The 72,089-nt window shown below is 42.8% G+C and overlaps 1 protein-coding gene and 1 pseudogene across 1 annotated transcript; one reads left to right on the top strand and one right to left on the bottom strand.

Moving 5' to 3' along the window:
- Positions 1 to 18,986: 18,986 nt before the first annotated feature.
- Positions 18,987 to 47,868, top strand: LOC115101906 (synaptotagmin-6-like; annotated as a pseudogene).
- A 3,611-nt stretch (positions 47,869 to 51,479) lies between these two features.
- On the bottom strand, positions 51,480 to 60,610 carry LOC115102475 (olfactomedin-like protein 3B). The gene is made up of 3 exons (XM_029622464.2): positions 60,292 to 60,610; positions 57,107 to 57,413; positions 51,480 to 55,610 (listed from the first exon to the last, which is right to left on the bottom strand). The coding sequence occupies exons 1-3, from the start codon at positions 60,400 to 60,402 to the stop codon at positions 54,826 to 54,828; spliced, it is 1,203 nt and encodes a 400-aa protein (XP_029478324.1). The 5' UTR covers positions 60,403 to 60,610; the 3' UTR covers positions 51,480 to 54,825.
- Between the last annotated feature and the right edge of the window lie 11,479 nt (positions 60,611 to 72,089).

Genomic DNA, 72,089 nt, shown 5'->3' with positions numbered 1-72,089 from the left:
CAGTTGTGCCTTTACTACCCTGTCAAGTGTCAGTCCAGCTGTTGTCAGCTCACTGTCATAAGGTCCCTGCCCTTTTGAAGTTCTCTGTCATGAATAGTTTATGTAATACAATAAATAGCACATTTGACTCCATATCAATTTAATTCAGTATAACATATTTCTCAGATGCTCTGTGAATTGACCTGTCTATTTTCCATTAGAGGTGCATTTTCATTACATTTTAAACATGTTTGGTGCTGCTGTAAGTAGAAAGGCAAGGACAATGTCCATTTTTACATCTAGTAGAAGAACATTATCCAGTAGCCACTGCAGTCTCCAGTAGCCACTGCAGTCTCCAGTAGCCACTGCTTCTAAGAGTTGGCAATGTGTGATAATGTAATCTTGTGTATTAATCAGTGAATCAGTGTACTAGGCATTGGTGTTGGTGGACATAATGTACAGCAGACCCAAGATGGTAAATGAAACTTGCAGTGGTTCTAATCTCTGCTCTGACACCACTGAGTAATGTTCACCATAACGGTTATTACCCTGTAGTAATGTATTGTGTGTGTGTGTGTGTGTGTGTGTGTGTGTGTGTGTGTGTGTGTGTGTGTGTGTGTGTGTGTGTGTGTGTGTGTGTGTGTCTGCAGCATGTTGGTAATATGTCAGCAATGGTACGGCAGAGACTCCTCCAAGCAGGCCATGCAATAGTGGTTGAAGTTGGCATATCGTACATGACACTAGGTCCATTTTAATCTAAACTTTAACTCATACGTCTCCATAGGGAGACTCCACTGCAATGCTAGCAGTTAATGTAAGCAGCTAAGGGATGCTCCTCTCATCTGCTCCTTCAGTACAAATCCCTCTTCTAAGGGTCCCAGTTTGAGCACCTGGCACCGTATCATGAAATAATGCATCTTTAAATCTGATAAATCTGTGTATTTTCCCGTGTGTAGTGGGTATTTAATTGATTTCAGGCTACCTTCACTGTGGCTGCTGGCTGCTGGTCTCTCTGTGCAGAGTCGACTGCATCAAGGCTGCTCAAGGCTAAACTGATGCCAGTGGTGTAGTGAAGGGTAAATACCTTATTTTTCACTGGGCATTGCGTATACTCCCTTCTTAATCCCCAGGATGCGTATCCTAAGTAGTGTAGTGGAGGTATACACCGTATCAATTAATACGACTGACGTAACAGATCAGAATGTTTAGCTTAAGACGTTCATGAACTGTTATTTGTTCACATTTTAAATGCAGCAATATGCACGCAGTGGTAGGTCCAAGCATGAATGTGCACCGATCATGCAAGTGGTTTCATGGACAGAGATGGAAATATCCATTAGGAACTTAAAGAGGGTAGATCTAAAGATTCAACAACTATCATGGGTTTCTGTCACGACTTCCGCCGAGGTCGGTCCCTCTCCTTGTTCGGGCGGCTTTCGGCGGACGACGTCACCGGTCTTCTAGCCATTGCTGATCCACCTTTCATTTTCCATTTGTTTTGTCTTGGTTTCCTGCACACCTGGTTTGCATTCCCTCATTACTAGTCTTGCATATAACCCCCTGTTTCCCCCCATGTCTGTATGTGGAATTGTTACATGTAAATGTATGTGTACTCCAGGCTGGTTCGCGCCGGGTTATTGTAACCCGTGTGTGTTTAGTTTTCTTAGTACCGTGTTCTGTTCGCCTCAATAAAGGGCTCCGTTTGCTCCCCATTTCTGCTCCTGACTTTGCTGCAGCCAGTTACGCACACCTGTACAGTTTCTAATGTGACTAGGATCATGCCGTTGGCTGCTAGACAGTGAAAGAAAGTTTAATGCATGTGAGGAAGTCTTTATAAAATAATTGTGTCTACATTTCTATGATGTGATTTTGTGTATAGGCTACTTTGAGGCAATGTAAGACATGCCTCATAATATTACAGGCCTAATCTTCTCCTGGTAGATGGAAAGCCTTTCCCAAAAATATTCTCATTTAAATGTTAACTAGCTGTGCCGGGCAGAAAGATATCATGATTATTTGCATCAATCCATTTGACCATTTGTTTTCGAACTCCATCTCATGTTCTACAGAAACATTGCTAACCAAACAACAGCGCTAGTTGCCTGAACACTTGTCTTAAAGGGTAACTACATTCAAAAATCTCAAAAGTGGTTTCCTAATGTGGTTTAAGCATTGTTAAAGACATAGAACATCCACTTGTCTTTTTACTGTAAGAAAAAGTGTGACTTTCAGAGCGAAAGCCCCTGATACCTGGGAATTTCTGACTCAGTTAACAGCCTCATTTATCTGTTTCAATAGTAGGCCTACTATTAGCTTACTGCAAAGTACAGCTTGGGTTGGCCTGACTCTGAAAGACCAATATGGGATTTATCCTTTGAGATCATTCAGCGTGTATGTCACTGTTTCTCATATAATTTCTCACAAGGGGCGCATTTCCTTTGCCGGGCGGGCCATTGGGGAATTGGTTGGCAAAATTAAAGTATACCCACTTCTTCAGGCACCACTACACCAATGACTGGTGCTAAGCTCAACGGAGAGAGGGGGAGGCTAGGAGGTATTGCTATCTCTCTCTCGCTCTTTCACTCTCTGTGCTGCAATATCTTCTAATCTCAGACAGAGCTATCGCTGCAGACTGAGGCAAAATGTCTCCCAAGCATATTCAATCGATGTTGTATGGTTCTTGATTTGGCATGTGGACGTACATGTATTTCTCACAGCAGATCATCTCGATTCTAGAACACTAAGGGGAACAAGTGGCCACAGTGTTCCATGTATTCATAGCATCATAAAGAGTCCCTTTCATCTTCATCTAACACATTTGCTTAATCTCATTCAATCTCAAAATAAAACAAACCTTTGGAGAATCTGTTATCTGGGCATCTATTCAAAAAGATGTTTGATATTCATAAGAGAACGTCTCCTTTATTGATATTCATTCCGTCTAAACTTCTGTGTGTCTTCCTCCTCCTTTTGTTACACATATATTCTGTGCACAACATACAGAGTACTATTTACAGAGTATGTTATGTTATGTTTTGTCACCCACTACAAATTCACATCTATTCTCCACACACATACTCTCTTCATTTGATCACTCTGTTGTCGCAGATTATTTGCCTGCATAGCAGGAAATGCTAATTGTACTGTATTCAAGGTTAACAAGGCTTCTAAAGTTTGTAATTTCCAATTTAAAATGTCCGATTTGATTTTGCCTAACAAAAAATGTATCAAACCCTACAAAAAAAGCCCTTGGCCTACAATTTCCACACCTCTGCAGAAATCTAATTAACACAATCAAAAAATCCCTATCAAAATCCATTTCTTTAAAACTAGAGACATCCGTTTTTTTTGCATGGGCTGTGTCTCAATCCACTGCATCTGCCGATATTGCCCTTCCATATCTGCTGTGGAATGTGACAGAGCTAGAGCTGTGTTTGTCAGCCCCTGTAACACCCCGAAAATAGGTCTTCTCACAAAAAGCCTGTAGTTTCAGAAACGGTTTGGCCTACAAACTATTGTGACCACTCTATAGAGACTCTCATGAACACGCCCACAAGCCCCCATAGGATGCCCACAAGCCTCACAGGACTCGTCTGAAGGTCCCTGCTACCAGTTTAAAAAATGAATGAAAGTACAGTGCTTTCGGAAAATTATTCAAAACCCTTGACATTTTCCACATTTTGTTACGTTACAGTCTTATTCTTTTTTTTTTCTTGTATTTTATCCCCCTTTTTCTCCCAAATTACAATCTTGTCTCATCGCTGCAACTCCCCAACAGGCTCAGGAGAGGTGAAGGTCAAGTTATGCGTCCTCCCGAAACATGACACGCCAAGCCGCACTCCTTAACACCCGCCCGCTTTACCCGGAAGCCAGCCGCACCAATGTGTCTGAGAAAACACAGTTCATCTCAGTCAGCCTGCAGGTGCCCGGGCCTCCACAAAAGAGTTGCTAGAGCGCGATGACCCATGGAAAGCTCCCCGGCCAAACCCTCCACTAACCTGGATGATGCTGGGCCAATTGTTTGCCGCCCTATGGGACGCCTGGTCACAGGCAGTTGTGACACAGCCTGGGATCGAACCAGGGTCTGTAGTGATGCCTCAAGCACTGTGACGCAGTGCCTTAGACTGCTGGGCCACTCGGGTGGCCCGTTACAGCCTTATTCTAAAATGGATTCAATGAAAGAAAATCCTCATCCATTTACACACAATAAACCATAATGTTTGCAAATGTATTAGAAATAAAAACAAAAATACCTTATTCACATAACTATTCAGACCCTTTGCTATGAGACTTGAAATTGAGCTCAGGTGCATCCTGTTTCTATTGATCATCCTTGAGATGTTTCTATAATTTGATTAGAGTCCACCTGTGGTAAATTAAATTGATTGGACATGTGTTGCAGCACTGAAGGTCCCCAAGAACACAGTGACCTCCATCATTCTTAAATGGAAGAAGTTTGGAACCATCAATACTCTTCCTAGAGCTGGATGCCCAGTCAAACTGAGCAATCTGGGGAGAGGGGCCTTGGTGACCAAGACCCCGAAGGCACATGACAAAGCTCTTAGAGTTTGCCAATAGGCACCTATATTCATCTGAACCTAGAGGAAAGTCTTTGTCCTCAGGTCTGGAGCGAAGCTGAAGTAATTCCGCTACCCAAGAGTGGTAAAGTGGCCTTTACTGGTTCTAACAGCAGACCTATAAGCTTGCTGCCAGCTTTTAGCAAACTGTTGGAAAAAATTGTGCTCGACTAAATACAATGTTATTTCTCTGTAAACAAATGAACAACAGACTTTCAGCATGCTTATAGAGAAAGGCACTCAATATATACTGCACTGACACACATGACTGGTGATTGTTTGGAAGAAATTGATAAGAAGAAGATTGTGGGAGCAGTACTGTCAGATTTCAGTGCAGCCTTTGATATTATTGACCATAACCTGTTGTTGAAAAAACTTAAGTGCAATGGCTTTTCAACCTCTGCCATATCGTGGATTCAGAGCTGTCTATCTAATAGAACGCAGAGGGTTTTCTTTAATGCAAGCGTCTCTAATGTCAAACATGTGAAGTGTGGTGTACCACAGGATAGCTCTCTAGGCCCTCTACTCTTTTCTATAATTACCAATGACCTGCCACTGGCATTAAACAAAGCATGCGTGTCCATGTATGATGATGATTCAACCATATACGCATCAGCAACCACAGCTAATGATTTCACTGAAACCCTTAACAAGGAGTTGCAATCTGTTTTGGAATGTGTGGCCTTTAATAAACTGGTCTTGAACATCTCTAAAACTAAGAACATTGTATTTGGTACAAATCATTCCTTAAGTGCTAAACCTCAGCTGGATCTGGTAATGAATGGTGTGGCTGTTGAACAAGGTGAGGAGACAAATTACAAGGCATTACCTTAGATTGTGAACTGACATGGTCAAAACATATAGATTCAATTGTTGCAGTCGTGTGGTCCAGTGCTGCAAGGAAAGACCTAGTTAAGCTGCAGCTGGCCCAGCACAGAGTGGCACGTTTTGCTCTTAATTGCAATCAGAGGTCTGATATAAATACTCTGCATGCCAGTCTCTCTTGGCTAAGAGAGACTGGCAATCCCCAGTTTAGACAGCGATTGGACTCCAGAGGGTTAATTATAATCCACTAAATAAATCACATTTCTTGTTGCTGTAGGGTTATTTTTCTGCTGTTAGAATCTGGTCAATTTAAGATTGTACACCTGTACACACCACTATGTGAAAGCAAACTGAAGTGACTTGAGTGGGGGGTTGATCACAACAGGAATTAGGCTATTTGTGAAGTGAGTGACTATAACTGCTCTGGACTGAGTGAGGAGGGATCTGCCCCTAGACATTTTCTACGGTACAATATCCTGCTGACTGGCTTGCTCTCGCCTCGCAGTGCCATAGAAACGGCGTTCCTGAGTGCAGTGGAAGCGCATTCTGTCTAGGAGCTAGCGAGGGAGGGGATCGAGAGGAGAGAGAGAGTGTGAGAGAGAGAGGGACTGAGTGAGTAAAGAAGAGAGAGTGAAAGAGAGAGGGAACAGGGAAACATAGTGAGAGAGACAGTCACCGGTGAGTACCATGCAAGCTGTCACTTTATATTGGATGAGTTTGTGAAAATCCTTTGCTTTGAGCTCTTTCTTTCTTTTGATCTTTGATTTCTCCAGGTGGTTTTCTCTGATGGTATGGCTGTGTGAGAAACAGGTTGTCAGTTTTTGGGGGATGAGAGGAGAGAGAGAGAGAGAGCCTAGCCCTGTCTTGTCTGTGTGATGCTTTGGTCTTCGAGGCAAGCGGATGGACGGTACACCTCTGGCTTTTGTTTGCTGAATGGCTCAAGTTCATTATTGTTGCATAATTAAATTGTGTATGCATGTGGCACAGTGTGTGTGTGCGTGTGCATGTGCGTGTGCATGTGCATGTGCATATGTGTGTGTGTGTGCGTGTATGTGTGTTTGCCTCTTCAAAGAGGGGGCTATCCACTGATCATTTTAAGCGGGGACAGACTGCTCTCTTCTTATTTGTTGATTATGTTTTGCCACTATTTCAATCCAACCAGTGTCAAATCAGTGTCTTCTTGGCTGTGAAACAAGTCTGACCTTCTATTTCGAATAGTGTCTCTTTCTCTTCTGTATCATTTATGAAGTACTGTGTAAATATTTGATAAGAATGATTTTCTACTGCCACAGCTTTTGGCCGCATCTTTTTTCACACCTTAGCTTCAACCTAGGGTGAATTTGCCAAAATCTGACTTATTTTCTGTCTCTTGTATCTATGTAACTTTTGTATATCTTGTGTATTTACTGTATTTTGCTCAATATACAATACCCGCAGAGTCTATATCTCTTGTGTTTTTTAATGTATCTCTTGTGCATCCATAACTACGTAGTCAGTGGTCCTGTACAATAGTACTGTAGCAGGGGCACATGTTTAGCTGCATAGCAGGAAATGTACAGCAGAGAGTCAGGTTAGTCACAGGTGTCTGCTATTGTTTCCTCCCATCAGGTAGTTAACCCATGTTCTCTGTGGACACATGAGCCATGCATGGGTTTCATTATCAAACCTCAGCAGACGGATCAGGGCTCTGTCACATTGATTAACGCTCATGGTCTGCTGCCAAGCTAATGTGAGAGACGGACCAGGGTGCCCTTTGCTTGCTTTCATCTGTAGCTAGCACATGTACAACACAGATCGGACAGAACATCATTATGTAGTTCACTGTGTATTAGGATATAGAAGTCACTGGGGTAAGGTACTTATAACTATACTGAACAAAAATATAAATGCAACTTGTAAAGTGTTGGACCCATGGTTCAGGAGTGGATATTGAAGTCTGAAGTTTACATACACATAGGTTGGAGTCATTAAAACTTGTTTTTCAACCACTCCACAAATTTCTTGTTAACAAACTATAGTTTTGGCAAGTCGGTTACGACATCTACTTTGTGCATGACACAAGTAATTTTTCCAACAGCTGACTGTGCCTTTAAACAGCTTGGAAAATTCCAGAAAATGATGTCATGGCTTTAGAAGCTTCTGATAGGCTAATTGACATCATTTGAGTCAATTGGAGGTGTACCTGTGGATGTATTTCAAGGCCTACCTTCAAAATCAGTGCCTCTTTGCTTGACATCATGGGGAAATCAAAAGAAATCAGCCAAAATCTCAGAAAAGAAACTGAAGACCTCCACAAGTCTGGTTCATTCTTGGAAGAAATTTCCAAATGCCTGAAGGTATCACGTTCATCTGTACAAACAATTGTACACAAGTATAAACAGCATCGGACCACGCAGCCGTCATACCGCTCAGGAAGAAGACACATTTTGTCTCCTAGAAATGAACATACTTTGTTGCGAAAACTGCAATCAATCCCAGAACAACAGCAAAGGACCTTGTGAAGATGCTGGAGGAAACAGGTACAAAAATATCTATATCCACAGTAAAACTAATCCTATATCGACATAACCTGAAAGGTCGCTCAGCAAGGAAGAAGCCACTGCTCCAAAAGCCACTGCATATGGGGACAAAGATCATACTTTTTGGAGAAATGTCCTGATGAACAAAAATAGAACTGTTTAGCCAAAATGACCCTCGTTATGATTGGAGGAAAAAGGGGGAGGCTTGCAAGCCGAAGAATACCATCCCAACTGTGAAGCACGGGGTGGCAGCATTATGTTGTGGGAGTGCTTTGCTGCAGGAGGGACAGGTGCACTTCGCAAAATAGATGGCATCATTAGGGAGGAATATTATGTGGATATATTGAAGCAACATCTCAAGACATCAGTCAGGAAGTTAAAGCTTTGTCGCAAATTGGTCTTCCAAATGGACAATGACCCCAAGCATACTTCCAAAGTTGTGGCAAACTGGCTTAAGGACAACAAAGTCAAGGTATTGGAATGGCCATCACAAAGCCCTGACCTCAAACCTATAGAAAATGTGTGGGCAGAACTGAAAAAGCATGTGTGAGCAAGGAGGCCTACAAATCTGACTCAGTTACACCAGCTCTGTCAGGAGGAATGGCTTTTTTTTCTTCAAATTTTGTGAACACATTTGTTTACATCCCTATTAGTGAGCATTTCTCCATTACCAAGATAATCCATCCACCTCAGAGGTGTGGCATAACAAGAAGCTAATTAAACAGCATGACCATTGCACAGGTACACCTTGTGCTGGGGACAATAAAAGGCCACTCTAAAATGTGCAGTTTTGTCCCACAACACAATGCCACAGATGTCTCACGTTTTGAGGGTGCGTGCTATTGGTATGCTGACTGCAGGAATGTCCACCAGAGCTGTTGCCAGATAATTTAATGTACATTTCTCTACCTTAAGCTGCCTACAACTTAATTTTATAGAATATGGCAATACATCCAATCGGTCTCACAACCGCAGACCACATGCAACCATGCCAGCTCAGGACCTCCAAATCCGGCTTCTTCACCATCATCTGAGTCCAGTCACCCGGACAGCTGATGAAACTGAGGAGAATTTCCGTCTGTAATAAAGCCCTTTTGTGGGGAAAATCTAATTCTAATTGACTGGGCCTGGCTCCGCAGTGGGTGGGCCTTGCTCCCAAGTGGGTGGGCCTATGCCTTCCCAGGCCCACCCATGGCTGTGCCCCTGCCCAGTCATGTGAAATCCAGACCAGGGCCTAATTTATTTATTTCAATTGATTGATTCCTTACATGAACTGTAACTCAGTAAAATTGTTGAAATAGTTATTTTAAATAAAAAATTATGAATTGATTTGCATTGGTATTTATAGGGATAGGATCTCTTGTTGGCAGTGGATTGTGTCTATAAAGAATTTTTCTGCCAACCTCAAATTGCTTTAGATTGTTTGTGGATGGCTGGGCATTCAGTGAAGAATGATGATTGCATCTCTGTGGTAGGTATTGGTCCCCCATAGAGATAAGACTTTTTTATCTCTGGGTCCCCCACATACCTTCACCTGTTCCTACGGTGCTGTTCCAGGCTGCCCGTCACTCTGTTCCCAGCAGAGTACAGCAGTAGGAGGGAGCCTAAACTAAATAAATCCTTTCCTGCCTAATCAGTTTTCCTTTGAGTCATGCCAAAGACTGGACCCTGGTGGCGTACGAGGCGGGCAAGCGGGCAAGAGGCTGGCGGCGTGTGTGCAGGCAGGCAGCAGCCGTGACATGATTGTGGTTGATTAGAATGACCGCAGGGGTCTTTCTCTCTCTCCCTTTTTCTGAGGAAGAAAACAGAGGGATGGATGGTCTTTTTTCTTCATGCTGCACATTTGACAACTTCTTGTTAAAATGTCACTTGCCTGTAAAAAGCCCCAGTGAGGCAGCTCAATGTGTGACTAGTGATGCACAATGGAGCAATAAACGTCACTGAGTAATGTGCGTGTGGTACGGTTTTCCACAGTTTCCAATGGCCTTTTGGAGATACAATCTGTGGATGCAGCGCTGACGCTGTCAAACGTGCCCTTCTGGGTGATACATGATGAAAGGCTTGATGGTGATGGTAGCCATTCCTCGAGTTCATTTTCACCTTCAATGCATCATGAGGAAGTTGCCCTCTGACTCCGACCACTGTGGCCCCTCCCATTGGTTCAGAGACTCATAACGATGATGCATCAACATCATCTCTGTATGCTGGCTGGAAGTTGTGTTTCGCGGCAGAAGACCAAGGTCAGATTACATCAAGGCCATTGTAACAGATGTCATCGTTAACTCTCTTGCGTTGTGTAATAAAGAAAGGAGTGGCCAGTGGCCCCAGTTGGTCCCAGCACATTAGATGTGCAATGCTTGATGTTGTTGATGGCTGTAGATAACATTAACCCCTTGGATAGAATTTTCAGACTGGGATTTGCAATAATCAATGACAAAAATGAAAACAATATGACAAAATACAACATGTGTAAGTACCTCATAATATATAGTGACAGCACATTAGATGTGCAAAGCTCAATTCTGTTGATGGCTCGATTGCATGAATTTGTAACTCTGTATTATCAGGGAGCTAAATACATTTAGAGACCATTACATTTAGAGCATGCTAGCTAACTTGTTCATACAGCAATAACATACAAAAGCACATCACAGGAAGCCCCCAATATCTAACAAGTTCCATACACATATACATCAGGAAATGTACACAGAATATAGTATTTCAGACTGGGAAGAATTGGCATTCGCAATCACCCTCTATCTGCAAGCGTAGCCAATGACAGTACAGTTATTGAACCAACCATTTGGAATACATAAACACTGAAAACATATTTCTGCATTGGGAAGTGGAAACATAACCAACCCTTTTACACCGCTGTAGAAAACAATATTTAACAGCAGTTTGGAGTAGTAGCTACTGACTAGGGAATGGCTTATTCAAAGACGTTGTGAGTTTTTCAACACAGGATTTCAATGGACTGAAAAATGGATGTAAGCTGTCAAGAAGGAGGCACATGAAGGTTGTCAAGTGTCAGAATTCCAAACTGACCATGACTGGTCCTGTTGAATACATTTAGAATGAACATGAAACACTCTTGATCAAAAGGAGTAAGTAGGCTACTCGTCTCATTTTAAACTCTGCAGTGGACCTATATGCGGTGTGGGAGTGTAATGATTGTTGTTGGGAGAAGGAGAAGAGGACCAAAGTGCAGCGTGGTACGTATTCATAATGATTTTAATAAAGATGAATACTGGAACAAAAACAACAAACCGACAAACGAACGGTTCTGCAAGGTGCAACAAAAACACTAAACAGAAAATAACTACCCACACCCATAGTGGGAAAACAGGCTGCCTAAGTATGGTTCTCAATCAGAGACAACGATTGCCAGGTGCCTCTGGTTGGGAACCGTACCAGGCCAAACACATAGAAATAGAAAACATAGAACACCAAACATAGAATGCCCACCCCAGCTCACGCCCTGACCAAACTAAAATATAGAGACAAAAAAAGGAACCAAGGTGACGTGACGTGACCAAGGTGACAGCACCCCCCCCAAAGGTGCAGACTCCGGCCGCAAAACCTAAACGCATAGGGGAGGGTCTGGGTGGGCATCTGTCCGCGGTGGTGGCTCTGGCGCGGGACGTGGACCCCCCTCCACCATAGTCTTGGCCCACTTAAGGGGCGCCTTTGGAGCGGCGACCCTCGCCGCCGACCTCGGACTGGGGACCGTTGCAGCGGGCCCCGAATAGACGGGAGACTCCGGCAGTGCCGGAGTGACGGGCGGCTCCGGCAGCTCCTTACTGACGGGCGGCTCCGGCAGCTCCTGGCGGACGGGCGGCTCCGCAGCTCCTGACTGTCGGGCGGCTCTGGCAGCTCCTGACTCTCAGGAGACTCTGGAAGCGCCGGACAGACGGGAGAACCTGGAGGGAGGAGACGGAGAGACAGCCTGGTCCTCGGAGGAGGCACAGGATAGACCGGGCCGTGGAGACGCACTGTAGGTCTTGAACTAAGGACCTGCACAACCCGCCCTGGCTGGATGGTGACTTTGGCCCTGCACGTGCGGCCGCAAGCACAGGACGCACTGGGCTGTGCAGACGCACTGGAGACACAGTGCGAAGAGCTGGCGCAGGATAACCCGGGCCGAGGAGACGCACTGGAGACCAGATGCACTGAGCAGGCTTCATCCCTCCTGGCTTGATGCCCACTCTAGCCCGGCTAATTCGAGGAGCTGCAATGTAACGTACCGGGCTGTGAATATGCACTGGAGACACCGTGCGCTCCACCGCATAACACGGTGCCTGGCCAGTTCGACGCCCCACCCGGTAAGCACGGGGAGTTGGCTCAGGTCTCCTACCTGACTCCGACAATCTCCCCGTGTGCCCCCCCAAGACATTTTTGGGGCTGCCTCTCGGGCTTTCTTGACAGTTGTGTTCCCTCAAATCGCTGGCTCACTTTTCCTGCTGCCTCCACTCTCCTGGCTGCCTCCACCTGTTCCCATGGGAGGCGATCCCTTCCATCCAGGATCTCCTCCCATGTGTAGGATCCCTTGCCTCCAGAATGTCCTCCCACGTCCATTCCTCCTTATAGAGCTGCTCCTCCTTACCACGCTGCTTGGTCCTTTGGTGGTGGGTAGTTCTGTAACGATTGTCGTTGGGAGAAGGTGAAGAGGACAAGTGCAGCGTGGTACGTATTCATAAGTATTTTAATAAAGATGAATACTGGAACAAAAACAACAAACCGACAAACGAACAGTTCTGCAAGGTGCAACAAAAACACTAAACAGAAAATAACTACCCACACCCATAGTGGGAAAACAGGCTGCCTAAGTATGGTTCTCAATCAGAGACAACAATTGCCAGCTGCCTCTGATTGGGAACCATACCAGGCCAAACACATAGATATAGAAAACCTAGAATGCCCACCCCAACTCACGCCCTGACCAAACTAAAATAGAGACATAAAAAAGGAACTAAGGTCAGGACATGCCAGGGAGGTTGAAACCTAAAGAGATAGTGAGAGGAAGCAGAAAGCCCATGACCTGAACTTTGAGTAGCCTCACCCACAGCCGTTGATTGAAGTGGTGTCAATCATCGCAACACTATACTGAGAGCATTTGAACTAGTCTAATGCACCACATGCTCTCGTCTTAATGCATCCTCATGCTGTCATTTGAAACATCCCCCTGTGAGGATGTCCCTTTATCAGTGTTGTGCCTGTGCGACTTCGGGGTCGTTGACACGCTGGCATAAAGTGTCGGGAGACAGGTGCAGGAATGCGTAATGTTTTTTAAATTATACCCAAATTACGGCGTGCCGTGTAAAAGAACGGGGACGAAAACCAAACAGACACTATACAAAACACAGGGTTGAAAGGGCACACTTATACTAGTACTAATCAGTGGGAATAGGTGACAGGTGTGCGTAATGAAAGTTCCTGGAGGGATCCGTGGCAGTACCCCGACACGCGGCACCAGCAGTGCAATGACACCGGCCTCGGGGTGTCATGGTGGCATCGGACGGGCCAGTTGTAGCTGCTGAAGTTGCCCAGTTGCAGCTTCCCCAGTCGCAGCGTCGTCGGACGGGTTATTCCCGCTGTCTTCCTTAAAGGTCCATTATTCTGTCACGTTGGTATGAAGATGAAGTTGATGAAGATTACGTTTTTTATTAAGCCCAAATTACGGAGACGAAGACCAAACAAACGCGTAACAAAACACAGAGTAGAATCCCAAAACAAAAGAGCGAGGAGTACTTCGAATAAATAACACACGCACACAGGGATTAACTGACAGGACTAGACCCGTAATTATCTGCGCAATCCACAATGGCGCAAAAGCCAAAACATGCAGCACAGGTATTCACACGCACCAGCGGACATTGTAACAATAATCAACAGGACACTGGTAAACCAAGGACACACTTATACAATTACTAATCACTGGGAATAGGGGCCAGGTGGGCATTATGAAAGTTCCGGAGAGATCCGTGACAGTCGTCTTAGACTCCATTAAATGTCCATCTAGCTTAGCGCTTTAATAAACGATCAAGATGTGTTAAGTCTTGCGTCCTATTATTAGGTTATTATCTCAATTTTTATTATATTCATCCACATATCTTGTCATACCCAATCAAAGGCAATAAGAAACCATCTGCCTTTCCACTCTATGTACCAGCACTCATATCTTTATATGTGACAACTGGTAGTTAGTGATTATTCATTGCTGAGAAATGGCTTGTTTTTTGGGCAATAAAGCATTTTGTGTGAATTAAGCCTTTTTTTCTGATATCTATTTAGATGGAAAATGGGCTTAATCTATTTTTTATAGCAGCTCGAATGAGACCTGACAGTTTTATTGTGATACCTTTGGAAATTAAAACCTATGAAGTGGCATGGCACAGCGTTGGGCTGAGCTGCTGCAACCTGATCTCAGAGCAAAGGGTTTTATGTTTTGCTAAAAATGTGTGCCACTCCATTTAGTATGATATGCTACTTTACTTTAGGTTACATTACATTGTTCTACCAATATAATAGTGGTCACATTTGACACGTTAAGGATGATATATTACGTTCAACTGCTTTAGTATGATATACTACATTAGGTTAGGGTTAAGGTTAAGGTTAGGGTTAGGAGCTAGGTTAAAGGGTTAAAGGGTTTTAAGGTTAAGGTTAGCGGAAGGGTTAGTTAACATACTAAGTAGTTGCAAAGTAGCTAAAAGGTAATAAGTAGTTACGAATTAGCTAAAGTTTTCTGTGATGAGATTTGAATATGAGATCTTTGGGTTGCTAGACGTTTGCATTGTATGCCTACCCATCCATCCAACCTGACCAATCACCCTCCTTTTGTTTTTGACTTAAGTAACCTACTGTCCATACCAAACGTAACATACAGTATCAAACTAATTTGAGTGTCCTGGATTTACATTTACTAAGTTACGTCTAGTCAATGTAATGTAGCCTAATGTAAAGTAACATATCATGCCAAATGGAGTGGCATGAGTGAGTGAGTGAGTGGTGAGTGAGTGAGTGAGTGAGTGAGTGAGTGAGTGAGTGAGTGGTTAACAGGAGGGGCTGGGTTTCAACGAGGCTAAGTCATGATACTCCCGTACTGTATAATCCGTTATGATCTTCTCTTATGTTGAAGTTATGCAGAGTGTGTCAGGAGTTAACATTTCCTCACAGAGGATTTAAGCAATTGTATAGAATGCATAGAAATAGAAATAGAATGACTAGAACATAGCATCATTGACTTGAATGGGGACGCCCGTTTTATTCATTTATTCGTTGTATTCATTTATTCTATTTCTATACTTTTTATACAATCCTTCCGATTGCCGAAATCAGATCAGATAACTTTTAAGAAACTGGGTCTTGGAGATAATGAGGAATAAAAGCAGGGTTGGCATGCCGATTGGCACAGGCCCCCTCATTTTCTTTCCATTTGTACACTGAAAATGCACAAGAGAGCCTATTATTTATAATACACATAATTATTTCAAAAACAACATAGTTTTGCGCCTCTGAATAATAGGCATTATGAATTTAATATGAAGTAGGCATAACCAGAGGGCTATCATTGTCAGTTTATTGTCCTCGTGAAAGCAGGGCGTGGAATTTACATGTACACATTTTATGTCATTTCGCAGACACTCTTATCCAGACTTATTTACTGGAGCAATTAGAGTTAAGTGACTTGCTCAAGGGCACATTGACACATTTTTCACCTTGTCGGCTCGGGGAATTGAACCAGCTGACCAAACATTCAAACTGCTAATATACCTGCCGTCCTATATATGTATTACAATACATATAATACACCATTAATTTCTATTGGGGGAAACATCATCTGAAACACAGCTAAAACAAGCTGCAAATGCATCCAGCAAGTTTGTAGAGTCACACGCTTGATGTAGTCATTGCGTGCTAGGAATATGGGACCAAATACTACACTTTTGACTACTTTAATACCTCAGAGCCATACGAAACACATTCCACGTATTTCTGAACACCTCCAAGACGTATAATATCTACTAATAGAAATGAAAGAATGGAGGATGGGTGGGCATAATCTGCGACAGTCTAGCAATCTAAAGGACGCATGTTCAAGTCGAATGGGGAACAACTGTAGCATTTTAGCTAACCCCTCCCTGAACCCTTATTTTTAAACTTAACCCAATTCATCTAAGCTTCTACGTACTGTAAGTTCACAGAACCTTTGTCATTTTAGTTCCCCTAACCTTTCACGTAAATTACCCTAACCTTTGTTGTTGGTTCACCTTACCATCAACGTAAATTCTCACCGTAATTGTCCTTTGTTGTTACCACGCAACAAGCAACCTGGTCTCAGAGAAAGACATACTGAGTGTACAAGATATTAGGGTCACCTTCCTAATGTTGAGTTGCACCCCCTTTTGTCCTCAGAACAGCCTCAATTCGTTGGGGCATGGACTCTACAAGGTGTCGAAAGCGTTCCGCAGGGATGCTGGCCCATGTTGACTCCAATGCTTCCCACAGTTGGGTCAAGTTGACTGGATGTCCTTTGGGACGGCGCTGAATTTCTTGATGCACTCAAACCGGTTCGCCTGGCACCTACTACCATTCCTCGTTCAAAGGCCTTCTTTAACCGGTCTCCCCCCCTTCATCTACACTGATTGAAGTGGATTTAACAGTTGACATCAATAAGGGATCATAGTTTCCACCTGGATTCACCTGGTCAGTCTATGTCACGGAAAGTGTTCTTAATGTTTTGTACACTCAGTGTATGTTCTCAATTTAAAATGATACCAGTAGACATTTGTATGATATTGTACAACCACTACCATTCATTATGTAAGCTAACATATCATACTAAATGCAGTGTCACAGATTTAATTACAGAATAATATGAATTGCCCTGAGACAACGTTGTTAATACACATATAAGAGAATTTATCCAAATACTTAGGACTAGATACATGAAGTGCTGTCATTTCTAAACAGTAAAACAGATATGCATGAAAATACCTTAAAATACAAAGTGACATTCTGTACTGTCGCCTTATTTGAAACGTTTGATCTCAAATCCAAAATGCTGGTGTATAGAGCCTAATTAAAAGTTTCAGCTTCACTGTCCAAATAAATACGTAGGGAAGTGTATTTAGGGCAGTCCACTCAGTGACAGGGTTGAGCACAGGGCAGGGCTGAAGGTTGTAGGCAAGACATGAAGCAGAGAGCCAGGAGGCAGGGAGGGGACACGGCAGGGTGAAAGTCAACAGACTGCAAGGGCTGGTCAGGCGTTAAGGCTTGTAAGGGCTTGGCCTAGTGCTTCCAGAGAGGCTGAGAGGATGGTCCAAGGTCTGAGCTGGGCAGGTATGGAGTGTTCTCTGCCAGCTGGAGATGGGAAGAGTAGGGGGATTGCTTTCAGCAGTGGAGAGAAAAGAAATAGGAATATGGAATAAAAAGGTAGCCTAGTGCTGGCAGGAAGGATTGTCCAAGGTCAGGCTTATCTGGTAGCTGGAGACTGAGTAGAGTAAGGTGTAAGGGAAACATTGCACTGTAAACAAGCTTATATCGTTAAATACAAAACATTCATCCATGGAATGACTTCAGTGCCTTCCTCTCTGTGTGAACCTGTGAGAGAGAGCTGGGGCCTCATTCATCAAAGGTGCACCAGTTTTCACGCAAAGGTTGGTATTTATACTTTTTTAACTTGACGGGAAAGTGTGGGTATTTCTACACACTTAAAAAAAAACACATACGCACAACTTTTAGTGGTTGATCAATTGTATTGCAAATATTATTATTCTGGGGGGAAATGGAGGTGTTTGATCCACAGGAATTATAATAATGCTAGGGTAATACAAACATTAAAACATAGGCCTAATGATAAAACAGATGCATTTGCCAATGGTAAGAAGATCGCATAGCAGCATGTAGCCTAATAGAAGTAACTGCCAAAATAATGGTAACACTTAAGTAAATGAACGATACAAAGTATATTGAAATCAGGTGCTTCCACACAGGTGTGGGTCCTGAGTTTATTAAGCAATTAATTAATTTAATCTCAGAGCGTATACCAAGGCAGGACGTTTTCCCACCAGAAAAATGTTTCCATCAAATTGACTTGTTGCGGGTAAAAGGCTGCGCGTGACGACGTAGTGCACAAGCAAAATACTTTCGATAAATACAAATTCAATGGGTATCCGTCACGTTTTGAACTTCACTGATGGTTTTCGCACATACAATATTTTGAGTTATATAGCGAGCGTGCCCAATCTGGCATTGGCGCATGCGTTCTAGCCAACAGCTAGCATATACAGTGTGGGTATAGCCTACATGATGCAGACAAGCATCGATGATCACGTCACCAAGAATAAGAGCCTCGATATTTGTCGGAAAGGAGCATCTAGCTTATCACCTTGCACCTTCACCACCCTGTGAAATTCATCACTTGTTTCATCTGTAGCCTAATGAACTGCATGTTGTCCCGAGTCGTGGTGGGAGGAACACACAACATGTCCTTTAATTCGATATGATGGTTATTACATCAATATCTGGCCTGTCATTTAAATGTTTTATCCAACATGTACTTCACTCGCTTGGAAAGGTTGGATGGAGACCTGGTTATAGAAACCAAAGAATGTATTGATGAACAAAATATTGTGTGTGGAGGAAATGGAATGGAATAATGACAAGGAAATGTGATGATGGCCTGGAGATGGTGGGTGTGAGTATGTGGGTCTGGGCAGGTGTGATGTAGTTGATTGTTTAAAAATGTGGGCTGTAGCATTTACTTGTAAATGGTTTGAATAGGCAATCAGTATTGCAGAATACGCTGACAGTGTTTGGCACTCGCGTTAGGAGGCATGCATTTTGTTTGTCAAGGCCCAGTTCCAACTTTTCCAAATCATATAGCAAATCAGGGCATTTTTGCTACCATAGAAGGTGGGCTTTTTCCAAGCGAGGTTGCAACGCTCGTTCATGAACACACAAAAATAGCAAGGCTCTGATGAAAACGTGTATATGTTGCGCGCGACAGTTTAATAAATTGCAATAATTTGTTGCTCCCGCAAATCCTAGGATCTCCACATATGCCAAAACTTTGTGAGAAATGTACACATGGTTGATTCATGAGGCCCCTGGAGAGGAGCTGGAGAATCCTGGCAGCCGGTTAAGAGAGCCTGGCTGGCACACCAAAAGCTGTTTGTCAGAGATAGAGGCTCCTGGTCAGCAGGCAGACTAATTGCCTGATAGGACCAGGGGCCTCATTTATCAATCATGCGTAAATCTCACAAAATTGTTGTGGTCCTTTGTAACGTAGATGGTAGAGCAAGGTGCTTGTAATGCCACGTTGGAGGGTTTGATTCCCAGGATCCCCGAAAACAGAAGGTTCGGGACAAGGTAGCACATCCGGTGAACAGGTCAGGGTTCCATAGCCACAAGCAGAACAGTTGAAACGGGAGCAGCAGCACGGCCAGGTGGACTGGGGACAGCCAGGAGTCATCAGTCCAGGTAGTCCTAAGGCATGGTCCTAGGGCTCAGGGTCATCCGGGAGGGAAAGGAGAGAGAGAATTAGTGGGACTATACTTATATTCACACATGACACCAGATAAGACAGGAGAATTACACCAGATATAACAGACTGACTCTAGCCCCTTGGCACAGACTATTGCAACATACAGTGCATTCAGAAAGTTTTAAGACCCCTTGACTTCTTCCACATTTTGTTATGTTACAGCCTTCTTCTAAAATGTATTAAATTTGTTTTTTTTCCTCATCAATCTACACACAGTACCCCATAAGGATAAAGCGAAAACAGATTCTAGACATATTTTAGACAAATGTTTTAAAAATAAAAAACAGAAATACCTTATTTACATAAGTATTCAGACCATTTGCTATGACACTCAAAATTGAGCTCAGGTGCATTCTGTTTCCATGGATCATCCTTGAGTTGTTGCTACAACTTAATTGGTTGGAGTCCACCTGTGATAAACTCTATTAATTGGACATGATTTGGAAAGGCACACACCTGTCTATTTAAGGTCCCACAGTTGACAGTTCATGTCAGAGCAAAAAACAATCAATGAGGTTCAAGGAATTGTCTGTAGAGCTGTTGTTGTTTTTCAGAGGCAGGGACTGGGAGACTAGTCAGGATCGAGGGAAAGATGAACGGAGCAAAGTCCAGAGAGATCCTTGATGAAAACCTGCTCCAGAGCGCTCAGGACCTCAGACTGAGGCGAAGGTTCACCTTCCAACAAGAAGAGCACACAGCCAAGACAGCACAGGAGTGGCTTCGGGACAAGTCTTTAAATGTCCTTGAGTGGCACAGCCAGAGCCCGGACTTGAACCCGATCGAACATCTTTGGAGGGACCTGAAAATAACTGTGCAGAAAATTTCCCCATCCAACCTAACAGAGCTTGATAGGATCTGCAGAGAAGAATGGGAGAAACTCCCCAAATACAGGTGTACCAGGCTTGTAGCGTCATACCCAAGAAGACTCGAGGCTGTAATCACTGCCAAAGGTGCGTCACCAAAGTACTGAGTAAAGGGTCTGAATACTTATGTAAATGTGTATACATTTGCGAAAAATTCTAAAAACCTGTTTTTGCTTTGTCATTATGGGGTATTGTGTATAGATTGATGAGGGGAAGGATTTCAAATCAAATTTTATTTGTCACATACACATGGTTAGCAGATGTTAATGCGAGTGTAGCGAAATGCTTGTGCTTCTAGTTCCGACAATGCAGTAATAACCAACGAGTAATCTAGCTAACAATTCCAAAACTACTACCTTATACACACAAGTGTAAAGGGATAAAGAATATCAGTCTGATGGCCTTGAGATAGAAGCTGTTTTTCAGTCTCTCGGTCCCAGCTTTGATGCACCTGTATTGACCTCGCCTTCTGGATGATAGCGGGGTGAACAGGCAGTGGCTTGGGTGGTTGTTGTCCTTGATGATCTTTATGGCCTTCCTGTGACATCGGGTGGTGTAGGTGTCCTGGAGGGCAGGTAGTTTGCCCCCGGTGATGCGTTGTGCAGACCTCACTACCCTCTGGAGAGCCTTACGGTTGTGGGCGGAGCAGTTGCCGTACCAGGCGGTGATACAGCACGACAGGATGCTCTCGATTGTGCATCTGTAGAAGCTTGTGAGTGCTTTTGGTGACAAGCCAAATTTCTTCAGCCTCCTGAGGTTGAAGAGGCGTTGCTGCGCCTTCTTCACGATGCTGTCTGTGTGGGTGGACCATTTCAGTTTGTCTGTGATGTGTATGCCGAGGAACTTAAAACTTACTACCCTCTCCACTACTGTCCCATCGATGTGGATAGGGGGGTGTTCCCTCTGCTGTTTCCTGAAGTCCACAATCATCTCCTTAGTTTTGTTGACGTTGAGTGTGAGGTTATTTTCCTGACACCACACTCCGAGGGCCCTCACCTCCTCCCTGTAGGCCGTCTCGTCATTGTTGGTAATCAAGCCTACCACTGTTGTGTCGTCCGCAAACTTGATGATTGAGTTGGAGGCGTGCGTGGCCACGCAGTCGTGGGTGAACAGGAGAGGGCTCAGAACGCACCCTTGTGGGGCCCCAGTGTTGAGGATCAGCGGGGTGGAGATGTTGTTACCTACCCTCACCACCTGGGGGCGGCCCGTCAGGAAGTCCAGTACCCAGTTGCACAGGGCGGGGTCGAGACCCAGGGTCTCGAGCTTGATGACGAGTTTGGAGGGTACTATGGTGTTAAATGCTGAGCTGTAGTCGATGAACAGCATTCTCACATAGGTATTCCTCTTGTCCAGATGGGTTAGGGCAGTGTGCAGTGTGGTTGAGATTGCATCGTCTGTGGACCTATTTGGGCGGTAAGCAAATTGGAGTGGGTCTAGGATGTCAGGTAGGGTGGAGGTGATATGGTCCTTGACTAGTCTCTCAAAGCACTTCATGATGACGGAGGTGAGTGCTACGGGGCGGTAGTCGTTTAGCTCAGTTACCATAGCTTTCTTGGGAACAGGAACAATGGTGGCCCTCTTGAAGCATGTGGGAACAGCAGACTGGGATAGGGATTGATTGAATATGTCCGTAAACACACCAGCCAGCTGGTCTGCGCATGCTCTGAGGGCGCGGCTGGGGATGCCGTCTGGGCCTGCAGCCTTGCGAGGGTTAACACGTTTAAATGTTTTACTCACCTCGGCTGCAGTGAAGGAGAGTCCGCATGTTTTGGTTGCGGGCCGTGTCAGTAGCACTGTATTGTCCTCAAAGCGGAAGGACTTAATCTATTTCAGAATAAGGCTGTAACATAACAAATGTGGAAAAAGTCAAGGGTTCTGAATACTTTCCAAATGCACTATATGTACAGCAGGACCAAATCGGAGAGATAGTTAGGAACAAGCCCATGTAATGCTTTGTAGGTTAGAAGTAAGACCTTTAAATCATCCCTAGCCTTAACTAGAAGCCACTGTAGAGAATTTGCTGCCATCAACTTCCTTATGTCTAAAACACAGGCTTCCAGGGTAGGCCATTTTTGGGCTTCACCATGTTTCATCGAAATGTACAGCTGTGTGTCGTCTGCATGGCAGTGACAGTTGACATTGTGTTTCCGAACGACATCACCAAGAGGTAGAATATATAGTGAAAACAATAGTGGTCCTTAAAAGAAACCTAGAAGAACACTGAAACGTACAATTGATTTGTCAGAGGACAAACCATCCACAGAGGCAAACTGATATCTTTCCGACAGATAAGATGCAAACCAGGCAAGAAGTTGTCCGTGTAGAGCAATTAGGGTTTCCAATCTCTCCAAAACAATGTGGTGATCGATGGTGTCAAAGTGGCACTAAGTTCTAGGAGCACGAAGACAGATGCAGAGCCTTGGTCTGGGGCCATTAAAAGGTCATTCACCACCTTCATAAGCACAGTCTCAGTACTATGATGGGGTCTAAAACCAGACGGAAGCATTTCGTATACATTATTTGTCTTCAGGAAGGCAGTGAGTTGCTGTACAACTGCTTTTTCTTACATTTTTGAGAGGAACTTGGTCAAGGTTTGGCTTTTTCAAAAGAGCCTTTATTACTGACACTTTCTGTGAGTTTGGTACACATAGTGAGCCGTTTATTATGTTCAACATAGGAGGGCCAAGCACAGGAAGTAGCTTTTTCAGTAGTTTAGTTGGAATAGGGTCCAGTATGCAGCTGGAAGGTTTAAAGGCCATGACTATTTTTGTGAATGTGTCAAGAGATACAGGATAAAAAACTTCAGTGTGCCCATTGATCCTAGGTCCTGACAGTTCTGTGCAGACTAAGAAGAACTGAGCTTTGGAGACAATTCATGAATTCATCACTGCTGAAATGAAATCCTCTCTTGGGGAACGATGCTTTTTAGCTAGTTTTGCGACAGTATAAAAAATACATTTGGGATTGTTCCTTTTCTCCACAATTAGGTTGGAAAAATAGGCTGATCGAGCTTCAGGGCTCGGGTATTTTCTGCATACCAGGGAGCTCATTTCCTGTGACAAATGTTTTTTGTTTTTAGGGGTGTGACTGCATCTAGGGTATTATGCAAGGTTACATTTAGATCCTCAGTTAGGTGGTTAACAGATTTTTGTACTCCGACGTCTTTGGGTAGGTGGAGGGAGTCTAGGAAAGGGAATCTAGGAATCTTTGGGTTGTCCGAGAATTTAAAGCATGGCTTTTGATAGTCCTTGATTGGGGTCTGAGCAGATTATTTGTTGCGATTGCAAACATAGTAAAATGGTGGTCCGATAGTCGTCCGATAGTCCAGGATTATGCAGAGAAATCCACAATATTTATTCCAAGGGACAAAACTAGATCCAGTGTAAGACTGTGGCAATGCGTAGGTCTGGAGAAATGTTGGACAAAACTCACTGAGTTGATGATGACTCCAAAAGCCTTAAGGAGTGGGTCTGTGGACTTTTCTATGTGAATATTGAAGACACCAAAATGTGAATATTATCTGTCATGACTACAAGGTCCAATAGGAATTTAGGGAACTCAGTGAGGAAGGCTGTATATGGCCCAGGAGGCCTATAACCAGTAGCTATAAAAAGTGATTGAGTAGGCTGCATAGACTTCATGACTAGAAGCTCAAAAGACGAAAAAAAAATGTATAGAAATGTTTTGTCGTAAATGTTAGCAGCACCTCCGCCTTTGTGGGATGTGTGGGGGATGTGCTCAATAGTGTAACAAGGAGGAGAGTCCTCATTTAACACAATAAATTCATCAGGCTTGAGCCATGTTTAAGTCAAGCTGTCACGTTCTGACCTTAGTTCCTTTATTTTGTCTTTGTTTTAGTATGGTCAGGGCGTGAGTTGGGGTGGGCAGTCTATGTTTGGCCTGGTATGGTTCTCAATCAGAGGCAACTGTCAATCGTTGTCCCTGATTGAGAACCATACTTAGGTAGCCTGGATTCACGTTTGAGTTGTGGGTGATTGTTTCCTGTGTCTGTGTGTTCCACACGGAACTGGTTCAGTTTGTTATTTCACTTTGTTATTTTTGTATTTTGTCGTGTTCAGTTTATTCTATTAAATACCGACACTTACCACGCTGCACATTGGTCCTCCTCTTCTCCTTCATACGACGACCGTTACACAGGCCAATCAAATCAAGGTTATGATCAGTGATTAGTTCATTGACTATGACTGCCTTGGAAGTGAGGGATCTAACAAACCTCTACAGGATTGGTGGGTCCCCTCAGAACGGTTGAGCTAACGTAGGCTAATGCGATTAGCATGCGATTGTAAGTAACAAGAACATTTCACAGGACATAGACATATCTGATATTGGCAGAAATCTTAAATTCTTGTTAATCTACAGTAGCTGCACTGTCCAATTTACGGAAGTTTACATACACTTTAGCCAAATACAGTGCCTTGCGAAAGTATTCGGCCCCCTTGAACTTTGCGACCTTTTGCCACATTTCAGGCTTCAAACATAAAGATATAAAACTGTATTTTTTGTGAAGAATCAACAACAAGTGGGACACAATCATGAAGTGGAACGACATTTATTGGATATTTCAAACTCTTTTAACAAATCAAAAACTGAAAAATTGGGCGTGCAAAATTATTCAGCCCCTTTTACTTTCAGTGCAGCAAACTCTCTCCAGAAGTTCAGTGAGGATCTCTGAATGATCCAATGTTGACCTAAATGACTAATGATGATAAATACAATCCACCTGTGTGTAATCAAGTCTCCGTATAAATGCACCTGCACTGTGATAGTCTCAGAGGTCCGTTAAAAGCGCAGAGAGCATCATGAAGAACAAGGAACACACCAGGCAGGTCCGAGATACTGTTGTGAAGAAGTTTAAAGCCGGATTTGGATACAAAAAGATTTCCCAAGCTTTAAACATCCCAAGGAGCACTGTGCAAGCGATAATATTGAGTATCAGACCACTGCAAATCTACCAAGACCTGGCCATCTAAACTTTCAGCTCATACAAGGAGAAGACTGATCAGAGATGCAGCCAAGAGGCCCATGATCACTCTGGATGAACTGCAGAGATCTACAGCTGAGGTGGGAGACTCTGTCCATAGGACAACAATCAGTCGTATATTGCACAAATCTGGCCTTTATGGAAGAGTGGCAAGAAGAAAGCCATTTCTTAAAGATATCCATAAAAAGTGTTGTTTAAAGTTTGCCACAAGCCACCTGGGAGACACACCAAACATGTGGAAGAAGGTGCTCTGGTCAGATGAAACCAAAATTGAACTTTTTGGCAACAATGCAAAACGTTATGTTTGGCGTAAAAGCAACACAGCTCATCACCCTGAACACACCATCCCCACTGTGAAACATGGTGGTGGCAGCATCATGGTTTGGGCCTGCTTTTCTTCAGCAGGGACAGGGAAGGTGGTTAAAATTGATGGGAAGATGGATGGAGCCAAATACAGGACCATTCTGGAAGAAGACCTGATGGAGTCTGCAAAAGACCTGAGACTGGGACGGAGATTTGTCTTCCAACAAGACAATGATCCAAAACATAAAGCAAAATCTACAATGGAATGGTTCAAAAATAAACATATCCAGGTGTTAGAATGGCCAAGTCAAAGTCCGGACCTGAATCCAATCGAGAATCTGTGGAAAGAACTGAAAACTGCTGTTCACAAATGCTCTCCATCCAACCTCACTGAGCTCGAGCTGTTTTGCAAGGAGGAATGGGAAAAAATTTCAGTCTCTCGATGTGCAAAACTGATAGAGACATACCCCATACCCCTTACAGCTGTAATTGCAGCAAAAGGTGGCGCTACAAAGTATTAACTTAAGGGGGCTGAATAATTTTGCACGCCCAATTTTTCAGTTTTTGATTTGTTAAAAAAGTTTGAAATATCCAATAAATGTCGTTCCACTTCATGATTGTGTCCCACTTGTTGTTGATTCTTCACAAAAAAATACAGTTTTATATCTTTATGTTTGAAGCCTGAAATGTGGCAAAAGGTCGCAAAGTTCAAGGGGGCCGAATACTTTTGCAAGGCACTGTACATTTAAACTCAGTTTCACCATTCCTGACATTTAATCCTAGTAAGAATTCCCTGTTTTATGTCAGTTAGGATCACCACTTTATTTGAAGAATGTGAAATGTCAGAATAATAGTAGAGAGAATTATTTATTTCAGCTTTTATTTATTTCACCACATTCCCAGTGGGTCAGAAGTTTACATACACTCAATTAGTATTTGGTAGCATTGCCTTTAAATTGTTTAACTTGGGTCAAACGTTTGGGGTAGCATTCCACAAGCTTCCCACAATAAGTTAGGTGAATTTTGACCCATTCCTCCTGACAGAGCTGGTGTAACTGAGTCAGGTTTTGTAGGCCTCCTTGCTCACACACGTTTTTTCAGTTCTGCCCACAAATGTTCTATAGGATTGAGTTCAGGGCTTTGTCATGGCCACTCCAATACCTTGACTTTGTTGTCCTCAAGCCATTTTGTCACAACTTTGGAAGTATGCTTGGGGTCATTGTCCAATTGGAAGACCCATTTGCGACCAAAGCCTTAACTTCGTGACTGATGTCTTGAGATGTTGCTTCAGTATATCCAAATGATTTTTCTCCCTCATGTTGCCATCTATTTTGTAAAGTGCACCAGTCCCTCCTGCAGCAAAGCACTCCCACAACATGATGCTGCCACCCCGTGCTTCACAGTTGGGAAGGTGTTCTTCGACTTGCAAGCCTCCCCCTTTTACCTCCAAACATAACGATGGTCATTATGGCCAAACAGTTCCATTTTTGTTTCGTCAGACCAGACCAGAGGACATTTCTCCAAAAAGTACGATCTTTGTCCCCACGTGCAGTTGCAAACCGTAGTCTGGCTTTCTTATGGTGGTTTTGGAGCAGTGGCTTCTTCCTTGCTGAGCGGCCTTTCAGGTTACTTCAATATAGGACTAGTTTTACTGTGGATATAGATACTTTTGTACATGTTTTCTCCAGCATCTTCACAAGGTCCTTTGCTGTGGTTCTGGGATTGATTTGTACTTTTCGCACCAAAGTACGTTCATCTCTAGGAGACAAAACGCATCTCTTTCCTGAGTGGTATGACGTCTGCGTGGTGCCATGGTGTTTATACTTGTGTGCAATTGTTTGTACAGATGAACGTGGTACCTTCAGGCATTTGGAAATTGCTCCCAAGGATGAACCAGACTTGTGGAGGTCTACAATTATTTTTCTGGGGTCTTGGCTGATTTATATTTATTTTCCCATGATGTCAAGCAAAGAGGGACTGAGTTTGAAGGTAGGCCTTGAAATACATCCACAGGTACACCTCCAATTGACTCAAATGATGTCAATTAGCCTATCAGAAGCTTCTGTGAGTGTTTGAAAAACGAGTTTTAATGACTTCAACCTAAGTGTATGTAAACTTCCGACTTCAACTGTATTACAGTGAAAGAATACCATGCTATTGTTTGAGGAGAGGAGAGTGGAATAATACATTTTTAGCCAGTTAGATTTGGGTCCTGAGCTACAGGCAGTTAGATTTGGGTATGTCATTTTAGGGTCGAAAATTTAAAAAAAGTGTCCGATCATTAAGAGGTTTTAGCCCTATTTTATATGTGAGATATCTCAATCTCTTTCAATAATGACAGGAATGGAAGTGGTCTAAGGCGAACACCGCCATGTTTAGTTTTGCCCAACATAGGTCGAGGCACAGACAAGGTCTCAATGGGAATAGCTGAGCAGGCTGGCTAAATGCCTGCTACCTGGCCTGCACCCTATCTCAATGTGGAGCTAGAGGAGTTAGAGCCCGATCTATGTTGATAGATAATATGAGAGCAACCTTCCAGGTAGGATGGAGTCTGTCAGTTCAGCAGTTCAAACTTGGTCCTGCTTGTGGGTGAGTCCAGACAGAGGGCCAATTATCTATAAATTCTATATTTTGGGAGGGGCAGAAATGGGCTTCCAACTCGGCTATCCTCACTACAAGGCGATAGTTCTCCTGTGTATTATGAGTACAGCGACTGCAATTAGATGGCATGGCGTTGATGTTACTACTTTTTGTTGTTTATCATGTCCAGATAAGGCGTCCGAGGTGAAAAACGTTGAATGAAAATAGTAGAGCGAGGAAAAACCTATGACATTGGTAAATGTGTTAAATGCAGAGTTTTGACGAAACGGTTATTAAAAGTAAACAAACAGCAACAGCAGCACGGAGACAACGTGGTGTGGGCAGAATGTTTTTTAAATTTATTAACAATTATTGCGAGGGACTTTGTCTTACATGTCCTTTCCATCATCCCATCCCGTTTTCTCCACACAAAATCAGGGATGCTGCTACTATGGATTCCATCTAGCCCCAACCCTAAATAACACCATTATCTAATAGTAGACCTCACCCCAGCTCAGTGTGAGAATGAATGTTACTGTGGGGGTGTCTTATATTCTTTCCCATAATCCATTCCCATTTGCTCCTCACACCTCTAGCAGGCAGGCAGATTTACTGGACATTTACGCACACCTCTGGCAGGCAGGCAAGCAGATATGTTGGAGCCTAACCCTCGTCTTCCTTGCATGCTGTGGAGCTTAAGGATTTAGGGATGCAGAGGATTAGAGGATTTCAGATTGCGGCGAGGAAGAGAGAACAAAAAAAAAAAGAGAAAGCCATGAAATGCAGCTGTCTAAAAATGGCTCAGGTGCTGCAGCATCTAGATCAGAACCCATTATTTCACCCCCTGAGGGAGAGAAGAAAGAGAAGCCACCATTGAGAGCCCATTGTTGCATGCCTGGGAGGGCGTGCTTTAGAATACTTAGAAGTAAAGGAGGTAACAGGGACATGGGAACCCTGCCTTTAATCTTCTTGTAGTTTCCTGGGTATACTAGTCTTCAATTATACCAGTATACTATACAAATGATGTGATCTTTTTCATGTTGTACTGAGTCTTAAGATATTTGCATTTCTTGTGAACATTGAAATTGTGTGAAAACCAGATTACCCGCTGGAAAATACAGAATTTTAAATCACAATTCCTTCAAAGCCAATTTCACTTGGGGAGTTTGGAAATGCCACAGTTGCACATCTAAATAGTACATTTTAACAGTAATGTTAGGGTTTCACAGCTGTCTGATACAAAGCAATGAAATGGTTGGAATCATATCCCAACAAAAGAGCCATCCTACTGGGCACACACTGGTTGAATCAATGTTTCCATGTAATTTCAAATCAAATCAAATTGTATTAGTCACATGCGCCAAATACAACAAAACAAAATACAACAAAATATGGATAAGAATAAGAAATAAAAGTAACAAGTAATTAAAGAGCAGCCATAAAATAACAATAGTGACACTTAATACAGGGGGGTACCGGTACAGAGTCAATGTGCAGGGGCACCGGTTAGTTGAGGTAATATGTACATGTAGGTAGAGTTTTTAAAGTGATTATGCATAGATGACAACAGTAGAGAGTAGGCCATTTGATTAGGTGTTCAGGAGTCTTATGGTTTGGTGGTAGAAGCTGTTTAGAAGCCTCTTGGACCTAGACTTGGCACTCCAGTACCGCTTGCCGTGCGGTAGCAGAGAGAACGGTCTTTGACTAGGGTGGCTGGAGTCTTTGACCATTTGTAGGGCTTTCCTCTGACACCGCCTGGTATAGAGGTCCTGGATGGCAGGAAGCTTGGTCCCAGTGATGTACTGGGCCGTTCACATTACCCTCTGTTGTGCCTTGCGGTCGGGTGCCGAGCAGTTACCATACCAGGCCGTGATGCAACCAGTCAGAAAGCTCTCGATGGTGCAGCTGTAGAACCTTTTGAGGATCTGAGGACCCATGCCAAATCTTTTCAGTCTCCTGAGCGGGGAATAGATTTTGTCGTGCCCTCTTCACAATGAGATTACATTGAACCAAGATGGAATAGATGTTAAATTGGGGCGGCAGGGTAGCCTAGTGGTTAGAGTGTTGGACTAGTAACCGAAAGGTTGCAAGTTCGAATCCCCGAGCTGACAAGGTACAAATCTGTCGTTCTGCCCCTGAACAGGCAGTTAACCCACTGTTTCTAGGCCTTCATTGAAAATAAGAATTAGTTCTTAACTGACTTGCCTAGTAAAATAAAGGTAAAATAATAAATAAATAAAATTGATGTCTGTGCTAGTGGTGCACTGGTCAGCTGTTTGTTCACCCGCACCCAACTGCAATTGCTAATAACCCATCCGCAACGGCCGACTGTATGTGATAAAGTGAAAATCTTTAGCAGATACTTTTTCTAAACCCGAAAAGGGAAAACTTCTAAATGTTATTCAGCGAAAAAGGTAAATATCCAAATTGGATTTTAGTAACCACATTGTGGGCCTGTACATCAATCATGATGGATTGACAAATATCCACTTTGTTACATGTGCAACTATCAAGCATCCTTCTGTCCCCCACGTTCTGCATTCCATTGACCTCTTTACCACATCTATCCCCATTACCTTCCCTATGTCTTTCCAGGAGTTCAAACTAATTTTCGTGTCTTTGAAATCCAGACACAAGGTATCATAAAGGTGTTTTTTGTTCTTGTTCTGATAGCCTTCTGTTAAAGTTATACATGTTTGTTATCAAGGAAGTTGTTAAGGAAGTGAGTTTGTGTTTAAACAGGACGTACCGCCACCCTACCGTCAACCAATCATGTCAATGTGGAGCTATGCAGATTCCTCTGCAATGTTACAAACTTCGGGCGGTGCTCGGCATGCTGGGAGACTCCGGACTGCTAGTATAGACAATGTGCTGTAGGCTACAGCTAGAGACTGCTGAACAATGTTTTAACGGGGTGCAGGATATTTTTTTTTTGCCTGATGTAGGTTGCTTCTGCTTATAATTTGTAGGCTATTTGTCAGTCAACTTGTCTATAATTAGGTAGGCCTACATACAGCTTATCTTCTGTTGTTATACTGTACAATGCCCTAGAACAGAGTTTCTGTTTTGGTTTTAGCCCTAGCACTACACAGCTGATTTAAATAATCAAAGCTTGATGATGAGTTCGTTATTTGAATCAGCTGTGTAGTGTTAGTGCAAAAAAACAAAACATGCAACATGTAAAGTGTTGGTCCCATGTTTCATGAGCTGAAATAAAAGATCCCAGAAATGTTCAGATGCAAAAAAAGCACATTTCTCTTGAATTTTGGGCACAAATTTGTTTAAATCCCTGTTAGTAAGCATTTCTCCTTTGCCAAGACAATCCATCCACCTGATAAGTGTGGCATACCAAGAAGCTGATTAAACAGCATGGTCATTACACAGGTGCACCTTGTTCTGGCGACAATAAAAGGCCACTCTAAAATGTGCAGTTTTGTCACACAACACAATGCAACAGATGTCTCAAGTTTTGAGGGAGCATGCAATTGGCATGCTGACTGCAGGAATGTCCACCAGAACTGTTGCCAGATAATTTTATGTTAATTTCTCTACCATAAGCCACCTCCAATGTAATTTTATAGGCCTGCATACTCACCAGACACTCACCAGACAAGTTTGGGTTGCTCTGGATCAATGTGTATGACAGCGTGTTCCAGTTCCCGACAATATCCAGCAACTTTTCACAGCCATTGAAGAGAAGTGGGACAAGATTCCACAGGCCGCAGCCAACAGTCTAATCAACTCTATGTAAAGGAGATGTGTAGCGCTGCATGAGACAAATTGTGGTCACATCAGGCACTGGCTGGTTTTCTGATCCACTCCCCTAACTTGTTTTTAATGGTATCTGTGACCAACAGATGCATATCTGTATTCCCAGTCATGGAAAATCCATAGATTAGGGCCTAATTTATTTATTTAAATTGACCGATTTCCTACTATGAACTGTAACTCAGTAAAATATTTGAAATGGTTGCATGTTGCATTCATATTTTTGTTCAGTGTAAGCTGACATCAGTAAAGTTGTCTCTGTCATCACCCAACATGTTTCTGATAAGATTTCAGTTCGGCTTGGATGCATATTTTATGTGGTTGAAATAGTATCAGCTTTTAATATGCTGGTAAAGACAGCACCTCTACAGATGGTATCTAACTGGGCATTGGCATTCTCTCAACTACATTTTTTCTCTTAATGAATTAAACTCCATAATCCTTTTTGCCTCTTTGGATCGACATGAACCTTTTCTGCCCTGAATGCATTTGGGGATTGGTGTGTAGGCTATTTGGCGCGCTTTGTGCACTTACAGTTAGGACCTAAGATTTAGGCTTATGCACCATTGCCAGATTGCCTAAAACAATTAAAGAAAAACCTCAGTGTAGCCTATAGATATAAATTGCCCAAGAATGATACATTTATGAATTTGTTAAGGTATTGTTTTTCCCCTTTATTCAACCCGCCACCCACCCATCCTTCATCCACGCAATATTTCATGACGGGCTATGAGTCAACCAGTGCATCACTAGTCTGTGTTTAGTGGCATGTCTAGGAGATGTGATATTATAGCACAACTGAATGCTCCTGTCTTTGATAGCAGCGTGACTCTGAGCCACTCTCCATTGCTGTGGCTCCCCTCTCCTTCGCAGGGAAATATCAGCTGTCATGGCAATGTGTTGTTGGAGGGAGAGCCTTGAGTTGTAATTGAGGGGCACAAGGCAAGGATAGCACCCCTGCTCCCACCTCCCTCAGAGATGTCCCTTTCCAGGAAATGAGCGAAGCAATACACGCCAAAGATTTTTTATTCATTTGATCACCACGGATACTTAAGGATCTTGAAAGATTTCAATCCAAAAGGTCGACCTTTTGGCGTATCATTAAACACTCTCCTTGTTGCATTGTGGACTGCAACATGTGTAATACAAATTCGAATGCATCATTACTAATGTATTTGGTATCTCTCGCATCGTGTCGTTAGGTCTTTGCAAAGATGGACTGGACAGTCTTGTTTTTGCTGGAGAGCTGAGTCGATTCATAACAGTCAGGAGAGAGAGTGCATACATCTGTCTAATGACTAGGTTTCTATGGAAACCAGGTTATATTTTGAAGGCACTTGAGGTGAAAAACCCCAGGGCTTCCGTTTTTCTCTTTGACTCTGCTTCAAAACAATGCTTAATTAAATTAGTGGGCTATTCTGAAAGGCTGCATATGCTCCAGACAAGGCCTAGCTTGGTAGCACTTTATATTGGCTGAGGTCTCAGTCAGCCCTTTTTATCTTCCATTATCCTTATATTTAAATAGGCTACTTTACAGTAGAGCTTTTTTACCGGGTCTACTGGCGCCAGCGTTGAGCGTGATGTTGATATAAATGTATGTTGGAGCTTCTGAGCTTTTAAGACAAAACAATATAAATACATTTCAATGATGAATCCTTTTTTTCAATTATAAGTCCAGAAACATGACACATTCTGTCACGTGGTCTTTTGATACAAGGCCTTTGTAGGCTCAAACACATGGATTGATGTTGTGGAAATATAAGGGTTGAATCACAGCTACAGTGGCTTGCGAAATTATTCACCCCCCCCTTCACATTTTTCCAATTTTGTTGGCTTACAACCTGGAATTAAAATAGATTTTTGGGGGGATTTGTATCATTTGATTTATTATTTTCTTATGAAACAAACAAGAAATAAGACAAACAAATCTGAAAACTTAAGCATGCATAACTAATCACCCCTCCCAAAGTCAATACTTTGTAGAGACACCTTTTGCAGCAATTACAGCTGCAAGTCTCTTGGGGTATGTCTCTACAAGCTTGGCACATCTAGCCACTAGGATTTTTGCCCATTCTTCACAGAAAAACTGCTCCAGCTCCTTCAAGTTGGATGGGTTCTGCTGGTGTACCGCAATCTTTAAGTCATACCACAGATTCTCAATTGGATTGAGGACTGGGCTTTGACTAGGCCATTCCAAGACATTTAAATGTTTCCCCTTAAATCACTCAAGTGTTGATTTAGCAGTATGCTTAGGGTCATTGTCCCGCTGGAAGGTGAACCTCTGTCCCAGTCTCAAATCTCTGGAAGACTGAAACAGGTTTCCTTCAAGAATTTCCCTTTAGCGCCATCCATCATTCCTTCAATTCTGATCAGTTTCCCAGTCCCTGCCGATGAAACACATCCCCACAGCATGATGCTGCCACCACCATGCTTCACTGTGGGGATGGTGTTCTCGGGGTGATGAAGTGTTGGGTTTGAGCCAGACAGCTTTTTCCTTGATGGCCAAAAAGCTCAATTTTAGTCTCATCTGACCAGAGTACCTTTTTCCATATGTTTGGGGAGTCTCCCACATGCCTTTTGGCGAACACCAAACGTGTTTGCTCATTTTGTTCTTTAAGCAATGGCTTTTTTCTGACCACTCTTCCGTAAAGCCCAGCTCTGTGGAGTGTACGGCTTGAAGTGGTCCTATGGACAGATACTCCAATCTCCGATGTGGAGCTTTGCGGCTCTTTCAGGGTTATCTTTGGTCTCTTTGTTGCCTCTCTGACTAATGCGCTCCTTGCCTGGTCTGTGAGTGTTGGCGGGTGGCCCTGTCTTGGCAGGTTTGTTGTGGTGACATATTTTTCATTTTTTTTATAATGGATTTAATGGTGCTCTGTGGGATGTTCAAAGTTTCTGATATATTTTTAGAACCCAACCCTGATCTGTACTTCTCCATGACCAAGGAGAGCTCCTTGGTCTTCATGGTTTTGCTTGCTTGGTGGTGCCCCTTGCTTAGTGGTGTTGCAGACTCTGGGGCCTTTCAGAACAGGTGTATATATACTGAGATCATGTGACAGATCATGTGACACTTAGATTGAACACAGATGGACTTTATTTAACTAATTATGTGTCTTCTGAAGTTAATTGGTTGCACCAGATCTTATTTAGGGACTTCATAGCAAAGGGGTGAATACATATGCACGCACCAATTTTCCTTTTTTTTTAAATGTTTTTACATTTTTGAACAACTTTTTTTTTTTTTTTCACTTTACTAATTTGGACTATTTTGTGTATGTCCATTACATGAAATCCAAATAAAAATCCATTTAAATTACAGGTTGTAATGCAACAAAATAGGAAAAACACCAAGGGGATGAACACTTTTGCAAGGCACTGTACATGTACCACTGCTGCACTAGCTGTCGTTAGTATTTACTGTGGTTGGACCTTTCTCATTTACATCATGGTGTAATGTAATGAATCAAAAAAATATTGGCCCAGGGAGAGCCAATAATGCAAGACACCATATTGATGTTTAAACCATTGGGAGTACTCCAGCTGGCTTAGAGATAAAGCACAGATGCTATGTCTGTGCTATTCAAATAGCAGTAGTCAATCATCTATCACTGCATCATACCTCAATATTTTCTTCCTCACCTTTCTAAATCAACACCTGAAGGAGATCTTCACACAGTCGTGTCAACCTCTGAGAGTATCGATTGAGTAGCCTAAGCTGACTGGTTCTGTCATGAGAAGGCGTCCTGAACAATTCCTGTTGGTTGATTGTAAAGCTGATCTGTCTTGGGAGGATGTGATCATCAATAGTGTTTTAAATCCTGGGGTCAGTCCGTTCCCACGCTGTCTATCTATCTATCTATCTATCTATCTATCTATCTATCTATCTATCTATCTATCTGTCTATCTGTCTGTCTGTCTGTCTGTCTGTCTGTCTGTCTGTCTGTCTGTCTGTCTGTCTGTCTGTCTGTCTGTCTGTCTGTCACCACCAGTCTGTCTGTCTGTCTGTCACCACCTGTCTGTCTGTCTGTCTGTCTGTCACCACCTGTCTGTCTGTCTGTCTGTCACCACCAGTCTGTCTGTCTGTCTGTCTGTCTGTCTGTCTGTCTGTCTGTCTGTCTGTCTGTCACCACCAGTCTGTCTGTCTGTCACCACCAGTCTGTCTGTCTGTCTGTCTGTCACCACCAGTCTGTCTGTCTGTCTGTCACCACCAGTCTGTCTGTCTGTCTGTCACCACCTGTCTGTCTGTCTGTCTGTCTGTCTGTCACCACCTGTCTGTCTGTCTGTCTGTCACCACCAGTCTGTCTGTCTGTCTGTCTGTCTGTCTGTCTGTCTGTCTGTCTGTCTGTCTGTCTGTCTGTCTGTCTGTCTGTCACCACCAGTCTGTCTGTCTGTCACCACCAGTCTGTCTGTCTGTCTGTCTGTCTGTCTGTCTGTCTGTCTGTCTGTCTGTCTGTCTGTCTGTCACCACCTGTCTGTCTGTCTGTCTGTCTGTCTGTCTGTCTGTCTGTCTGTCTGTCTGTCTGTCTGTCTGTCTGTCTGTCTGTCTGTCTGTCTGTCACCACCTGTCTGTCTGTCTGTCTGTCTGTCTGTCTGTCTGGGAAGGAACACAAAAGACTGCACCATGATCAGCCCCCAGTGGGCCTTGGCCTCGCTGCCCAGTATCTACAGCTGCAGCACTGTCTAGTGTGTACATTACATCACACAGAGAGAAAATAGAACTTCACTGCCCCTAAAGCTGTGGGCATACATCACTGTCTCTAGTGTGGACACCACTATATGTAGAGCAAATAGAGCTCTGATAACTGTATGTCAACGATCTAATGTGCGGAAGACAGACTGTCAGTGCAGGCAGTATTTGGCTCCTTGTTCCAATGATTCAATGTCCGGTTATGCTGTCATATTGGGAAATAAATATGTGCTTAGGATAATTAATCGGATACTAACAAGTGTTAGCGCAATGACTGGAAGACTGAGGTATCCCTTTATCAACCAATTGGTAATGTATTTAATGTTATCGGTGGTTACATATCTTGGGAAAATTCTTCTCAGCCATCGTAGACCATTTCAGCGACATAAAATATCCAGTCTATGCTCCCTTCAGATAGTCAACATAAACCATCAATCTACTGTATCTTCTCATTTTTCATCACAGCAACTGAAAAATGTGCCAGTGATAGGTTGGTCAACACTGTCCTTTGTGCAGAGCTGTGAGGAATGGTAGTTGACAAGGAGAAGTCATGGCTGGGGATAATGTTGAAATCCCCTAGGAGCAGAGGCACAAATCCCCCAGTCTTGGAAATCTAGTCTCCATCTTGGATAAGCCTAAAGCGCTCCGTACTGGACACTCAATTTAAAAAATGATTTGATGGATGGTTTCTGAACATGAGAGTTTTCGTCTGAGTAAAAATTAACCGTTTTTATCTGTGGACATTTGAAATTTATAAGTGCACTCGAAACCGTAAAGCATGCATGAAGATATCTAATAATAATAATACAAGATCAGGTAAAGTGTGAAAGGATTCTGAAAGGATCAAATGTAGAAAAAGAAGAATCCATGCTGATATTGCATCCATGTTTCATTTGAACCACTTGCAAATCTTCCTCTTTAAATATTATGTCATAGGCTATAATGTAACTGTTGAACAAACAAATATCCTGCAGTAATATTGTTTAACATATGCTCATATTTGTCCATTAAACTGAGAAACAGTTGAGCCAGCTGAATTTTATAAAAGGAACTAATTGAATCTGCCTCGGAGCAGGTCGTCTTATCTATCTAACAGTTGGGAATTATGTTGAGATTGGAGTCAGAATACACTTAGAAAGCCCCAAGATGCTCAGGGACTGTTCAGTGTGAATTATTGCAGACAAATCAGAGTAATCAAGACTGCAGCAGCAAAGAACGAATGCTGCAGCAAACCGAAGAAATAAAAGTCAATTTTCCACTGTGGAAGTATGGAAACGTTGGCAAGTATCAGGTGGAGAAAAATAATTACATTGCATCAAGAATATATTCACTGTATAACACTGGGTGAAGCCAAGCCAACAGTGTGATGTTTTCTCTATGCCTTCTCAATTCATATTCATGTTTGCTTGGTGCTGCCTGTCAGCATTTTCGTTGGCTCTCCAGGTCTTTGGATCCCATTTGTTCTTCCAGAAAGCATATTCATAATATTGAAAAATAAATGACTTGGGTTGTTCCAAGCCCACCCCACCCCCGTCTCGTCTTAACACCCACACGCGTACAGATAGGCTAGAAACACACCCCATTCATTGATGCAACTATCTCTGCGGCAGTTATCCCAAGAGTCTTTGTTGCTATTGAAATAGATGAAGTGCCTATTTATGATTTATCAGAGTTAACTGTAATTACTTTTTTTTAACTCAGTTGCAAGTCTAACAAAGTGTGTGCTACTGCGATAACAACTGTGTGTGTGTGTGTGTGTGTGTGTGTGTGTGTGTGTGTGTGTGTGTGTGTGCGTGCGTGCGTGCGTGCGTGCGTGTGTGTGTGTGTGTGTTATCTTTTTACTGCTTTAAAGCTGTAATCCTTAATGGGGGAACTGCCACATTCGTTTGGGATATTACAACAACAAAGAAGTTACTGCAAACAACCAACACTGTTTTTCCCCCCACGGGCATCATTGCACACGTGATAGAACAACACAATATGTACAGCAATTTCTGTGGACCACACTGCTCGACGCACCTCTCCTCTGTTTCGTTCACGAAACAGAAACAGTAACAAAGGAAGCTGGGGTGAAACAGTGGCATTTTATCCCCTCATGCAGAGTCCATTTCTAAGGATGAGATTTTATGTATTTATCACACACATCCATACAGCAATGAAGACAAATGTATAATATGATCATCAATCTTCCGAAAACAGGTTGGATAGTAAACATTTGGCTGACCTACCGCCAGTATTTCATTGCCACTGATACAGCAATACCAATGTACGGTGTTAATGTGATGCTGCACCCGCTGTGCCATACTGATCTACTGTTCCATATTTTGTGTTTCAATCTAATTGATTCTGATTTTCTTCTCACTGTCTCCACCATCTGTTTGTCCATATTGTGTGATCCTGCGTTTGGTCCCTGCGGATCTGCTCCAGATGTCACGTTTGGCCTCCTACTCAGCGTGTTTGTGGTGTGCGGCTTGGTCCTGTTGACTCTTTGTGCCTTCGCCTCCTGGAAGCTGTGCTGGGTGCCTTACTGGCAGAACAAGGCGGCAGCAGCCCTTTCCTCCAGCTCTGCAGCCCTGACCCCGGCCTGCGGTCCCCCAGACGACTGCCCCCCCTTCCACCTCCACATCTACCCTCCTCAGCCCCAGCACCAGTTCCTCCCAAGCCCCAACCAGCAGAAGTCACCGGTCACCATGGCAACGGAGAAAGTGAAGGACCCGATGGGTTCCGTGGGTTTCCTGGAGGCTGCTGTGAAGATAAGCCACACGTCACCTGATATCCCAGCGGAGGTGCAGCTGTCAATGAGGGAACACTTTATGAGGCGTACTCAACGCATGCAGCGGCAGGCCACTGAGCCTGCTTCCTCCTCCAGGTTAGCACACACTCGCGCCATCGACATGAATACATAAACACACAAACATACGCACACACAGAGGCGTGGTCAGAAAACTAAAAGGCTCAGTTAGTTAGCAGAAATAACAATAGTCAGTTCTAAAGAATCCCAGGAATTGGCAACCCTCATAGGAACCAGACAGTACAGGCCAAATATTCACATAATGGCAACAAAGATAGAAAATGCACTTTTAATCTACCTGAATCCACTTGAGTATTCCACAGCCGCACACACACACACACACACACACACGCACACACACACACACACACACACACACACACACACACGCACACACACACACGCACACACGCACACACGCACACACACGCACATACACGCGCACACACACACACACACACATGCACACACTAACATAGACACACAAATACATACAGAAAACTGAATGGGTCTGGTAGTCAGCAGAAACATCAATCGTCAGTTATAAAGAATCCTCATAGGGACCTCACGAATCTCCTAATAACTGCACTAAGGAAGTTGGTCATTCATTTTTTATCCGAATCCAATTTGTTATTCCGCAGCCGTTTAAAAATAAAGTTTCTGCATGATTATCACAGTGCAAAAAGGCAATTAAGTTTCATTTTGTTTTGGTCCTCCCAAGCCCATATACTTTCTGCCTGTGAGCCATTTGGTGCTGTTAATTTAAAATATGGTAATTATAATCTCCAGATCACTTCATGAGAAGTAATGGAATACAGTTTAGCGTGGGGGGAAACACCAGCAAAAACAATCCCACAGCTATTATTTCACATAGCCACAACTCCAACAGGGGGTCTGATAACATAATCTCTATGTGCTGTTGTCTTGTAAGACCCCATACCCGTATTGAATAACAGACCCGAAGATGAGGACCATTTGTACTACTGAGTAAAATAAATTGCATCGAGGACCATACGGTTCTAGGTTGCAGAAACACTATTAAGATTCAAAAATCACTTGGAATTGAAATCACCTGCTGGGCAATCAAGCACAATTCTTCAAACACTGACTCCTCCAGGCACCATAATGAAGCTGTTTATATTTCCCCCTCTCTCTCCACTGTCTCTGCTTTTGTATACACTGCCCTTTGCTACTGCCGATTGCATGGTTTTATAAGGTTCTGGTATTTTTCCCCCCTCTCTCTCCTCCGTCTCCTCTGTCTCTGCAGACACAGCTCGTTCAAAAGGCACCTGCCCAGACAGATGCAGTCCATCAGCCTGGACCTTGGCAATGACTATTTTGACGAGGACGAGCAGCCCACCAGCATCGGACGCATCAAACCCGAGCTCTACAGACAGAAGACCCTGGACACTGACGAGTCCGCCAAGAACAGCAACGCCAAGAACTGTGGGAAGATCAACTTCTCACTGAAGTACGATTATGAAAATGAGGCCCTCCTGGTCAACATCCTCAAAGCCTTCAACCTGCCCGCCAAGGATCTGTGCGGCAGCTCCGACCATACGTCAAAATCTATCTTCTCCCTGATCGCAAGAAGTTCCAGACGCGCGTCCACCGGAAGACGCTCAACCCCACGTTCGACGAGTCCTTCCAGTTCCCCGTGCCTTATGATGAGCTGGCTGTTAGGAAGCTCCACATGAGCGTGTTTGACTTTGACAGGTTCTCCAGACATGATATGATCGGGGAGGTGGTGGTGGATAACCTCGTTGAGACGTCAGACCTCTCCAGGGAGACGGACATTTGGAGGGACATTCAGTACACCACAACTGTAAGAACATATGTCTGTTTGTCTCTCACTTAAAGCAGAGTTGACATAGTCTGGTCCCAGATCTGTTTGTGCTGTCTTGCCAACTCCTATGGCCATTGTTTGGCATAGGAGGTGGCAAGAGAGCACAAACAGATCTGGGACCAGCCGAGAGTTAACATTGTTCACGTGTAACCAGTTAGAATAATAACCTCATTCAAATCATTATGCCCCCCAGAAAAAAAGTACTTGTAATCATCGCAAAGGTCGTGAAACTGTCTGGGCAACAACAAAAAAATGTGATCCTTCCAACGACATACTAAAAGTGGTCATTCATTTTTACACTAATCCTTTTTTGATGGTGTCATGAGGATGTCTTGTTGTGCTAAGTGCAGCAGTGCACTATGTTGTTGGCATCGGTTGGGAATCTATTCGATGCTTCTCTTCACTGGAAGGCACTTCAGCCAGAGAATTATCTGTGGCCCGTATTGTTGAACTTCAGCTGCCTTTGGAGGCACCGCTCAATAATCTAGTAGTTATTGCTAAAGTGGCAGAAAGCAGTTGCCTCGTTGCTCAGCACACACATTTTATTGAACAAGGAAATGACTCACTGCCAAAACTCCCTAGCTCACCATCTTGTAGGCAATTGCAAAGTTAAGTACGCAGTATGTAGACAAGGGGGTTCGAAATGTCTCATGAATTGTTTCATTAAGGACGCAGTAGATTAAACAATATGGGGGTTTAAGAGCATGTACCTGTAACATGAGCCTGAGCCTTGGGATGGACGAAAGGACTGTTTACAAATGTACGTGTTTAGAACTGAGAATAGAGCTGAGAATAGAGCTGAGAACCCCAAACGCTGGTCAGGGGGGGGTTTGTGTGGAGAAGAGTATCAGCCGGCAGCTTTACTCTGTTAATAGTTAATAGATCATGGGAATGCATCGATAATACCAACCCACAGGCATTAGGAAGATAAAGAGTCTAGAGGGGGCGGGCTGGGAGAAGGACGGAGCGAAATCATTTTTGACATCAGGCACTGTCTTAGAGCATGTTTGATCCATACAAACTATTTCGGGAGGGTTTGCTTACTAATCATTGACCGGTTAGAGGGAGATTAATCAATATCTGTAATACATAATAGAAATGAGTCGGTAGGCCTTTCTGTTTCCACTGCTTCATCCTGTGGTGACATAGTACTAAATGACAGTGGCTGACTAGAAACTCAGAGGAATTGAACGGGTGTGGTTGTATTGCTTCAGAACTCAAAAAAACGATCTGACCTGAGCTATATTTTACATTTGAACACGAATCCTGGCTCAAACCCAGATTTTTGCATTTTCCCAAATAACATTGACACTTGCAGCCCATGCCTTCGCCCCACACCCAACCCCCGCTTTAATCCTTGCCCTTTGGCTACAACGCTGCACTAATACCCTGAAAAGTAATACTTTTTTACTGAGAGGAGGCATTAATAACAGGTCATATTGCCTTCAGACAGAGAGGGCAAAGGGGCAATGCTTAAACTAACTGATTTGAGAACATTACTGCAGTCTCCACATAGTTCCTTAGCTTCGTTTCCTGTAACCCACTATAACTTTCTATGTTGTATGTCTTTAGATGTGTAATTCCACAAAAGGGCCATAGAGTGCCCATTTGTCACTGTCCTGCAGATTTTTCATTATAACTTCTTGAGCGTGAGCCTGATAGTCAGTTCTGTGTGCGATGGCAGGCTTCACACAAATACAGCTCTTGAGGGATATTGTAATGACTTTGGCTTTACAATCCATTTCCATCCTAGTGTTTTTGCCCTTGCGTCAGTAGGGCCTGAAGGAATCCTTCCAGTGCTGTGTGTGTGTGTGTAACTTTCATTTTTTGTTCCCACAGGAGAGTGTGGACCTGGGAGAGATCATGTTCTCACTATGCTACCTGCCCACTGCTGGACGACTCACTCTCACGGTCATCAAGTGCAGGAACCTCAAGGCCATGGATATCACGGGATACTCAGGTAGGTGTGTGTGTGTGTGTGTGTGTGTCTGTGTGTGTGTGTGTGTGTGTGTGTGTGTGTGTGTGTGTGTGTGTGTGTGTGTGTGTGTGTGTGTGTGTGTGTGTGTGTGTGTCCATGTCTACGTGCATATGTGTGACTCATTGTTTGTGGTAATGACTCAAAGTAGAAATACACCCTACCCTGACTGTTACATACGAAATTATAAATACAGTCACATACAATGTCAAATAAAAACAGCAAACTAAGGGAAGTCCTCTCTACTGCTTCTAGTTCTGTGGGAATCTATTCATATTCATCAGTGGCAATATGAAGATGTCATCTCCAGCAGGTTATTTCTATGAGGTTTCAGGCGGTGTTCATTGTTATGTAAGTTTGCATCCCAAATGGCAGCCTATTCTCTATATGCTGTATAGGGCTCTGGGCAAAAGTAGTGCACGATGTAGGGAATGAGGTGCCATTTGAGACACAGCCTAAAAGTCTGCTGTTCCATATTCCATTTATGTTATCAATACCCAGATACCATTGCAGGAAATATGTTTGCTTCGAAATGAAAGTGACATTCACTGTGAGTTAAATGTCATGAATCGGGTTGTAATTCATTCAACCCAAAATAAGACATGTTATTATTTACCTCTCATCTTTATTTACATTTGACAAGTTATACATCCCTCCTCAGAGGATTTACATGTCTCCCAGTTGTTGCTGAATTGAACTGGGTCTGTGTGCAGTAAACCATGGCTAATCAACGGTACCCTGAAGCATATTTGGTTGCAAAGCAAGCCCTCCTTGTATTTTGTTTATGAATCGAGGGCAGCTTACATCTGACTATTATACTGGCATAATGTATCATAGGAGCTGACAGATGAAGATTGAAATCAGTATTCACCACAATAATGTTTCACTTTATCCCGTTAAAGCACTCTGTCGAATGCCTTCACTTCCTCCGCTTTCAACACTTGAGGTGTTGACTCATCAATATTTAATGTACAGCGAATTATTCCAGACATTTTCAAGGATGTTATTGCTATATTTAGGTTTAAGTAGAGCAGGAGTGGGAATACACATGGGAAATACATATGGGAAATGAAATTGATCGCCGCAGCTGCTGTATCAAAACTGATGTGTTTGAGTTAAGGTGAGGTCACTGTAGGCCTACAGTAATTAGAATAGCATTCGATTCTCAAATGCTGAGACAATGCCTGCATGTCAAGTGTTATAGAGGTAGATCTACACTATCTCTATCGAAAAATCACACCAACAGAGACTAACATTCAAGCATTGAAAGACAAACTCATCTCATTCTCTCAGCATGTCTCTCGTGACAGACTGTTTGCAGGAAATTTGATTTGAGGATTAATCTCAAGATAATGTAGCTATAGAATATAGAATTTAGATTCGTTATAAGCACCTCATACCTTTCCTTTCTCTCATTGGCAGATCCCTACGTCAAAGTGTCTCTCGTCTGTGACGGGAGGCGTTTGAAAAAGAAGAAGACAACCATCAAGAAGAACACTCTGAACCCCACGTACAACGAGGCCATCATCTTCGACATCCCCCCAGACAGCATGGACCACGTCAGCCTGCACATCTCAGTCATGGACTATGACTTGTACGTACTGTTTCAAAAATATATATTGGTAATATATTGGTAAGTCGGAAGTTTTACATACACCTTAGCCAACTACATTTAAACTCCGTTTTTCACAAATCCTGACATTTAATCTTAGTAAGAATTCCCTGTCAGTTAGGATCACCACTTTATTTTAAGAATGTGAAATGTCAGAATAATAGTAGAGAGAATGATTTATTTCAGCTTTTATGTCTTTCATCACATTCCCAGTGGGTCAGAAGTTTACATACACTCAATTAGTATTTGGTAGCATTGCCTTTAAATTGTAACTTGGGTCAAATGTTTTGGGGTAGCCTTCCACAAGCTTCCCACAATACGTTGGGTGAATTTTGGCCCATTCCTCCTGACAGAGCTGGTGTAACTGTGTCAGGTTTTGTAGGCCTCCTTGCTTGTGCACGCTTTTTCAGTTCTGCCCACACATTTTCTATAGGATTGAAGTCAGGGCTTTGTGATGGCCACTTGTTGTCCTTAAGCCATTTTGCCACAACTTTGGAAGTATGCTTGTGGTCATTGTCCATTTGGAAGAGACATTTGCGACCAAGCTTTAACTTTCTGACTGATGTCTTGAGATGTTGCTTCAATATATCCACATAATTTTCCTACTTCATGATGCCATCTATTTTTTTGAAGTGCACCAGTCCCTCCTGCAGCAAAGCATCCCCACAACATGATGCTGCCACCCCTGTGTATCACGATTGGGATGGTGTTCTTCGTCTTGCAAGTCTCCCCCTTTTTCCTCCAAACATAACGATGGTCATTATGGCCAAACAGTTCTATTTTTATTTCATCAGACTAGAGGACATTTCTCCAAAAAGTATGATCTTTGTCCACATGTCCAGTTGCAAACCATAGTCTGACTTTTTATGGCGGTTTTGGAGCAGTGGTTTCTTCCTTGCTGAGCGGCCTTTCGGGTTATGTCGATATAGGACTCATTTTACTGTGGCTATAGATACTTTTGTACCTGTTTCCTCCAGCATCTTCACAAGGTCCTTTGCTGTTGTTCTGGGATTGATTTGCACTTTTCGCACCAAAGTACGTTCATTTCCAGGAGACAAAACACGTCTCCTTCCTGAGCGGTATGACAGCTGCGTGGTCCCATGGTGTTTATACTTGCGTACTATTGTTTGTACAGATGAATGTGGTACCTTCAGGCATTTGGAAATTGCTCCCAAGGATGAACCAGACTTGTGGAGGTCTACAATTATTTTTCTGAGGTCTTGGCTGATTTCTATTTATTTTCCCATGATATCAAGCAAGAGGCACTGAGTTTGAAGGTAGGCCTTGAAATACATCCACAGGTACACCTCCAATTGACTCAAATGATGTCAATTAGCCTATCAGAAGCTTCTAACGCCATGACATCTTTTTCTTGAATTTATGTTAACTTCTGACCCACTGGAATTGTGAGACAGTGAATTATAAGTGAAATAATCTATCTGTAAACAATTGTTGGAAAAATGACTTGTGTCATGCACAAAGTAGATGTCCTAACCAACTTGCCAAAACTATAGTTTGTTAACAAGAAATTTGTGGTGTGGTTGAAAAACGAGTTTTAATGACTCCAACCTAAGTGTATGTAAACTTCCGAACTTCACTGTCAATACAAATCTGCCGTGCACACTTTCCATTGGTGGGAGTCTGTCAAGAGAGACAATGTTTGATTGAACTCAGTTTTACGTCTGCTGAAACATTGTCAAAACATTTAACTCAGACGCTTCTCCCAGAGGAGTATTCTGTATCTGTGCAGTTTGCACGATACGCCTCCTCGAATAGAGCACTCTGTGTGTTGTCTATTCTGGACAACAAAGAGAAAGAAAAGGTCAGGAGTCAGGACATTCACTTCGCTGGCTGAAGGGATGCTCTGAGGGTCGTCTTTATCAACAAACATGGCTGGTTAAATGGGTGCAGGTGTGCTGGTTTATTAATACACGTGTGTGTTGCTAACTGGCACACCGAGTCTACTGTGGTTATCAAGTTGTCCTTTGTTTTGCGTACTAGTCAGTCCCTTCGATATTTTGTGGGTGTAGGGATTATGATGAGGGAGAACAAACATCACCATTGGTCTGAGCCAATCCAGAGAGGAGTTTGTTGGTGCCGTTATCGTTTGTAGTTGTTGAGCAAAAAACCCTTTCTTCATCGCATTTACATTTCAGACATAATCTCTCAAAGAGATATGGAAATGTCCCCTTTTAACCACCTAGATGACTCAGCTCTATTCACATGAATTACAACCGCGACATGATCACCTCACCTCTCCCTTTCACTTCTTGCAACTGTATCCTCTGATAACAAAATGTATGTAATAAGAATTGGAGATGCCAAATTAGTTAATTTCAGGTGAATTCCACTATTTTACGTTGGTGGGTTCACAGAATATTTTTTTCCATTTACACCGCTGCATGTAATACAAATTCAGCTATAGAATCAACCCTGCATTTTGTAATGTAGTGTGTCTGAAGAGCAGGATTAGCTGTAATGTTGTGTTGTCGTTGTGTGATGTTGTGTGTGTTGTCTGGCTCCTGCAGGGTTGGTCACAATGAAATCATTGGTGTGAACCGTGTGGGGTGCAGTGCTGAGGGGCTTGGCAAGGGCCACTGGAACGAGATGCTGGCGTACCCACGCAAGCCCATTGCACACTGGCACCCCCTACTGGAGGCCAAGAAATCAGAGAAAGAGGTTAGTTCATACAGCACGTTGCAGTGTGTGAAGAATAATGTGTAGACTATATTTACTATACGTACTATATTGTATATAGTAAAATATACTTTTTTTCAACGATCACATGTCGGATAAAATCAATGTCAGATATTGTAACAGTGTAATATCTATGTTCTAACTGTGTGTGCGTGTCTGTCTGTCTGTCTGTCTGTCTGTCTGTCTGTCTGTCTGTCTGTCTGTCTGTCTGTGTACTGCAGTGGAAAACGCGGACGGCCAGTTTTGACAGCCAGGGCTCCTGCCCCTCCCCCAGGCGTCCTGCTAGCCCCTGAACAGAACCACATGTGACCCTAGCGGAACGGCCCAGGTTTGGTTTGGGCCTCTTCTATCTCTCCTACTGATCTTACTTCCTGTCTGTTCTGTCCGCCTGAGCCTAAGGAGAAACATAACCCCACTGAGTCTCTCTCTCAGTCTTCACTTTCCCTCAAGTGTAGCCACAGAGTGCTCCCAGTCCTAAGACCAGATCCTGGATCAGCATCGTCAGTTATTTGTGAAAGTTATTTGTGAAAGTAACGCTGATCTGGAGTCAGACCTATTACTTGGGAGGCTTTGGTTTGGTTTTTATCCTGAGCTGATCTTCTCACGTGAGTCCCCAAAGGGGAAGATTGTTGTCTGAGTGGAACAGCAGACTGCCGTTTTCCAGTGTATCTATCTTTGGGTTGAGGCTGATGGAATGTGATCACAGCGCTCTCACAGGGACTCGGCCTAAACACACTGACGTTTCTGCTCAGCACTGCAGAGCTCTTTGATGAGAGGCCCCACATGGAAACCACACTTTGAATGCAGTTGATGTTCCCCAGAGAGACAGAGAAAGAGAACTGAAGGATATGGGGTAAGATAGGAACTGAAGGAAAGTGGAAGGAACTGTGGAATGTCTAAAGCCGCCTGCCCTTCCTATCCAGTAACAAAAAAATACATTGTGACACAGTCAAATGTGTAGTCCTTTCACCAAACATTAACTGTCATAGTAACCAAGCCAAACAAGGCAACAAACTCATTTGAAAATAGTAGCTATGTTGTATATCTTCTCGACATAAACCATTACATTTTCAGGAGTAATGAACAGAGCTTAAAGGGGTGGTTTTAACCAGTCAAATAGTGTTCATCGAGTTTATAGCGGTTCATTGAATCAACAAATATGATCAGCACATAATACGAGCACATTGCAACAATGTTGGAGCATAGCACCCGAGTGTCTTTCTATGGAACAACGAAGAGTTGAATAGCACACAGACTCCGAACCACCCTTACCTCTCGCTTTGGTTTCTCCTAGTCAGTCTTGGTTCTCTTACCTCTTCCATCGAAGTGTATTCTCATTACTCCTGTTCCCATAGTTTTCCTCTCTCAGCTGAACGTACCGCACTTCTTCAGCACCTTCTTATCGTGTTCTGTTCTCTGGGATTGGTTTGAAACTGTACAGCACAGTCCTCTATCTGCTCATGTAAAGTTTGTATTTCCCACCAGAATACAAATTAGGTATAGAACTAGTATTGTTGTGTTTTAGGAGTTTTCCTTATCCTGTAGCGTCCAGACCTCTTCTCCAGAATAGGAGAATATGACCCTCGGTGGACCAATAATCAACTACTCATTTCCTATTGTCTTGTCTATCATAAGACAGAGGTACACTGGAGCAATTTGTAATGGGTTGACTTTCAATATGCTCTTTATACAAGGATTCGTTGAATATTGAATATTGTCGAGGAGTTTGATCTAAATCCAAACATATGATTTGCGTTATTGAACATTATTCAACAAAATCCAATAAATCAGCGTTTACGGTACATGTAGGCAGTCATGTAGCTTCTTCTACTGTTTTTTGTAACGGTTGTACTGCTGGATATTGGACAGATATACAGTACCAGTCAAAAGTTTGGACACACATACTCATTCAAGGGTTTTTCTTTATATTTTACTATTTTCTACATTGTAGAATAATAGTGAAGACATCAAAACTATGAGATAACACTTATGGAATCATGTAGTAACCAAAAAGGTGTTAACAAATAACTGTTTGCCTTGATGACAGCTATTGCACAGTCTTGACATTCTCTCAACCAGCTTCATGAGGAATGCTTTTCCAACAGTATTGAGGGAGTTCCCACATATGGCTGCTTTTTCTTCACTCTGCAGCCCAACTCAGTCCAAACAATCTCAATTGGGTTGAGGTTGGTTGATTGTGGAGGCCAGGTCATCTGATGCAGCACTCCATCACTCTCCTTCATGGTCAAATAGCCCTTACACAACCTGAAGGTGTGTCTTGGCTCATTGTCCTGTTGAAAAACAAATATATGCGGATATCATCTGTTCACCTACTCTGCGTCTCACAAAGACACGGCGGTTGGAACCAAAAATCATCAGACTCATCAGACCGAAGGACATATTTCTACCAGTCTAATATCCATTGCTGGTGTTTCTTGGTCCAAGCAAGTCTCTTCTTCTTAATGGTGTCCTTTAGTAGTGTTTTTATTGCAGCAATTCGACCATGAAGGCCTGATTCACACAGTCTCCTCTGAACAGTTGATGTTGAAATGTGTCTGTTACTTGAACTCTGTGAAGCATTTTTTTGGGCTGCAAACTGAGGTGCAGTTAACTCTGATGAATTTATCCTCTGCAGCAAAGGTAACTCTAGGTCTATGGCAGTCCTCACAAGAGCTAGTTTCATCATAGCGCTTGATGGTTTTTGCGACAGCACTTGAAGAAACTTCGGATTGACTGACATTCATGTCTTAAAGTAATGATGGACTGTTGTTTCTCTTTGCTTATTTGAGATGTTCTTGCCATAATATGGACTTGGTCTTTTACCAGATAGGGTTATCTTCTGTATACCACCACTACCTTTTCACAACACAACTGATTGGCTCAAACGCATTAAGAAGGAAAGAAATTCCACAAATGAACTTTTAACAAGGCACACCTGGTAATTGAAATGCATTCCAGGTGACTACCTCATGAAGCTGGTTGAGAGAATACCAATAGTGTGCAAAGCTATCATCAAGGGAAAGGGTGGATTTGGTTACTACATGGTTACTACATGATTCCATATGTTTTATTTGATAGTTTTGATGTCTTTACTATTATTCTGCAATGTAGAAAATAGTAAAAATAAAGAAAAACCATAGAATGAGTGGGTATGTCTAATCTTTTGGCTGTATAAAAAGGTAAAAAATAATATTGGTTTGATTATAATTGTTCTTTAGTCTATTTCTACATGGTGGTACTATGAGTACGATCTAATAATTGATGTCATCTCAATACCTAAATGTGTATCAAACAAACAAAAGAAAACAACCCGATTGGTGTATAGTTTTTTGGTGCCAAACGTGTTTGTAGCAAAGGTAAACTATAGTTTGTTCTGTCACAAAAATGATTAAAGTAATGTCAGTCACTGAAATTCCCAACCCACCCTTTTGTAAAATGTCTGGATAAAAGCGTCTGCTAAATGGCATATGTTATATATTATTAATTCATGTTTTCTTTCCAGTGAGACTCATTATATTCTGCGCTATGTAGTAAATGTATTGTTTAAATTATTAGAGAAAATACAGCAGGGATTACAAATCGTTTTTAATAATAACTTGTGCAACCAAACATGGGCTACCAATTCATTGATTTATTTTCCATCAATGTAATTGTCTGCATTATTTCCAATCCCCAACATATATATATTTTTTGTAAATATATATAAATATATATATTGAACACCATCCAGTTTTGATTTCTATTTGCCATATATTTTTCAACTGTGCTCTGATGTTTCACAAATGTTCCAAACCTTTCAATTCTCATAGTTTCTACAGGTTGTAAATTAAAGATACCAATTTGATTAGAAGGGTTCTTGTTTGACTCAGTTGGGTTATGTAAGATGTAATAGAAATCAGGAATCTTCCTTAATGTTATTTTATGTTGACCATGACAGTGTTTTGATTATTTTACTAATTGACAAGCACATGTTTGAAAGCACATAGAGAAACAGGTTGGTATAGTGGGTATCAGGAAGTGGGTGTTGTTTACAGAATGTAAGGAGCGGTTTTAAGAGGCACCTTCTCTAATTTAAGCTCTTGCGTGCCCTAAACCAAAGCCTCTGCATTAATCTATCCTGTCAACACAACTTTGGCACTGTGGTTATGTAGAGGTAGTTGTTTGAACTCTTTCTCCATGCATTCTATCTACACAACTTTGGCACTGAGATTTGGTAGTAGTAGTTGTTTTTTAACCCAGGAGGTTATAGTGACTTAATGATAGTACTGGAATGGCCATCCAGATGACAATGTGGCTTCCGCCTGACTACAACTATGCAGCAAAAGCATGTCTGAAGATGGTATAAATCAAACAGAGGATGCAGAAGAGGCATGGTAAAAGTGAACAAATGTACTTAACACACACATTATATTACTGTTTTAGCCATTTCCTTCCTCTAGAGAGAGCAGGCGTTTAACTCATTTTGTCTGGGAGACAGACAAAACGGACAGACAGAGATACAGACAGATAGTGTGGGGGGAAACTAGCCTAGAGATAGTCGCAGGCATATTTCTTGCAGTGAGTCAGTGACCTTTCTCTAATTAGAAGTTGGTAGGTCTACGAGACACAATACAATGAGTCACTTGATGGATTCCCTCACACCATAATTGTGTCTTTCTTCTCAATAGGATTGTTCAGGTTTTCTCACATACTATATTTACTGGTTACAATCGTGATAAGATCCTTCCTTCCATTACTGGTAGACTCCTCATATCTGACTCACTCCAGTTTGTTAAAAAAAAGTATGGTTTTATGTTTTCTCACATATATACAGTAGGTATACACTTGTTGATTACATTTCTGATTAGATTTATGTCATTTATTTTAGACTCCTGATATTTGACTCCAAGTTTGTTTCTATTTGACAAAAATGTATGAAATTAACTGACTGTAGTTTTGTTCTTCCTCTGTTTCAGTGGTGTTTTTAATGATGATGATGATGATCTTCTGTTCTGACAATATGGACTAGTGTGTTTGTATCCATAGTACGTAATGATATCATGTTATATACATTTAGCCTCAGTTTATGTACTGTTTTAAAGACCTTTATCTGTTGTTATTATTATTGTTGTGTTTCTCAATATGATCTTGTATCCTGTCCATTCGTCATGGACGGCACGGACTTTCCAATTTTGTATTGCAGATTTGTACTTGTAATATAACTGTTTTGACAACTGTTCTTGTAATTGACGCCTGTTAGGGTTGATTTATTTCTGTTTCCGTTTAAATCCTGAATTGTTAATGACTCATAACATGAGGTCCAATGTGTAATAAATTGAACAAAAAAACGAATTATCTGTTGCGTATTTACATTTTTGTTTCATTTCAATTTATTTTGCAAGAACGAAAGACAGAAGTTATGAATTATGGTGGTGCAAAGTTACATTTAAAGATGTACACTACCGTTCAAAAGTTTGGAGTCACTTGGAAATGTCCTTGTTTTTGAAAGAGAAGCACATTTTTTGTCCATTACAATAACATCAAATTGATCAGAAATACAGTGTAGACATTGTTAATGTTGTAAATGACTGTTGTAGCTGGAATATCTACAGAGGCTACATAGGCGTACAGAGGCCCATTATTAGCAACCATCCCTCCTGTGTTCCAATGGCACGTTGTGTTAGCTAATCCAAGTTCATAATTTTAAAAGGCTAATTGATCATTAGAAAAACCTTTTGCAATTATGTTAGCACAACTGAAAACTGCTGTCCTAATTAAATAAGCAATAAAACTGGCCTTCTTTAGACTAGTTGAGTAGTTGGAGCAACAGCATTTCTGGGTTTGATTACAGGCTCAAAATGGCCAGAAACAAATAACTTTCTTCTGAAACTCGTCAGTCTATTTTTGTGATGATAAATTAAGGCTATTCCATGCGTGAAATTGCTAAGAAACAGAAGATTTCGTACAATGACAGAGCAAACTGGCTCTCACCAGAATAGAAAGAGGAGTGTGAGGCCCGGTGCACAACTGAGCAAGAGGACAAGTACATTTCAGTGTCTAGTTTGAGAAATAGATGCCTCACAAGTCCTCAACTGGCAGCTTCATTAAATAGTACCCGCAAAACACCAGTCTCAACGTCAACAGTGAAGAGGCGACTCCGGGATGCTGGCCTTCTAGGCAGAATTTCTCTGTCCAGTGTCAGTTCTTTTGCCCATCTTAATCTTTTCTTTTTATTGGCCAGTCTGAGATATGGCTTTTTCTTTGCAACTCTGCCCAGAGGGCCAGCATCCCGGAGTCGCCTCTTCACTGTTGAGGTTGAGACTGGTGTTTTGCGGGTACTATTTAATGAAGCTGCCAGTTTACAGCTGTGCTAACATAATTGCAAAAGGGTTTTCTAGCTTGGATTAGCTAACACAACGTGCCATTGGAATACAGGAGTGATGGCTGTGGATAATGGGCCTCTGTACGCCTATGTAGATATTCCATTAAAAAAATTGCCGTTGCCAGCTACAATAGTCATTTACAACATTAACAATGTCTACACTCTTTTTCTGATCAATTTGATGTTATTTTAATGGACAGAAAATGTGCTTTTCTTTCCAAAACAAGGACATTTCTTAGTGACACCCAAACTTTTGAACGGTTGTGTATGATGAATTATGGTGGCACACATAATATTATAATTTTTTATTCATGTAAGATTTCTCCTCTGTAAAGTTTTTGTGACTTTATATTTTTCTCTGATTGTGCCGATGAACTTTAGCCGGAGACTGTCACTTTCACGACTACGTATGTCAAAGTGAACAACAAAGGAAGCAAGCAGCAGGGAAGAGTAAATTGGATGAACTAAAACAAGTGGAATGCAAATAGCCAAATTAAATCTTGAGGAGAGCTGGGCCATACATTCCATCAAGGCATTCAGTTATACACCGTTTCTGATCTCTGCCCCGAATAAATCCAGTTGTTGCGGACATATTACGATTCCAATCTAATTCAGAGCTCCATTCAACATCAACTTTATATCAAACTGGGGTAGCAATAATATGTTTGGTAACGGGCACCTACAGTACAGTAATTCAATGCATTATTTCAAGTAAAAAAACACAGAGGTACATTTTCCTGTCGAGACAATGTATACAGTATGGACAGTGGGGTGAGTGGTGTCAAAAAACAAATATATGTCTCCAGTGATAGTCTTCATGTTAGAATGTTTTCCGTCCGTTTCTCGGACTAAAATGTTATTTGACTAAAATGCCCACTAGTCCATCCACTTAAACCATTAGCTTCCTCGTCATGGACAGTTTGTAAAGGATCAGGTAGCCGTCGTCCCAGGCATAGATCTGTTTCTCCTGAGGGTTGTACTTTAGGCTGGCATGGAGTCCATACCTCCTGGGGAAATACAGTAGCGGAGCCTCCTCATTGGTCACCGCATCGTTTACGTCAAACACACACTGAACACGAGAGCGACTAGGCACCCTAGTGTTGTAGACCACATAGACCGTCCCACAGACCACGAAGGCTGCCTCCGCGTTCTCCTGGGGACACTGTGTATCCCACATCTGCTCGATATCCAGGCTGTCAGGGTCCATCTTAGCCAGGTTGATGGACTCACTCTCCCTGGTGGTGTAAAGGGCCCAGAGGCCTTCCTCATCGGCAGCCAGGTCCACAGCAGTCTCTGGGTTGAGGCTGTAGACGGGTCTATGGTCTGCCACCTCCACTGGGAACACAGCACTGTCTGCCAATGTGCCATTCGCCAGGTCATACTTAATCACCTGGAGCTCGTCGGCCCCCTCCATCACGTAGTAGGCATAGCCATTGTAGACGGCACATCCGGTGCCACTCCACAGAGAGGGCAGTCTTATAGGCCTGCTGTGGGCCACTCCTGGGGAGGACGAGAAGTCTAGAACAGAGCTGAACTGGTACACGGTGTCCTCTGCCGTGCCGTTGAAGACGTAGACCTTAGAGGTCCTGGCGTCTTTAGTCCACATGCCCTTGGGGCTCCCCATCCTCTTCAGGATCTTCATGGCTCTGATGCTGGAGATGATGTCTACACAATCTGTTGATAGATAAATGGAGGTGGTGTCGTGAAAAGCCGTTTTCATGAGTGGTCTTAATAACATTGTCAGATAATTATTTTTAACATATCAAATATTACTATTATAAATGTTAATGGTCTATTTGTAGTTTTTAAAATCAAAGATGAGTTCAGGCTGGTCAGGCTGGGTCTCATAGCCTAGACGTAACATAGTAATTGTAAATCCGGGACACTCAAATTAGTATGATATGTTACGTTTAGTATGGTTACATAAGAAAGATGTTTACTTATAATGCAAATGTCTAGCAGCCCGAAGGTTGCAAGTTTGAATCTCATCATGAAAATTTGAGCAACTTTTCAACTGCTTACTACTTTTTAGCCACTTCGCCTCTGCAGTGTCCTTGCCTACCTGAAACATGTTTTGATGTCTACTTCAACATGCCGGGCACATCATCTACCCCGCAGGCTGCAGCAGGCTCTATTTCAATGCAGTCCAAATGAAAATGAACTCGACACAATCAAAGGGAAGTGGAAGAAACGGCTACATTGTGCTTTGGAAAATGGGAAAGATGGGCGACACAGATATGCTGAAGTATAGCAAAGTGGTCTTTTGCTGATATAAAAGTACATTTTTAGCTTTCAAGACAACAAAGAGACTTACTCTTAATTAGAATAGAGTGTGTCTAAATCATTGACAATGGGGGGGGGGGTTGCTGTTCCGTATGCATGGAACACTCCTTGAATATAGACTTTCTAAGTATTGCCACTGACCTGAGGTCAGCATCTGGTTCCCCCTTTCAGGTAGAGTAAGAGCTCCTGGTAAACACTTTACATTAACGTTATAACTGTTTATTTGAAATGTATACACAAATAATTAACCGTTTATAAACTACTTCTAAACTACTTTTATAAACCTTTTTTTTTTATGTTAATGTGCTACCGAACCTGAAACTCTCTCTGTTTGCTCTGTGTTTTACATGAGGTTATACAGTTGACTAAATGAACCTACTGTCTGTGAAATAGAACTTTGAATTGCAACATTATTTGTACCGACCCGCTGTGAGTCACATCGTAGGTAGTAAAGCCAGACTACCCATGTCCATGAAGTACAAATTGGAGACTGATTCCCCCCTTGAAATAAATGACTCATAGCCAACTAGCGATAAATCTATAGGAAAATAAAATGAATGACTAGCCTACCCAGTGATTCAAAATGTAGCTCTAAATTGCAACTACAACAAAAAATGACTTGAAACAAATCTTTGTTTCCTACCTCTTTTCCCGTGGAATGGGTTTTCAGGGGAGGACACCAACTGCCACAAGTGGTAAAGAGCTTACTGTAAGCCTAAAAATACTGTAACCATGCTCCATAAGCCAACAGGTCTCCCTTAGCCAAGTCTCTTTCAGGCAGGGAAATGAAGGCACTAGATCAAAGGCAGTCATCCTGTACAGGACGTCAGAGCTCTACGACTCACGCTCCCCCCAACTCCCCATACACTGCTCCTCTCTCTACTCACCCAAGACTCTGGAGTACCCATCTTCCTCTCCCCCTCTCTTCCTCTCCTTCACCCGCTCCTTCACCTCCAGGTCCACATCCACCATTCTGTCTGCCTGGTTCACACAGGGCTTAGCGGGGTTTTGGGTTTCGATGTAGTCCATCTCTCTCTCGACGCGGTCCACTCGTACCCCTGTCCCTTCCAGGTCTTGGCGCAGGGTCCCGTGGTCCTGGTTTAGTCCCTTTATAAACTCAGCAGTCTGCTTCTTGAAGTGCCGCAGCTCTGTGTTGTAGCGGTTCGACTGCTCGTGCCATATGAGCATACGATCCTGGGGGAGCATAATGTGTTATCGAGGACGTTGATTTGGTGTGTGGCCGACGATTGAGGATTACTGTAATGTTGGGTGAATGTAATTGTCCTAGTATCAGACTCTAGTTCATTCCAATCGCACAGGTCTTAGGCACAAGGACAACACTATGGACAGAGTTTTGTATCAGGTGTTGGTGTTGGAGCGCGTGTCAAACCAGGGTCATCGTGATCATTTATCGTGGCAGAAGGTATCAGCACCCATCAACATCAATTCCACCATCAAAATCTCACAAGAGGAAACAAGTGTGTTGTTTATTATCACAATGTTGTTCAGTGATCTGGTTCAGTGACAGTGAAACACAGAGGTTGACTCATGCTAAGATTGACGAAAGGTCAAAAAGGGGTGCTTATATATACATAGCTTATACTGTGTATTTATATATATATATATATATATATAAATACACAGTATAAGCTATGTATATATAAGCACCCCCTTTTTGACCTATATATATATATATATATATAAGTGTGTAACCTGGACAAGTGTGTGGAAAGGAGACACCCTCGTGTGGTTACGCCAATGGATCATGTCATCGAGAGAGGTTGAGAATAACAAGGAATAACAACAGATTATTTCTCCTCTGTCTAAGACCCACAGTTGAATTTTCTCTCTTTTACTACTGTACTTGAGTGAGTCCTTGGTTGGATTGGAATAAAAATACTAAATGAAAATAACTTTCTGAATGGACTTATTCTAATTACTAATGTAAGAGTCGAGCCAGCGGCATCACGGGAGGGAGATTCTTTTTAAAAGATCAAAAGAACAGGAGGGGGTAGGAAGATTTGAATGATAAACAAATTATTCATTTCAGTCAAGTAAATGTTATTTGTATTCTCACACTATTTTCCCAATTTTGGGGGGTTGCTATATTCGAAAATGGTTCGAAAGAGGAAACTGATGATATGGTCATAATGAATGGATAGATTGGTGCATATAAATGACTGCATTCTGGACTCCTGATTACTGTAGCTAATACAGTTTTTCTCAATTGCTAAAACACAACTTCTGAAACCTTGCTCCATTTCCTGAAAACATTAAACACAAAAACCTCATCTTCAAGCGCTATTTACATAACCTCTGACTCCTCTTGCAAAATGAATCGTTCGCCTCGAAACAGTTTTTACCTGTGTTCAAAATCAAACACTGCTCTCAAATCATAAACAAAGTGATCAAAATTATATACATGATATGCAGTCAGTAAACAATACCCCAAAAAATAGAAAACACATTGTTCAAAACATACAATTCTCAGGGAGAAGTACATTTTTAATTTTAAAAGAAATTCATATTTTTCCGTCATTGTCTTTTGATGAACGAAAACAGGTTCTATCATAGTAGCTCAAAATTGATCAGAAATTACTACTCTGCTTTGCTCTTTGCAATTTTGTTTTTTGTTCTTCCTCCTCCTTGTACCCCTATTTTTACAGTACTGTACCCTGCATCTCACAAACTTGTCCTTTGTCTCTGTGATACTGTAATTATTGTTCTTTGTTGATATGAACCTGCAACCAGTCAAAATCTATTGAGCAGTCAGTACTGTTAATAAATGGAAAGCACAATGTTCAGGGCAATACAATTTGTCCATTGTACAGTATACAGCCTACAATGCACTGTACTACAGTATCCATTCTCAGACTTTCTCCTTCCCACCTTCAACAACCTGTTTGCTCTCTGAACTGGCTTATATTGGTTGTGTCGCATCATTTGAAACAGGTTAAATCAATTTTGAGTGGTTGTGTTCAATCAATGACATATGTTCTCTATTTGTATTTGATTGTTGCCACTTGTGTTTAACAGTATGGATGACATGTGCATTAGAGTGCAGAGTGTGTTTTGAGAATGAGAATGTTTTTAGAGTTTTGCTGAAAAGTCTAAGTGAGATCTGCAAATTGTGTTTTACCATGTTTAATGGTTTAAGGTATTGACAACAGACTGCATAATTAGCTAAATGAGTCCAGGCAACTGAGAACTTTGTTTAGCCAATGGGTTTTAGTGTTTTAGCAATTGAGAAAAACTGTAATACTGTCGGATCTAAAGCAGACAGAATGGAGCTGCATTCCACTACTTGGACACTTCATCACACTCAACATATACTGTAAGCAAACTTGGCATAATCAGTATAGAATAGCTGCAATATAGGAGGAGTAGAACACACTCCCACAAACCTGGCATATTATATTTGACAAAATGAATATTGTACAGTGCCTCAGACAGCCTTTTCATTTGGCCAAGAGAAATTGCAAGGCACACCTGTTCTTGCTTATCCTAAAGAATATGATTTTACCATTATCGTTTTTTGTCAGTAACTGCTGTAAATGTTCCTATTGTTTTCATTATCAACGTGTTGTCATCTTTGCGCCTCATGAAGAGTTTCACACGGCTTAGTGTGTATTCTGAGAAGGGGAAAGAGAATAGGAGAAGTACTCGGGCATAGATACGACAGCTCACGGCCACTGATATTCTCTAAGGGCCTTAGCCCGAGAAGTTGATGAGTCGAACAGAGATTGTATTAATTGGATTGCTTTAGTCAACACATAAAAATATATAAATAAATAAAAACCTTGCAGGCAGACACTGAGCGCGAACTAAAGTTTTGCAGAATGCTAGAGATAAAGCCTGACACATGGCCTTGACTCTCTGTCCTTGATTTCACAGTAACTGCTGTTTGCTGTTCTTTCAGAAGGATGTTGTCTCACTAGTATTCAAAAAGAAAACTTGATTCACCATAGTTGCGTCATTGATTCGATTCCTGTTCCTTGCCTAAAACTTGTCCTACACCACTTTAGGTGGAGTTGTGCGGTGTAAAACGGTTGTTTAGGAATTTGTCTCTTACCTCAATGGCAAGGAATCTGTTCTCCAGATAATCCATGAGACCCTGGTAGTAATACTGACCGTTGGTGAGGACTAGGACTAAGGAGAGGAGGAAGGGGACAGCCGTTGTCATGGTTGATAGATCCAAGGGACAGTCTGGGCGTCCTGTACGTAAGTCCAGGTAGCAAAAATCCTTCCTCCTGTCTGGTCCGGTCTCCTCGTGGTCTACTTATGGTTGGTTTCCTACAGAGTGTGAGTGTTCGTGAATAACTGTGTGTGTGTGTGTGTGTGTGTGTGTGTGTGTGTGTGTGTGTGTGTGTGTGTGTGTGTGTGTGTGTGTGTGTGTGTGTGTGTGTGTGTGTGTGTGTGTGTGTGTGTGTGTGTGTGTGTGTGTGGAGGTGAGAGAGAGAGAGAGAGAGAGAGAGAGAGAGAGAGAGAGAGAGAGAGAGAGAGAAGGACCAAGTTCTTGGGTTTCAAACTCTTTGGCTCGCTCACGTAGCTGGAATGTTTTCACAAACTCCCAGGGAGGAGCCTTGATCCTCTAGCCCCTTTCTGTCCTCAAAAAGTGAATGTACTGTTGTACTGGACACTGGGCAACACTGTGTGTGTGTATGCGTGTGTACATGTGCCTGCGTGCAAGCGAGTGTGTACGTGTGTGAGTGTGTACGTGTGTGGGGGTGTACGTGTGTGGGTGGGTGCGCCCGTGCATGACTGTTGATAGACAGTTGTTTATGGATTTTAAAAAAAAATAGTAACAAGGCTATATACAGGGGGTACCGGTACAGAGTCAATGTGCGGGGGCACCGGTTAGTCTAGTTAATTGAGGTAATATGTACATGTAGGTAGAGGTAAAGTGACTATGCATAAATAATAAACAGAGAGTAGCAGCAGCGTAAAAATGGGGCAGGGGGTGGTCAATGCAAATAGTCTGGGTAGCCATTTGGTTAGCTGTTCAGGAGTCTAATGGCTTGGGGGTAGAAGCTCTTAAGAAGACATTTGGACCTAGACTTGATGCTCCGGTACCGCTTGCCGTGCGATAGGAGAGAGAACAGTCTATGACTAGGGTGGCTGGAGTCTTTGACAATTTTTAGGGCCTTCCTCTGTCTCCGCCTGGTATAGAGGTCCTGGATGGCAGGAAGCTTGGCCCCAGTGATGTACTGGTCCGTACACACTACCCTTTGTTGTGCCTGGAGGTCAGAGGCCGAGCAGTTGCCATACCAGGCAGTGATGCAACCCGTCAGGAAGCTCTCGATGGTGCAGTTATATAACTTTTTGAGGATCTGATGACCCATGCCAAGTCTTTTCAGTCTTCTGAGGGGGCGTTGTCGTGCCCTGTTCATGACTGTCTTGGTGTGTTTGGACCAAGACAGCTGGTTGGTGATGTGAACACCAAGGAACTTGAAGCTCTCAACCTGCTCCACTGCAGCTCTGTCGATGAGAATGGGGGCTCCTTTTCCTGTAGTCCACAATCATCTCCTTTGTCTTGATCACATTGAGGGAGAGGTTGTTATCCTGGCACCACACGGCCAGGTCTCTGATCTCCTCCCTATAGGCTGTCTCGTTGTTGTCAGTGATCAGGCTGTTGTGTCGTCGGCAAACTTACTGATAGTGTTGGAGTTGTGCTTGACCATGCAGTCATGGGTGAACAAGGAGACTGAGCACACACCTCCGAGGGGCCCCCGTTGTTGAGGATCAGCATGGCATATGTGTTGTTACCTACCCGTTACCACCTGGTGGCCCCGGGGACCTTAGCTTAGTGATGAGCTAGGAGGACACTATGGTGTTGAACGCCGAGCTGTAGTCAATGAATAGCATTCTCACATAGGTGTTCCTTTTGTCCAGGTGGGAAAGGGCAGTGTGGAGTGCAATAGATATTGCATCATCTGTGGATCTGTTGGGGCGGTATGCAAATGGTGTTGATGTGAGCCATGACCAGCCTTTCAAAGCACTTCATGTCTACAGACGTGAGTGCTACGGGTCGGTAGTCATTTAGGCAGGTTACCTTGGTATTCTTGGGCACAAGGACTATGGTGGTCTGCTTGAAATATGTTGGTATTACAGACTCGGCTTGCGGCTGTGCTTCGCTTTGTGGCCCGTAATAGTTTGCAAGCCCTGCCACATCCGACGAGCATCGGAACCGGTGCAGTAGGATTTAATCTTAGTCCTGTATTGACACTTTGCCTGTTTGATGGTTCGTCTGAGGGCATAGCGGGATTTCTTAAAAGAGTCCGGGTTACAGCTCTACCCTTTAGCTCAGTGCGGATCTTGCCTGTAATCCATGGCTTCAAAACAGTCCTGTAGTTTAGCATCTGTATCATCTGACCACATTCTGACCACTTCCATATTTCGTCACTGGTACTTCCTGCTTTAGTTTTCGCTTGTAAGCAGGAAGCAGGAGGATATAGTTATGGTCAGATTTGCCAAATGGGGGACGAGGGAGAGCTTTGTAACAGATCCACCAACGATGTTAGGATGAAACAGTCAGAGATCACCAAGCGCAACATAGCTTCAACTCATAAATCAGCTAGAAAGATGTGTCGGCATCGAGTAATTGTCTCTGGCCCCTCCCAGTTAGGGGGAGTGATGAGCTCTACAGCAGAGTCTCACAACTCAATCGCTGGTTGAAAACTGTTTTCTGCCCCTCCCAAAAGATAGAATTTGTATATAATGGCCCTCTTTCTGGGACTCACCCACAAACAGGACCAAGCCTGACCTGCTGAGGAGTGACGGACTCCATCCTAGCTGGAGGGGTGCTCTCATCTTATCTACCAACATAGACATGGCTCTAACTCCTCTAGCTCCACAAGGAAATAGGGTGCAGGCCAGGCAGCAGGCTGTTAGCCAGCCTGCCAGCATAGTGGAGTCTGCCACTAGCACAGTCAGTGTAGTCAGCTCAGCTATCCCCATTGAGACCGTGTCTGTGCCTCGACCTAGGTTGGGCAAAATTAAACATGGCGGTGTTCGCCTTAGCAATCTCACTAGGATAAAGACCTCCTCCATTCCTGTCATTATTGAAAGAGATCATGATACCTCACAACTCAAAATAGGGCTACTTAATGTTAGATCCCTTACTTCAAAGGCAATTATAGTCAATGAATTTATCACTGATCATAATCTTGATGTGATTGGCCTGACTGAAACATGGCTTAAGCCTGATGAATTTACTGTGTTAAATGAGGCCTCACCTCCTGGCTACACTAGTGACCATATCCCCCGTGCAAAGGCGGAGGTGTTGCTAACATTTACGATAGCAAATTTCAATTTACAAAAAAATATGACGTTTTCGTCTTTTGAGCTTCTAGTCATGAAATCTATGCAGCCTACTCAAATCACTTTTTATAGCTACTGTTTACAGGCCTCCTGGGCCATATACAGCGTAACTCATTGAGTTCCCTGAATTCCTATCGGACCTTGTACTCATAGCAGATAATATTCTAATCTTTGGTGACTTTAATATTCACATGTAAAAGTCCACAGACCCACTCCAAAAGGCTTTCGGAGCCATCATCGACTCAGTGGGTTTTGTCCAACATGTCTCTGGACCCACTAACTGTCACAGTCATACTCTGGACCTAGTTTTGTCCCATGGAATAAATGTTGTGGATCTTAATGTTTTTCCTCATAATCCTGGACTATCGGACCACCATTTTATTACGTTTGCAATTGCAACAAATAATCTACTCAGACCCCAACCAAGGAACATCAAAAGTCATGCTATAAATTCACAGACAGCACAAATATTCCTTGATGTCCTTCCAGGTTCCCTCTGTCTACCCAAGGACGCCAGAGGCCAAAAATCAGTTAACCACCTAACTGAGGAACTCAATTTAACATTGCGCAATACCCTAGATGCAGTTGCACCCCTAAAAACTAAAAACATTTCTCATAAGAAACTAGCTCCCTGGTACACAGAAAATACCCGAGCTCTGAAGCAAGCTTCCAGAAAATTGGAACGGAAATGGCGCCACACCAAACTGGAAGTCTTCCGACTAGCTTGGACAGTACCGTGCAGTACCGAAGAGCCCTTACTGCTGCTCGATCACCCTATTTTTCTAACTTAATTGAGGAAAATAAGAACAATCCGAAATTCGTTTTTGATACTGTCGCAAAGCTAACTAAAAAGCAGCATTCCCCAAGAGAGGATGGCTTTCACTTCAGCAGTGATAAAGTCATAAACTTCTTTGAGGAAAAGAAGCAAATTACGGACTCCTCTTTAAATCTGTGTATTCCTTCAAAACTCAGTTGTCCTGAGTCTGCACAACTCTGCCAGGACCTAGGATCAAGAGAGACGCTCAAGTGTTTTAGTACTATATCTCTAGACACAATGATGAAAATAACCATGGCCTCTAAACCTTCAAGCTGCATTCTGGACCCTATTCCAACTAAACTACTGAAAGAGCTGCTTCCTGTGCTTGGCCCTCCTATGTTGAACATAATAAACGTCTCTCTATCCGCCGGATGTGTACCAAACTCACTAAAAGTGGCAGTAATAAAGCCTCTCTTGAAAAAGCCAAACCTTGACCCAGAAAATATAAAAAAACTATCGGCCTATATCGAATCTTCCATTCCTCTCAAAACTTTTAGAAAAGGCTGTTGTGCAGCAACTCACTGCCTTCCTGAAGACAAACAATGTATATGAAATGCTTCAGTCTGGTTTTAAACCCCATCATAGCACTGAGACTGCACTTGTGAAGGTGGTAAATTGCCTTTTAATGGCATCAGACCGAGGTTCTGCATCTGTCCTCGTGCTTCTAGACCTTAGTGCTGCTTTTGATACCATCGATCACCACATTCTTTTGGAGAGATTGGAAACCCAAATTGGTCTACACTGACAAGTTCTGGCCTGGTTTAGATCTTATCTGTCGGAAAGATATCAGTTTGTCTCTGTGAATGGTTTGTCCTCTGACAAATCAACTGTAAATGTTGGTGTTCCTCAAGGTTCTGTTTTAGGACCACTATTGTTTTCACTATATATTTTACCTCTTGGGGATGTCATTCGAAAACATAATGTTAACTTTCACTGCTATGCGGATGACACACAGCTGTACATTTCAATGAAACATGGTGAAGCCCCAAAATTGCCCTCGCTAGAAGCATGTGTTTCAGACATAAGGAAATGGATGGCTGCAAACTTTCTACTTTTAAACTCGGACAAAACAGAGATGCTTGTTCTAGGTCCCAAGAAACAAAGAGATATTCTGTTGAATCTGACAATTAATCTTAATGGTTGTACAGTCGTCTCTAATAAAACTGTGAAGGACCTCGGCGTTACTCTGGACCCTGATCTCTCTTTTGAAGAACATATCAAGACTATTTCAAGGACAGCTTTTTTCCATCTACTTAACATTGCAAAAATCAGAAACTTTCTGTCCAAGAATTATGCTGAAAAATGTATCCATGCTTTTGTCACTTCTAGGTTAGACTACTGCAATGCTCTACATTCCGGCTACCCGGAGAAAGCACTAAATAAACTTCAGTTAGTGCTAAATACGGCTGCTAGAATCCTGACTAGAACCAAAAAATTTGATCATATTACTCCAGTGCTAGCCTCCCTACACTGGCTTCCTGTCAAGGCAAGGGTTGATTTCAAGGTGTTACTGCTAACCTACCAAGTATTAGATGGGCTTGCTCCTACCTATCTCTCTGATTTGGTCCGGCCGTACATACCTACACGTACGCTACGGTCACAAGACGCAGGCCTCCTAATTGTCCCTAGAATTTCTAAGCAAACAGCTGGAGGCAGGGCTTTCTCCTATAGAGCTCCATTTTTATGGAATGGTCTGCCTACCCATGTAAGAGACGCAAACTCGGTCTCAACCTTTAAGTCTTTACTGAAGACTCGTCTCTTCAGTGGGTCATATGATTGAGTGTAGTCTGGCCCAGGAGTGGGAAGGTGAACGGAAAGGCTCTGGAGCAACGAACCGCCCTTGCTGTCTCTGCCTGGCCAGTTCCCCTCTTTCCACTGGGATTCTCTGCCCAATTACAGGGGCTGAGTCACTGGCTTACTGGGGCTCTTTCATACCGTCCCTGGGAGGGGTGCGTCACTTGAGTGGGTTGAGTCACTGATGTGATCTTCCTGTCTGGGTTGGCACCCCCCCCCCTTGGGTTGTGCCGTGGCGGAGATCTTTGTGGGTTATACTCGGCCTTGTCTCAGGATGGTAAGTTGGTGGTTGAAGATATCCCTCTAGTGGTGTGGGGGCTGTGCTTTGGTGGGGTTATATCCTTCCTGTTTGGCCCTGTCCGGGGGTGTCCTCGGATGGGGCCACAGTGTCTCCTGACCCCTCCTGTCTCAGCCTCCAGTATTTATGCTGCAGTAGTTTATGTGTCGGGGGGCTAGGGTCAGTTTGTTATATCTGGAGTACTTCTCCTGTCCTATTCGGTGTCCTGTGTGAATTTAAGTGTGCTCTCTCTAATTCTCTCTTTCTCTCTTTCTTTCTTTCTCTCTCTCGGAGGACCTGAGCCCTAGGACCATGCCTCAGGACCACCTGACATGATGACTCCTTGCTGTCCCCAGTCCACCTGGCCGTGCTGCTGCTCCAGTTTCAACTGTTCTGCCTTATTATTATTGGACCATGCTGGTCATTTATGAACATTTGAACATCTTGGCCATGTTCTGTTATAATCTCCACCCGGCACAGTCAGAAGAGGACTGGCCTGGTTCCTCTCTAGGTTTCTTCCTAGGTTTTGGCCTTTCTAGGGAGTTTTTCCTAGCCACCGTGCTTCTACACCTGCATTGCTTGGTGTTTGGGGTTTTAGGCTGGGTTTCTGTACAGCACTTTGAGATGTCAGCTGATGTACAAAGGGCTATATAAATACATTTGATTTGATTTGATTTGTATGGGTCTCTCTGTGTGGAGTAAAGGTGGTCTAGAGTTTTTTTCCCTCTGGTTGCACATGTAACATGCTGAAATGAGGTAAAACGGATTTAAGTTTCCCTACATTAAAGTCCCTGGCCACTATGAGCGCCGCCTCTGGATGAGCATTTTCTTGTTTGCTTATGGCCTTATACAGCTCATTGAGTGGGGTCTTAGTGCCAGCATCGGTTTGTGGTGATAAATAGATTTATTTTAAATAGTTTTCTTGGTAAATAGTGTGGTCTAAAGCTTATCATGAGATACTCTCTCAAATGAGCAAAACGTAGAGTCTTAATATTAGATTTCGTGCACCAGCTTTCATTTATAAATATACACAGACCACCCCCCCTTGTCTTACCGGAGGCAGCTGTTCTATCTTGCAGATGCATGGAATGTTGACAGCATATTGTTCCCTCCCACACCGTTAATGAGATTACCTCTCTCCCACTTAAAGGCGATTACATTTCTCTGATTTTAGAGAGACGAGCAGGTACAATACACTTTGAGTCACTGTTCACATGCTGTATTTCGTCGCACAGATAAGTATGGAGGGATAAGTACATATCAGGCCTCAATGGAGCAGGGATGGAGTGTGGAGGGATGGACAGATGGAAGGGTGGAGAGATGGAGGAATGAAGAGATGCATGTGTAACATGAGCCAACTTTGTGATATGGTCATTTGCTCAAGCAGGAGTGACCCCTTCCGGAAACATCTGGATATAGCTATGGGGCACACCTGAATGTACCTGCATAGAATGTTGTATTTCTGTCTTCAATCCCAGTTGCAGATCACAGGCAGCTCTCCCCCAAACTACCTTTAACACGGCTAACAACTACATCTAACAGACCCTGTATCCCACTCCAACCTGGTCTCAGAGCATTTCATATTATTCTATAAGTAAATCCGAGACACTCCATTTGGTTTGATATTGTAACGACCCTGGGTTTATAAGTGCGGAAATCGACTCTGTCGCACGAGCATGCTTTTGCGGCACATTCGATAGCGCGCCGGACCTCGGTCTCGAAGGTCAAGGGTAGGAGACTTGCTCCCTGCTGTTTCATTACAATATGTTACATGGTACTGTATGTATCAGTGGCCGTTGGTGCCATTTAAGATGAGGGAGGGTGATAAGAAGATGTATGAGCATGAACTTATTTCTATTATAGCATATTGGATGACTGTCACTCATATTCCATTCACCCAGCTCAATGTAACATTGATAGGTTTAAGCTACTACGTTATACTGGAATTTTCCCTGTACCCATCATGAGGTTGCTAGAACCTAGCCTATGAATGAAAGTTTACAACGTATGTGCACCTGTTGAGAGAATTTTGAGTAATCAAGGTGACAGACAGTTACACATTCAATACCGCCTTGCACATGGTTGCCTGCATCTAGCTAATCTATGGTGTAATCATTAGTCCAACAGTTGCAAATTAAAGTTTCTATTGGACAAATTCAACCAAAATGGCAGAATGAATACACCCCTGATCAAACGCAAACACAGTTCACTTTCATAGCAGCCACATAAAAACAGAATGATCACTTTGCTCATTGCATATATAATTCCATTTTACAACTATTCTCCTCCTCCCACCTTTTCCCTTAGCTTGTGGACTTCAGTGCACAACACATCAGCTGTCTATGACCAGGCGAAAAAACCTTTCCAAGCCAAACCTTCATATCATGACCGCTAACCGCTACACACAGCCTACATCAATGTCACGTCATAGTCTACTAGAACTACTAGAACTAACGCGTTAGTAAACCCAGTACAATCTTGCAGTAGAGTGTACAGTCAGAAAGTAGTTTAGCAGTTCCATCAGTGGGCCCCGGTGGCAATAAATTCCTAAAACCAAAACCTTACCTTGACTTGGTTGGACAGTGTTGGATAGCCATAGCCAGCTAGCTAACATAGCACCCCTCTCTTTTTGAGCCAGGTGTTTGAGTAGGCTAAACTAGCTAGCTGAATTTGCTTGCTATGTGAAAGTGAAAGAAAAATACAACCAAATATAGTTATCTCGCTCACTCACTCTCTCTCTCTCTTTCTCTCTCTCTTGCTTCTTAATTTTGGAAGAAATTAATTTGTTCAAAACTATTCAACTATTGTCTTTCTCTCTCTTTGAGTCAACTACTCACCACATTTTTTTGCACTGCAGTGCTAGTTAGCTGTACAGTAGCTTATGACAGTGCTAGATTCATTATCTGATCATTTGATTGGGTGGACAACATGTCAGTTCATGCTGCAAGAGCTCTGATAGGTTGGAGGACGTCCTCTGGAAGTTTACATAATTACTGTGTAAGTCTATGGAAAGGGGTTTTGTATTGATGTCAATGAACTCAGAGGAGGACAGAAGGTAGCTGTCCTCCGGCTACACCATGGTGCTACCCTACAGAGTGCTGCTAAGACTACTGTAGACCATTGCAAAACATAGTGTTTTAATCTATTACTTGGTGCATGTGAATATATTTAGTATAGTTGTATCTAAAAAGGAAAACTTTTTTCATGTTTCACTATTTTTATTTTTATGAAATTCACTGAGGAGGATGGTCCGCTCCTTCCTCCTCTGAGCAGCCTCCACTGGTATGTATTAATTTGTGGACGTAAATCACTAATTTTGTATGATATGTTACAAATTACAATCCGTATTAGGAAAGGGGGATACCTAGTCAGTTGACCAACTGAATGCATTCAACTGTAATGTGTCCAACCCCTCTGTATGTTACAGATTTGCAAAATGCATGATATGTCATGAATTCTAGCTCGGGTTAGGGTTATGGCTAAGGTTAGGGTTATGGCTACGGTTATCAACTGGGATGTGGACATGAAGTTAGGGTTATGGCTGGGGTTATCAGTTGGGTTGTGGACATGGAGCTAGGGTAAGGGTTATGGGTAGGGTTATCGGACAGGGTGTGGACATGGAGCTAGGGTAAGGGTTATGGGTAGGGTTATCATCCGGGATGTGAACATTAAGTTAGTGTTGGGGTTATGGCTAGGGTGAAGGTTTTGGCTTAGGGCCGGTCATGTCCCCTTAGTAGAACCCATTCATGCACAGAAGGGGCAAACACTCCACATCAGAATATACTGAAGCACTTGGGTATACAAACCACTTCTCCACTGGTAATAAATCTCCCGTATTCAGTACACATCTGCACCCAGCCAGGGTGTAATAGGTTCTTGTAATATGCCTCTACTAAACAGACTCTAATGAATTATTAATGGTTGCCCTATGATCACATCAAACCAATCAATGACTCAACTATGCAGATCATGAATAAAATATCAAAATAGACCCCAGTCACACACACACACACACACACACACACACACACACACACACACACACACACACACACACACACACACACACACACACACACACACACACACACACACACACACACACACACACACACACACACACAGACCCAGACCCAGACACTATGAAATTGTGCATCAAAAATGTCATCAGTGAGAGATAAAAGCAATATTACAATCGAATGATTCACATCAATCATATGATATAATTAAACAGAGCCACATAGAACCCAGGAGGATAAACACAGTGGATGCATCCAAAATATTCCCTATATAGTACGCTAGTTTATAATAATAATTTGGTGAGTGCTTATATTTGTCCTGTTTCATGTGTTTCAATGTTTTTTTTGCACATCCCAATTCCCCCTGAGACACCCTCAGAGAGAGTGGGGTCATGGCCAGCCATTATCAACAGCGACCCTGGAGGAATTAGGGTTAAGTGCCTTGCTCAAGGGCACATCAACAGATTTTTCACCTTGTCGGCTCAGAGATTCAAACGAGCAAACTTTCGGTTGCTGGCCCAATCTAACCTCTAGGCTACCTGCCACCCTCAAGTAAAATAATACTACTGTGTATACAATATATAGTGAATAGGGTGCCATTTCAGACACAGTGTGTAAACTAGCCAGACAGTCAGCCAGATGTGTGTCCTCAAACAACAGTGGGCTACCCTAGAAGTAACTTAGTAAATGTAAATCTGGGACACTCAAATGAGTATGATAAGTTAGGTTTGGTATGGTACATAAGACAGATGGTTACTTAAGGCAACAATGAAAGTAAGGTAGTTGGCCAGGGTGGATGGGTGGGCATATAACGCATTCAAATGTCATCATGGACAACTTTAGCATTTGAGCTAATTAGCAACTTTTCATCTACTTACTACTTTTTAGCTACTTTGCAACTACTCAGCATGTTAGCTAACACTAACCCTAACCTTAACCCTTTAACTATCACTTCCTTAACCTTAACCTTTGAACCTAAATCCTAAATGTAACCCTAATCTTAACCCTAACCCTAGCCATCTCCCCTTGCATGAATGGGGTAGATTAGATTTATCTCCATGCACCTTACACTGCTCTCCACTAGATGGCAGTAAATGTTTGACTGAGTATTGGTTGACCTGATGTGTGGCAACAAGGCAAGAAGACATAACTTCAGTGTAAAGATTATCTGGTGTTTTGGCTGTTGAACAATAGTTGTTCTAATCAGATGAAATAGAAAGATATCAAAGATGGAGATGAAGAAATGCTCTGTGATTGGGTAGACCTATGTCTTCCGAAGGCGTTTGCAGCCTTGAATGTAACCTTGCCAAAAGTCACAAAATGTTTTATTATATACAACATTTCCTTCTACTACCCCCACTACGATCACTTGTGCACCATATTGAATAAGCTACTGTTAAGAGTAGGCATACTATTGGAGAATAACAAGGGAATGTGTGTGCAGTATTTATTCTTGACCTTTATTTAACTAGTCAACTAAGAACAAATTCCTATTTACAATGACGGCCTACACCGGCCAAACCCGGACTCCCAATCACAGCCGGTTGTGATACAGCCTGGATTCAAACCAGTGTGTCTGATGTGACACCTCTTGCACTGAGATGCAGTGCCTTAGACCGCTGCGCCACTCGTGAGCCAGGTAT

This window comes from Oncorhynchus nerka, linkage group LG20, assembly GCF_034236695.1.
Source record: "Oncorhynchus nerka isolate Pitt River linkage group LG20, Oner_Uvic_2.0, whole genome shotgun sequence".
In the NCBI taxonomy this organism is placed as follows: Eukaryota; Metazoa; Chordata; class Actinopteri; order Salmoniformes; family Salmonidae; genus Oncorhynchus; species Oncorhynchus nerka.
The sequence above is the reverse complement of the archived record's forward strand: the minus strand, read 5'-3'. Positions and strand labels throughout refer to the sequence as shown.

Excerpts from the sequence above, each read along its gene's own strand:
- LOC115102475 (XM_029622464.2), bottom strand. The coding sequence starts at position 60,402 with ATGACAACGGCTGTCCCCTTCCTCCTCTCCTTAGTCCTAGTCCTCACC. Across the intron at positions 57,414-60,291 it reads ACAGATTCCTTGCCATTGAG|GATCGTATGCTCATATGGCA; the intron begins GTAAGAGACAAA and ends ATGCTCCCCCAG. Across the intron at positions 55,611-57,106 it reads TGGGTACTCCAGAGTCTTGG|ATTGTGTAGACATCATCTCC; the intron begins GTGAGTAGAGAG and ends ATCTATCAACAG.